General features: G+C 32.5%; 1 long non-coding RNA gene across 2 annotated transcripts; it reads right to left on the reverse strand.

The window, feature by feature from the left end:
- Positions 1-24422: 24422 nt before the first annotated feature.
- On the reverse strand, positions 24423-53661 carry LOC124359275. 2 transcript variants are annotated; one of them, XR_006922139.1, is made up of 3 exons: positions 53604-53661; positions 26556-26688; positions 24423-25953 (listed from the first exon to the last, which is right to left on the reverse strand). It is a non-coding gene; the product is annotated as an uncharacterized LOC124359275 (long non-coding RNA). The 2 variants fall into 2 exon arrangements; XR_006922138.1 differs by lacking the exon at positions 53604-53661 and adding an exon at positions 45364-45496.
- Positions 53662-72089: the final 18428 nt, after the last annotated feature.

Here is a 72089-nt window from a genome sequence, read left to right on the forward strand (position 1 = left end):
TGACCTTTCGCCTCCTTTGGGATTGATAGAACTTTTAGAATGGGTAAGGTTTGTGGTGGTAGGGGCCACCTCCTGTCGAGATCTCTTGAGGAGTAAGAGCGGGCTCTATATTTCAGTTACGTCGCCTTGGAAGAAAGGGATGCTATTCCTGTTCCAGTCAAAGTGGATAGGTAACATCCTCTCTAATGTTATGCTAGCAACAGAATTTAACACAAAGAGAGCTTCATCCACTCCAACAGTCTTTCTCATTATCATTATCGACCAATCTTTAGCCCAATATCTCACACGTGCGGTTAGTGATGTGTCGCTCCTGAACATCGTACGTGGGGTTGCCCAGACGAAAGTGACACATCGTCTCAGCTGCGCTCAGTGAAGGTTCAACTAAAATGTATAAGCCAGCCGGAAATAAACTTTCCTATAAAAACACGTCATTAAAGTGACTTCAGCTTAACGAATTGTTTCAAGATTTTGTTTGTATTGCTATTGGTAAGCTTTAGGTACCACCACAATTTGAATGACAATTTGACTCCAGTGTGCTCAGAACTATTTTATTACATTTATTTTTTATCTCAGACTTCATAAGCACGTTACACAATATTTTTAGCAGTTGTAATTCGTAAAACTTCATCAACTATACAAATTCCAAATTCTTTCTATACTAAATTTAATTTTCAAAACCAAAAGTTCTGTTTATCTGTCTTATCTCTATATCTTTGATATTGGTAAACAACCTACAATAAGAGGTCCAGAATACTATCAATTCCAATTCATCAATCAACAATTTTTAATAGATCCTTTACTGTTTAGACTTGTTGCCATCGGAACTCTCGCGCAGTTGATATTGGTAAGATGTCTTGAGGACGTGCACTATTCGGGGTGGGGGTTAGAATCTTGCTGCTGGAAGGCTTGTGGGTGTAACGGGTGTTGCTGTTTGTACGTACATGTGATGCTAGTAAGGTGGAAGTTGTCTTCGCATTACGAGTCTTTTTATGTATTTATTAAAATATAAATAGAAGTGCATTATAAAATGTGTTTGTAATTAAAATGTCCTTAAATTCATTACAATATTTAGATTTGTTCTAAGTTAAGCAATTTTATTATTCTTATTTAAAGTATAATGTTATAATTAGTGAACCTGTATTAAAATGTATTGTAAATTTACAGTTTACGATGTGGAGTCGAGTCGTAGAGAAGGTTTGATAGTCCTAACTCCGCCTCTTTAATAAAGGTAGTTTTTCATTGCATTTTTTATTTTATCAACTATGCAATATTTAAGTATACAACTCGTTATGTTATGTCAATATTAATGTATTAATTTACGTAACATAATATAATTATTATAAACTATTATAAGAAGAATGTTTCTTAAATATACCCCTTTACAAGCACATATTCGCTGCTTCGCCCGAAATTTTTTATGCGACATTCCGTGTATTTCATGGAATAGCTCCCACGATTTCAGTAACACTTGTGGTGCTGTAAATATGCCGTCCCACAATGTCTAAGGGAACCAGTTTCAATACCAACCCAATTGACAATTTAGTTCATTAACTAAAGTACAGAATAAATTAATTTGTTTTCCTTGTTGTATGTCACTATTTGGAAATAAGAAGTGTTGTTACTGTTTTAATGTGTCCGATCTGTAAATGTAAAAAAATAGAAAATAGAAGTAGTTTAACTAAATATATGATCGCCCTGTCATAATATAATGTTTACGCAGAACAGTTGCTTTCATTCAACAGGCTCTTAAATTTATATTTCGCAAAGTTAGAGATCAAGATGGGATTTTAACTGCCTTAGAGACCAGTGGGGCATATCGCGGAGGAATTTTAGAAATAAGAAAAGGTTTATCTTAGAGACCCTAACAATGTCCATGTAAGATTTCAGCACAATCAAATTGAATAGTTCATTCGTTAAAGCAAAACAAAGGGTCTTTCGTACTTATAATATTTTTAGGATTAGGATATGTTAAAAGTCCGAAAGATATTGTCAGGATTCTTAGCTGTTTCAATATTATTAAATTATTGTTCATTTATTTTTCATAAAGTCTAATTCAGATTTCTCTCGGTGTCTTTTTCGTTGGGAAAAGGGTTTTATCCAGAGTGTCCAGTAATTACGAGATCAAACTTCACCAGGTGGGTTAGAAGTTAAAATAAAGTATAGTCCTACCGTAGTTTTAAGATGATTAAATTTTATGTGTGTAAGTGCCGTTTATTTTTTTTATATGAATAAATAAAATCTTTAAAAAAAAATAATAAAATGAACTACATAACAACACCCACCATACCCGAGGTTGATAAGGTGAATATGAATAGATCAAATAAAACTTGTACATTTTTTTCATGTGGAATATCTGAATGATCACAGTATTCTTCTCTGGTAAATCACTTTATAGCGACTGGTAACACCTGAAGCTTAATGTAGGGTGGAAAATTATTAATTTTATAATACAGGCAATAATATAAGCTAACTATTTAAGGTAGGAAATCCATAAAGCAGATACATTTTAATTAATGAATAAACTCAAATCTAGTTCAGCGGTATTCGGATATCTAGAAAATTCTCTGCAATGGTATTAGTTTTACATTTGTCCCAAGACTCTCCAAAAAGGAATTTGTGCACGAACGCTCTCACTTTTTGGTCATCATAGCTTTGTAAATGTTATACATACCGTTTGGAACTCAATATTTTTTACACTGCTATAATATTTTAGCGTTACTTTATCTCTTCCAAAAATTATCAGTGGAGTTTATCTCTCTCGACAAGCGCCATGTTCTAAGGAACGTTAAAACTGATCGGCTCTAGTTTGCCACTCTCTCATTCACCAAAATATTATTAGAAATCCTCACACAACCCAACTCTGTATTCTATCCATTGAAAACTCCTAGACTTGGCAAAAACAATCAGGAAAGTAAAACGAAAACGTAGTATCTGCACCCAGTTTTGTGAGAGAATTATAACACCAATATATCTGGATAACAACTTATACTAAATGAATAAAATATAAACTACATCATACAGTTTTAGAAATGAATAATAGAAGCCATTTATTAATAAAAATTCTACGACTTACAAACGTTCTAGACTGGTTTTAACAATGGAGAGATGCCAGATGGTATTCTTGATCACCTCACATCATTATGAGTTCCTTACTATAATACCGCCATTTGTCAGATATAACAAACGGCAGATAAACAAAGTAAAAGTATGTATAAATCAATTTTTATTACTAAATTAATCATTTATAATCTTATAATATTTTTTTTTTTTTTTGCTTTGGGGTATTGGGGTGGATTCACAGATCCTCACACGTCAACCTGAGCTTATTGTGTGCCCCTTTGATGTTAGAGGGGTAAGCCTATCTTTGTGCCCTTAATTAGGCTAAGAAGCTTTTCCCCGATACTAGCATCTGGTTCGTCGCCTGGTTGTTTATCACCGAAAAGAGCCCTTCTCCTTGCTCCCAGTCTCTCACAGTCCAGTATTATGTGTTTTGCAGTCTCTTCAGACTTATTGCAGAGTCTGCACTCCAAGTCCTCATGTCGTAAACCTAGAGTGTTTAGGTGTTTCCTGAAGTGGCCGTGTCCAGTGATCAAGGCAATCACTTGCTTAACCCGATCCCTGCCCAGCCCCATCAGCCATCTGGTGAAGCCGGAGCTAGAATCAGCAAGCAGTCTTTTGCCGAGTGCTTGTCCTTGGTGACTCTGCCACCGCAAGCGGTGTGTCTTCCTGGACCATTTGTTTATACTTTGGTAAGCGGCTGACTTGCTTATACCACAACTCGGTTCTGGACCGGTGTATGGCATGCTTGCTCCTCTTTTGGCAAGCCTGTCGGCGCATTCGTTACCACCTATGCCTGTGTGGCCCGGTACCCAACCAAGACGCACAAAGTTGCGTGATCCAAGCTTGCAGAGAGTGTTAAAGCACTCCCACACAAGCATGGATGAGATGCTGTTGGAGTCAAGAGCTTTAAGAGCTGCCTGACTGTCTGAAATTATACAGATGTTCATTCCCTGGTACCCTCTAGTGAGGCCTAGGTTGGCACAGGCTAGGATACCATAGATTTCGGCTTGAAATATGGAGCAGTTCCGACCCAAACTGCCGCAAAGGGCAGTTCTAGGGGATTGACTAAACACTCCATATCCAGTTCTACCCTTAATAAGCGAGCCATCCGTGTACCAGACAAAGCTCTTTCTTATTGTTGGGATGTTATCTTGCGATTTCCACTCATCTCTGGAGTAGAAGTCAACAGAGAATGGCTTATTAAATACGAACTCCGTTCTCATTATGTCGGAGACCATTTCGAGAATAGCGCTTGGGTTTACAGCTTCAGTGATGGCGCCATGGCTCGCATTAGACGCGCCATTCCTCCACAAGCCAGCAACCACCAGCCGATAAGCTGACTTACGCGCTTCAGCTTTTATATGGACATCAAGAGGTAGAAGTCCTAAAGCCACCTCGAGGGTCGCTGAGGGACTGCTCCTGAATGCTCCGGTTGCAAAGATTGTACCAAGCCTTTGTAAGCTTTCAAGCTTGGCTTTGGCAGTTACCTGATTCACCTTTGTCCACCAGACTAATGAACCATAAGTGATTTGAGGCCTTACAACTGCTTTGTAAAGCCATAGTGCTATATGGGGTTTTACGCCCCATGAGATTCCTGCAAGTCTCCTGGACGTCATGAGCGCCCACTTTGCTTTGTGCAGGATATTGTTAAGATGATCATTCCACGTAAGCTTATGGTCTAGAGTCAGTCCTAAATATTTGACTGTCTTTGACCACTCAAGCTGTGTGGATGCGAGTTTCAGCCTAGAAAGAGACTCTAGTTTCTTTTTCCTAGTGAATGGTACAACTACTGTCTTAGAGGGATTTACTTTCAGTCCCTCTCCCTGACACCAGTTGTATACATGTTGAAGATTGGTATTCATGATATCAACAACAACATTTGTATATTTTCCCTGTACCATAAGGACTATGTCGTCTGCATATCCTTGGACATAGATTCCATTGTTAGTAAGGTCCTCAAGTAGACCATCTACTACTAGATTCCACAGTAGAGGTGACAGGATGCCTCCTTGAGGACATCCCCTTGTGGGTGCGATCACGAGCGATTCTTAATTGAGATCGGCCCTGATCCGTCTGGAGCACAGCATGGCCCTAAGCCACCGGCACAGAGCTGGCTCGAGGCCACGTCGCTGTGCTCCACTTACCATTGCAGTGAATTTAGCATTGTCAAAAGCTCCTTCAATGTCTATGAAGGTGCACAATGCCAATTCCTTGGCGGACAGGCTATCCTCAATCCTACTGACTAGTTGGTGCAGTGCTGATTCACAGGATTTGCCTGGCTGGTATGCATGTTGGTTGCGATGAAGGGGAGTGTCTGAGAGAACTCCCTTTCTCAGGTGCCTCTCCACCAGTCTTTCTAATGTTTTCAGTAGAAACGAAGATAAACTGATGGGACGAAAAGATTTAGGGACAGAATAGTCCGCTCTCCCTTTTTTAGGGATGAAGACCACCCTGTTGAGACGCCAGGCTTGTGGTATGTACCCATAAGCTAGGCTCGCCCTGAATAGTTCACATAGAAGGGTAAGGAGATTCTCCGGCCCTTGTTGAAGCAGGGCCGGAAAGATTCCATCCCCTCCTGCAGATTTGAAAGGGGCAAATTTAGAAATTGCCCATTTGGCTTTAGAGAGAGTGACAATCCTTCTGGCAATGGCCCAGCTACCACGATAAGCTCTTGGCCGTGAGCCTGCCTCATGGTTACCAGACGTTCCAGTGTTGTCATTCTCAAAGATACAATCAGGGAAGTGAGTATCTTATAATATTACAACATTACAAAACTAATAGTTGACTTGTATCTATGTCATCTGGATTATCTGTACCTAATACTAATATCGGTTGAGTTATTGATTACATTAATTCCGAAGACTTGTTTAAAAAAAAAAAAAAAAAAAAAAACAATTAAATTCTTTGTCTAACACTTTGTAAACATTTACATAACAATTTTATTCAATTATAAGACAAACGTTTGTGACGTTATTAGTATTGTTTCTATCTTCACCAATGAAATATCTCATACCAAAGAATAGTTTAAGACAATACTGCTCTTATGCACTGAAAAATTAAAAACAAGATTCAAACTATACGAGGGTTGTTCAATAAAGACTGAGACTGTGTCTATAAAACATTTATTATTTAATTCTGATCTACATCAAATTTTTCACCTTCAAAGTATTCCCCATTAAGTGAAATGCACTTGTCCCAGCGCCTTTGCCATGCTTGGAAAACGTTAGAGAAGCCATCCTTTGACATGTTCTTCAGGATCACCTCCAAAGCCTTTACTGCATCCTGTTCCGAATCAAAACGACGTCCCTTTAATTCCTTTTTTGCAATAGGAAACAAAAAAAAAGTCACAGGGCGCAAGGTCAGGACTATAAGGTGGGTGGGGCACGACCTTAATGTTTCGTTTGGCCAAATATTCTGTCACAACGTGTGCAATGTGAGGCCGCGCATTGTCGCGATGAAGTTTCCAGTTTCCTCGAAGTTCTGGACGCTTTCGAGAAATGTGATCATTCATTAATATAGCCAAAACTTGTTTGTAATAGTCTCCATTGATTGTCTGTCCACGTGGAACTGAATGAGTGTACACCATTCCTTTATAGTCAAAAAAAGTAATGACCATTGCTTTGTTTGCAGATTTGGTTGCCCTAGCTTTCTTCGGGCGACCTTCATTTTTTCTACCCACTCAGTGCTTTGGATTTTTCATTGCAGGGTCATACTGATAAACCCAGGACTCATCAGCAGTGATTACACTCTTCCACCAATTCCTATCTTCTTCAACGAACCGCTTCCACTCAAGGCAAACATCGACACGGTTTTGTTTTTGTTCAGGTGTGAGTAAACGAGGAATCCAACGAGCACAAACTCTAGACATGTTAAGATTGTCTTTTAAAATTGTGTGAGCACTACCTACCGATATGTCAAGGAGTTCAGCAATCTGTCTGACGGTCAGACGTCGGTCGGTTTTGATCATTGCCGCTGCTGTATTGATGATTTCCTCAGTGAGAGCAGTAACTGGGGCACCATCTCCTCCCTGCAACTCTGGGTCCTCTCTTCCCTCCTTAAAATCTTTGAACCAGCGAAAACAGGAAGCACGAGACATTGCGTCATCCCCAAAAGCTTGCTTTATGTCTTCATAAGTGTTAGTCGCAGTTTTGTTGAGTCTAACACAAAACGTAATCGCATATCGTTGTTCACGCAAACTGGACATGATAAAACGTTGGAGGCGGCACTCACCAAGCTGATGTTCAAATGAGCACTGATGGCTTTGTGATAGAGATAAAAGCAATTCAATGTCTGTTGGTAAACAATAGGGTCCAAAGGTATTGGAAAAACTTGGCATCATGTCTTATCAGAGCAGTATGGGGAAATCCCGGGCCCAGTCTCAGTCTTTATTGAACAACCCTCGTAATTAACAGGCAATATGTTTGTTAATATATTCTTCCAAATTATAATCTTTAGTATTTTGATTACGGAGAAAATGGAACGTTTAATATATTACTACGATAGCTAATATGTCTCGACAAAGTAATCTAGTAATCGACTTCATGGAAATGGTAATGGAACAAACTAGGGGACGGAACTCTGCTCGTTTGAGATGTAAGATAAACTTCCGGTAGCGTGAGGTTTCCCACTACAGGGAAGATTAAGGTGGGAGCTTGTCACGTCTGATGGATTTATTACGTCTGCAACCCAGAAACAATTACGATGTTACAAAAGCATGAATACTGCATTTAAGTTTATAAACGACACAAACTTCAAACTACTCAATGTCTTAACTATTGATGTAGATTAATTTAACTCTTTGACATACAAATAACCCCTATACATACACTTAAACATAATTTTACTTTTTTAAATCAGTATTGAATATAAAAGTTGAGTATCCAGTATACAAATTTGCTTACTGTGTTTTATGTATAATGTATACATTTCAATATCACCAGAATAAAATTTATTTGTATGTGTATTTCAAAATTAGCCCCGATTAGTCTGAAACACACCATAGCTAATATATAGTTTTTGTAAATAATATGTTTAGTGTTCAATTTATCTTTTAATAATAACTGATAATTTTAGTAAAATTTCATAAAAACGTAACCATGATGGGTAGTGTAACCTGTGTGTATATCTGTCATTTAACGTGGAGTTTGCGAAAATTTTAGTGCATTTATCTTAATGCTTGATTTTATCAAACAAATTAAATACATTTGTATGTATTTTAAATAATATTGCGTTTTAAAATCCTGAATATATCGTATTTTTACATATTTTTTTATAACTAGTTAAATTCGTCGTTAAACTATGTGGGTTTATTATGTAGTATTAGTGCTCATGCTCTAGTGAATTGGAAAAATGTTTTAGACAAAAAGTTAAGATATTTTTCCTAAAACAGGTAAAATATTTAACACAATCTTCCAACGAATTGTTGGCATTAGAACAGCCAAGATAAGGTGAACATAAATCTCTACGTTATGTAGAACTACTTTATATGGAAAGTGAGTGAAAGAAATACATATGTGTATCCATACTATATCCATACCATATACAAATGATATTCTATTAACAAATTATTTCATTTGTTATAATTCCCAGAATGCGTGATGAAATATTTACATGAATATCATGAAATCATAAAACATGTTATTTGTTACCTGAAATCATAATGTTTATACATATACATATAGTATACAATTCAGTAAGTCATCCTCCCGTTTTTCCACGAACCTTATTTCAAACTTGTCCATAAATCATACTTTTCTGTATATTGACGTAGAATTACAATCAAAAAAGTTTACCCTCAGGGAGGTAATGTTAAGGGGTTATTATGATGATTTTTTTACATTGACCAAGAAACGATTACACCGCCTTAAGGTGCGGTGTTTCTTTTACTATATTTATAATTTTAAAATAGGACAATATCAGAAAATTTAGAACTAATAAATTTAATCAATCCTTCTTTAGACTACCACCTGCAGCTGACCTTTATCGAAGTTGTAACCACGCTGCAATGCGTGTCCTGTAGTTAAGACCGATTGGAGAGTTGAATGTTTATACTTTCTTGTGATAAAGCCTCTAAACACAGACCACCATTCTGTCGATGTCGGCCAGGGGGAATTCCTCACAACTGAACCTGAACTGGATTATGTATTTATGCCTGTATGTTGCTATGCTATGGGGCAATATCGTTGTCAATCTTGACTAATAGGACTATTTACCTTTTTTGTTTATGTTTATATATGAAATCTTATGCTCTAAAGTGTTCAGTTTCGTCACCCTTGTACTGAAGGGTAGTTCTTGCAGTTTGTACTTTCCAGTCAAACCTACACTGGGTACAGCAAATTAAATCTGGGAAAAAATTATATATGTCTAGGGGTAGCACATCACTAACCGCTAATGTCGAGATATGGGGATGCATACAAAATCGATTCAGTACTGGTTCTGCTAAGTTATTCGACTTTTTAGCAGAAACCGATACACAATATAAAAAGTTTAACAATCTGATTAAGTTTTTACGAATCTAAACCTCATTATTTTATTTATAGTCTATATTTAAAGTCTATACACTGGATGGGCTTAAAATAACAAATAAAATAGTGGCTAGTAAAGTTTTCTACTGCACTAAAACTGAACAACTGACTCAACACCAGCAATAAAACTAACGATAAATAGATCTACGCAAAATAATAGCAATAACTCAATAAGAACAACAACCGTGAGGATATAACAGAAACACTATAGTAAATTAAATAAATATTAACAGAAATAAAGTAATAATATAGCATCATTTATATAATTAAAAATAGTGATAACAGTTTTATTCATTCCTTTTTAGATAAGTAGGTATCATTGTTATCCACTACTTTGGCCCCACACTTTGCCCATGAGCTAATTATTACTTCAGGTACACTGTTTGTGAGTGAATGAGTGTTAACCCTTTTTATCAGTAGTTGTACCAGAAGGCATTTTTATAGGTAATTTTTGTAGGCAGATTTATAGGTCTAGTTTACTGCAGGGGATGAGTTAATCGGACTCCCTTTGTGTTAAAGGCAGTTGCTCTCCTGGACATAAAGACATGCTACTAGTGTCTATTTTTATTGATGAGCCTGGTGCATAGCTGATCTCCCGTTCTTCCAAGATAACATTACTGAGATAGAATGTCCATAATCCTCCTTTCTTATAGATCTCGACAGGATACGACCCATACCCGAAGGTGAGGGTGACCCATCCTGAATAATCGGCACTCCGGAAGCAAGTGAAAAGGTCCTTTTAGGATTAGGTGAAATGAGAGGTTTCTCGGCTTCTTTCCTCAAGAGGTAAAACATTCGAGCAGAATCCTGTATGGAAAAAGAAGAAATTGTATGGCGATATGCTATATCGAAAACATACCATAAAAAATATAAAGGTAGATTTCCTGTATTACTGTCTTCATACACGTTAAACTTAAGAGATATTAAGGGTTATTAGTTGTAAGACTAATTTTATACACTGGCTGCTATAACATTCTTTAACCACTGACGTTATATAATACTGTAGTCAAAGATTTATATGTTCAACATGTCAAAGCTTAAATTATATCTTTTTAAACACTAAGCAGTTTCTGAAAATATTCTTTACATTTTTGTTTGGGGTTATTTATAACCTAGTTATAAATGACGTGAAATATGAAAGCCCACTTTAAATCGTTAATTCAATGGTCTGTTTTGTGAAAAACTGTGTCAGATTAATATGAAACGGCGTTGTACTGAAACTTTTAATTAAATGCGTGTGGTTCACAAACCCGTTGAGGGCGTATAATTATGATCGTGCCAGATTCGGTAACAATCAGTTACAGATTAGTTGTATGTGGCCGTGTTCACTCGTACTGCTGCTGTGATTGCAAAACTTTGCACTGCTTCAAGTTTAAACAATACGAAAAATCCAGGTACTTCTAAGAATTAGTTAAATATTGTTTGAAATTGATCATATAGTTTAATTTACCTTCTGAAAATGTGTCTGAAATTATCTCTTGAAGGTAAACTGCATTATACTGTCCAAGATAGTGTTATTTTGCCATGATGCAAGTCAAACTTGCGTTAAATGGGTTGCACTGATATTCTTTTCAGGATTGTGGAATAATTCAGCAGTAACACGTTTGTTTATACATGACAATATTCATTTTTTACTGTTCAAAAATGTATAAATCTTCTATAAAACTCTAGTGAATGTGTTAATCTGCAAAAGTTTTTATATAAGTGACAGCATTTTACAATAAATATTTAGCTAAACAATAAATGTTTTTAATATTCGTAAATGAAATGTAATGTTATATAACCTGACTAGATACATACTTGTGTGCATATGAATAGTTTATAGTATTAAAACTACAAACATTTAGTGAAAAAGAGTTTTGAAAGTCAAATAAATCTAGATATAGATACATTATTTAGATGCAAAAGATATTATTTTTTCATAGACCTTTAAAATGAGATGTCACATAACGTACCATCTCTTAATTATTTTATAAGTTTACTTTTAACAGCAAGGACATTTTTTAAATATATGTTATGTGATATCATTGCAAAGGAAATTCATTGCAAATTAAATACTTGCAAAGATTATTACTTTTTTGTACTGTATAAATTGCGGAAATAAGGAATATTTTTTAACTCTAATTCTTAGACCCATTTTTAAACGATTTCATGTGAATTGAAAATTGCACAATAATGCTTCTTTTTACATGAGTGTTAAGCCCACGTATCACACAGCATAGACATTTGAAAATGTAGTAACTAAGGACTATAGCAATAATACTGACAGGTTTTAACTTGAACATTTAAAATAGTAATAATTTATCAATTAAAATCTCTTAGAGATAAACACATACTTTAAACGTAAAAATAATTATTATTCGAACACGTTCAAAATAAGGCATATCATCCATGTACTCTACCATTTATATTTTGTGAGTAACGCTCATTTTAATTTTGGCAAAATATTTTTTTGTGGTGGTCAATCTTTAGTTCTTTTTTATATTGTAATTCCTTTTATTTCCTAAGGTATTTATAGCCAAACAATTCATTTATAAATTTGTAGAAAATAATGGGTTTTGTGTAAGATTTTTATATGTTTTCCATCATTTACAAATCAGGAATATTTTTCATACTTTCTTAAAAAAGATACTAATATGTCTCAGTTGTCTATAACATTAAAAATGTTACATATGCCACAGGTTCATACTTGAAACTATTTAAATTGAAACCATGGATCTTCAATTTCGGCACACCTTGTTTCTTAAATGTAATTTAACTATATTTAATAGATTGTATGTGATTTTGTTGGTCAAATATTTTTTTAGCTTTAATATTTTTCGTAATATACGTTTAGGACACCTTACCAAACACGCCATGTAGATATATATTAGCTAGTGCTGGTTATAGCCATCTGCGAATCATATGATTCCTGTGTACACTCTCTGTTTCTTTGCGATGATATGCGAAGGTCTTCCAAAAATGCTTGATACAAGCGTGTTTTTGACTAAAACATTCTATGAAATCTGGTTGAAAACTATGAAGTCTTGATTAACGGGGGTGGTTGAAATGAAGATCCGTACTAAAATGGATGGCCAATAGTTCTAAACAATGTATCTTTCAAACAATTTCCACTATGGCACGTTATTGAGAGGCTCATGCCTATCTAAACTTAATGAATATGGATACCATAATTCATTTTCACAATAACAGCTCGTACTCTTAAAACACTTGATTCTAAACTTATTATTTAGCACGTATAAATTACGAATTATGCTCTTTTGAAATTAAAGAACGAATTAGCGATATGTATAGATCAACGTAACTCCATGTAATACCCCACATATTCCTCCCAGAATTACATTTCTGAGTCACGTGTCTCCCTGCCTACAACTGACACGTGACCTTGTCACAGCCCGACAACCTTTTTTCTATTCCTAACTGCATTTAAATGAAAATTATCTAATAATTTTTATTGAAATCACGCATATTCAGCTTATATATATAAACCGGTCTTGAGAACGTAAATTCATTACGTATATTGTTATAATAACGCAATGTATCAATAATCCATATTCACTCCAGTATTGTAATTGATAAAAATAAAACACCTTTAGCAATTTTATGTTTTAAGAGTTTTAATTGAGTGTTCAGTAAGAAATTGGTGTAGTGATTTTAGTAAGATGGATTTACCAAATCAATAAAAATTCATAACGTTTTTATCACGTTTTGGTTTAAATGAGATAATATGGACAATTCATAAAAATCTAGTTTCGATTGCTCACTATTGCAATCCATAATCATTATTATAATTCGTTATCTCATATAAGAAAATATTAGACAGCGTTAAAAAGGAAACTTAAACAACCAATTTCAAGATGAAAAACCCAGACATATTATATGCACCATTGTTAAATTGAAGGTATTATATCTGCCTTGCTACGAAGTATATTGCATTTCTCAAACATTAGTTACTCTCCGTTTCCTGGAAAAATAAGTATAATTAAATCGTAGAAACTATAAACCTGTCATTCTTATTTTCAAGTTTTGATCATAATTTACTTAGAATTATTTATATTTTAAACCTATAAGATTAACGATACCATGTTTTCAAGATTTGTATAAAAATAAAATTAATAATAATTATAACTTATTTAGCAGAAAATAAATGGGTTAATATGAATTATTTTTTTACGAACTTCCCCGACGGTAAAACAATTATCCTAAAAGTTCCAATTATATAATGTAAGATATATTCACTAACAATTGATATTGCTTATACAGAGCTTGAGGACAACGGGGTTTAGTTAACATAGGGAAAATAAATAAAATTGTAATATGTATTTTTGTTGAAACTAACTTGTTGTCTGCTAATTGTACAGTACAATCTTCAAAATCCAAATTTATTTCAATTTTTTAGAGATGACCTGTTATATTTTATTGAAATTCTCAATAAATTAGCGCTTTATGTTAATTTAGTATTACGTTCCTCAAGTTTATATATTTTTTAATATTTTACAATTTTCTAATTAAATGGACGTAATTTTCACAAATCACTTATGATGATATTTATATTATCATGATGATATTTAAATGTTGTGTGTCAATAATTTTGGCGAACTGGAAGGAGTTGTTATTAAATTGGGTTTGAGATTTAAGTTAATTGCTTTGCACCACATAATAATAGCACAGTATTATCGTAGTGCCAAATTAACACAATCATAAAGTATTTAATACTGATATGTCTATTTTGAGACAGAGGTTCATTATAATCGTCATCGGTAAATTTGTGTCAGTTTTAACGCAACTCGTGTTATTTGCAGCAAAAGAAATGGGACAATTTCCGAAACGGCTAAGTTAATTGGTTTAATCTTCCCTGTAAGAAAACAACGCTCTATTTAATACAGCTTCTGGGATTAACTACATTTCATTATGGGTAATTTGCTATATAATATATACTCGTATTTACTCTATACTCTTTTCTATTGTGTATATTATATAATTACATTATTTATATAAGGATTAGGATAATTATAAGGATAATTGTTTTACCGTCGGGGAAGTTCGTAAAAAAATAATTCATATTAACCCATTTATTTTCTGCTAAATAAGTTATAATTATTATTAATTTTATTTTTATACAAATCTTGAAATTATTTAGAAAAGCAACGCTTCCTTTATCAAAGCTTCTGAAATTTATTACATTGTAGTATTGTTAATATTCTTTAGAAGATATACCACCTTACCACACAGGTTTGAATAGACAAGAGAAAAGTTTACAAAATAAGTGTATTATTTTATTTAATATTTAAAAAAATGGCACTTTTTGAACATTTTTAAATAAAAAAAACAAAACATTATAGTTATAAATAATTTATTCAATACCAAATATTTGAATTTTTTATTACAATTCAAGTCAATGCTTAATGAGCACGACTATTTTAACGTTACACTTGCACAAGTCGGGAGCAGCAAACATGTTATATTTTCATAAGCTTCGGGCGTTTTACATCAGTAATAAAAATGCAAAAGATACTAATTATTTTAAAATTCTTATAACAATTCCAATAGTACTTTTTCCATCGAAATGTGTCAACGCATAAGCAAGCACAACCACTTTAAAGGTACGCTTGCACAAGCCAGGAGCAACACACTGATACCTCTCAACTGTGACATGTTTGTCGCTCTCGGCTAATGATGTACTGTTGATATAAATGATGTGTACTATCATACACAGAGGTTTTAGTAACACCCTTTTGTGAAGACCCTGTATAATTAAAATTTAAAAGTTATTATAATGGTTAGATTTGTTGAAATCGTTTGTTTTCAGGAAGATCATTCAGTTGGAAGCTATTTCAACAGTCTTTTACAGTCTTAACCCCTCCCCCTTTCATCAGATTTGTGAAAGGTATGTTTCAAATCATAAGAATACAAATTTATTTATTATTGACACAAATTGTATTATAATTTTGTAAATATAATATAATATTTCATTGTATAACTTAAGTTTTGAATCAAATTACTATTATATATACGTATATATACTTTCATGGAGGCTGCAGCATAATTACCTACCAGATGCGAACAGTTCTCATTATAATATTCATGAAATAGTTCACGGTTGGCAGTGTTATTGCCCATTATCAATTATACGTTTATGATGGTATGTTTATTACTTAATTATTCCTGTCAGTGTTGAATCCAACACAAGTATTATGCAGCCATAACTCTAGACGTTAATCCCAAACACGTAATAATTAGACCCCTAATTACTACATACCAATACGACATGTCCAATTAAGGTTGGCTAGATCGATACGCAGTAGGCTGTGGCCATTATACCAATACATGCAATATTTTATTAATGTCGGTAATAATTCAGTATAATCTATTTATTTCAAAGGATAGTTAGTACACGAATGAAATTTGGATTATAAGTGCATAACGATTAATTATACATTTAATTAAGACCTTGTTGGGGCCTAAACACTAAAAACTACTTAAAGTTCACGTAAATTCATAAAATATAGTTTTTTTAATTTTTTAACAATACAAGCTATCTTCTTGTATAACATAAAACTTCTTCTTTTTTAATAACACTAATAGCGCTTTTGCTCATAGTCGAGCAGTATTTTTAGCTCCGTATCTGGTGTTAAATTTTAATTTAAAACCACACAATCTAGTTGTTTGTGAAATCGTAGATAAAATTTTCCTTGAGATAAAATTGATCGTAACCTGCATATTAGTAAGGATCTGAAGTTGAATGCACAGATTGGGGTTAAAATATCAAATTCAAAATAATTTAATGTATACTATTTTTTATTTTTAATAGTCATAATTAATCGTAATATTTCTAAATAATAGTTTAAATCACCGTCAGCAAATAAGATACAGATATTTAAAGTTGTTATTCTATTGTAGTTGGCTGAAGGTGATTTGACTTACCCACATAGATTCACTTGCACCATGATTTCTTTGTTCAATGATTATTATTGAAAACAAACTATATTGGTCATATATCGATTCTTTTAGAAACTACCTCACAGTAAAAACATCTGCGCTTTTATTTATTTATGTATTTATTTAACGGAAAACCATTACATGCAATACATAACAATAAGCATTCAATGTTTAAAGAAAAAATTACTCAATAGCTATATATTACACGGATGGCAGCAGGCAACAGCATTAATCAAACAAGAGTCCATCGTACATGAGAGGTATCCCAGTAAATAAAGAGACAGCGTGTACAACCAATGACAATACTATAAGTAATATAAATAACAATAATCATAATAAGAGAATATATATATATATATATATATATATATATATATATATATATACACGTATATGTACAATAAAAACCAAGAACCTATAACATAAATATATCTATAAGCATTAACAAAGAGATAGAGGAACATTCTATAATAATCAACAGTATTAATCATGCATAGCAACTTACTTAGCCATTACTTAGCCATAACATTGAATAACAACTCTGCAACAATAATTAATTGCAACAATCACAGCCACTCCAAAATACCATAAGTGGTCCTCTAAGTGCACCACCATTCGCATTACTGGCACTGATCGCAGTGAGACATCACAGGACTACTGACAACATGTGATACTGTGGTCCTTTAAAGGCACCACCAATTAAATATTTACACAAACAGCACCACTGCTAATGTGCAAATATAATAAATGTGACCAGAGAAGTGGAAGTCCTTAATTGATATTCGGAAAGTAGCCTCCGACATGAAGAAGAAGTCCACCTCTTCAGGCAATGAGTTTCCAAGACGTTGCATCCTGACCATGGCGCTGTTCTTTTCATAATTAGTCACATGATGGAATCTACCAAAAAGTTCTCTGGATCTTGTATGAGAACGCATACGAAAAAACACGTTCCAGCAACTCAGGGCAATCAATCAGATCATTGATGATTTTATAAACAAACATTAGATCTTGGACTTTTCTTCTGGCTGCTAATGGTGGAAGACACAGCGCTTCAGCCAAACGATCCACAGGTACCTCTCTGTACAGGAAGCCAGTTCGGACGCCCAGATAACGTGAAAACTCGGTTTAAATCCTTTCGAGGTCACTTATATCATGATTGACTGGTGCGGGAACCACACTATAGAGGCATATTCGACAATCGGCCTTACCATTGAACAGTACAACGTTCTTAGTGTACCAGGATCACTAAATGGCTTAGCAGATCGCAATAAAAAAAAACCAAGGGCCCATGTGGCTTGTAGGCACTTCTTAGCAATATGAGCGTCGACATTTAAGGTAGGTACCCTCCCGTCGTATGACATCACCACCAATACTGTAATTGAAATGTGTTGGTGATTTGACCCTGTGAAATGTAATTGCTAAGCACTTTTTGCTATTTAGCGCCATATTGTTCTGCTCGCACCATCCCTCTATTGCAGTCAAGTTATCTTAAAGACCCTTACAATCATCAGGTTGTTGAATCAGGAAGAGTAAAGTATTAGCTTCCAGATTGTAGACAATGTCTTTGATAAATATATTGAATAGTTTTAGACCCAGATGTGATCCTTGGGGCTCGCCAGAAACTGCTGCGAAGGGTTCCGAGACTGACGAAGCAAACCTTACTGACATTTGGCGAACAGACAAATAACTAGCAAACCATTTCAAAAGCGTACCAGTGATTCCACTAGCCTCGAGCTTCCTAATAAGGAGAGGATGACTAACCTTATCGTACGCTTTAGAAAAGTCTAAGTATAAAGCGTTCAGTAGTTTTAAGATCTCCAAACCTCATGAGCGAGGGTGCAGCAGGTGAGTTGTTGGCATTTCCAATAAAACCCTAGAAAACCTTAGTTTTTGACCCTATCTTCAGTAAAGGCGATATAGTTTCTGTAACATTTATTGGATAGCAGCTTGTATTGATTACTGATGTGGGAAAATTTGTTGTACTCAGAGGAATAGAAAGTTGTTTTATATTTCTTGTGGAGTGATTTCTTCCTCAAGGTTAAGTGCTTTAGTTCTTTCATAAACCAGCATGGAAACTTGGAGGTACCAATTTTCTTCATAGGAGTGTGAGCCAAGATTGTGTCCCTAAAACTCTCGCCAAATGCACTGAAAAGTTCGTCCGTACTCTTTAGATAATCCATTTCATAAAATCCCAACGACTGAAGATCGAGAAATATGTTTGCCATATCACATCTTCTGAAATTCTGTACCTATGACACAGAGGAGTAATTTAACTGAGGTACGAGTACCCTAACATTCAGGGCTGGATGTTGAGGATCAATATTCACCAGAGGGTGACAATCCTCAAGGACAATAGTATCTGGAATGGAAGAGAAAACCAAGTCCAGTAGTACCAAATATTTGGATTATAATTGCAAGTTTTTGAGTATTATAATTTGCATACACATTTTCACAATCTATTTGACACGCAAATTAGTTTTATTTTAATACATAAACATCATGAAGGTCTGATAACACATTTAATACTGTCCGATATAAAATATTTGAAATGCATATAAAAATACAAATATTTAAAATTATAAATTTTAATGCAGTTTAGGCTTCATAGGAATGAAGGGTTGTTTTCATTGGTACCTACTGCTCTAAGTAGTATTTTTAGTTCACTAATTATAAACAGTATTATTTTAAAGGCCTGTCAAATAGTATTATTTTTGAAAAACCCCATTTAGTTTTTCATTCTGTATTCACATATTAACGCATATGTTGAATTGATAATTAATGATAATTTTACATTCAAAAATTTTGAAGCACAAGATATTTGCCCAAGATAATTTCCATAGTAGACTGATGAAAAAGTTTTTTTAGATGACAATTACGAAATTCTCAATGATAGTAGAGCTGGCATGCATTATAATCTCGTTTGAGAATCTTCAATAAGTGTGGCAAATGCTGACCTTAAAAGTAAAGAGCCACTTTAATGTGGTTTCTACGGTTCTATAATTGAATGAGGTCGCCGATAATTGCACAATTAACTTAGTTGCACGGTTCACAGTATTTTGCTTATGCTTCTATAAACATAACAGTTTTAATCAGTGATGGTATTGCATACTAAATATATGAAATTATAGAATATATCTATATTCGTCTTGTTTGTAATTCCAAGTTACATTAATACATACATTTAATAATTTATTACTTACCGAACAGCTTCTACAGCCACAGTATTGCTAACGTAATACTGTTTAGCATTAGCGCTTCTAATATTAGTATTGAATTAAAATGTTTAATGGTCAATTTGAAAGAGTGATTGCTCCTCAAAGAATATTGCAAATCTTGACTTGTAAAACTTGCCAATCACAATTACTACATGTTTTCATTTGTTTCCTTTTTGTTATTTGCATATACAGTATAAAATAAAATTGTAACATGTAATATAACACGATCATGTTTTAATTAAAAGGAAGGTCAAAATTTAAAGTCAAGAATAATACACGTTTATTTAATTTGAAATAAGTAATTGACCATGTTATTAAAAATATATATTTATCCTTAAACCATGATTATTAGAAATTAGAAAATAATGTACTTCACGAAAGAATTTATTTAGAACTTTTCAAAACAAAGGAACCGTTGTTTGCATATGTTTGCGTGCATCCCACTTGTTCGTGTGAAAGCCTCTTAAATTTGCAAATGCATGCTAACATATGCGAAGGTTGCATTGGTTCCAACAGTTTCCTTCTGGATAGTCACATTTTTAGTTATAAGTGAATAACCAGTATAATATTATTTCAAGAACCATTAATAATTGAAATATATTTCATAGAATCAAGCCAGTGTCATGAAGATTAAAAGGATAGGGATATTTGTTTAAGTGTTCCTTTAAAATAGAACACCTCAAGCCTTGGATGATTAAGTGAGAATGAGAGTAAATTATGTAACCATATAACTATATAAAATACATGGTAAATTATAGTTCTATATGTATCCATGCGTGGTTTAAAAATCTATTCCAGCACAACTGTCTCATTAGCGCTAAGAGCCGTGAGACAACAGAACCGCATTCAAAGTTCTTTACTTCCTTTCTGTTCTGCTAGTCACAGAATCCTAGTCTTGAGTCTACTGAGACAGGGCTAATCAGGGCGATAACAAGGCAAGCACTGATAGTCCAGGAGCCTAGAGACAGTTTGTATTGTATTAGCACGCAATTTAATGTTTCTTTAAATCGACGAACAATTTTCTTTTAAGATAGAAATCTATTGTAGGCCGATCTAGTTTTAATTGGGGTTGAAGTAAGAGAATAGCAAAAGGGTTGAATATAAGAAATTATAACTCTTGCTCAAATAATATTTTCCTACATTGACACAGTTTTATACAAACCCTTAAAGTTAGTAATGTATGTGGTTTTAGTTAGTCAAATATGTTTATTTTAATTATCTGACGTCAATTACCTGACGGTTATTTAACTATTATTTTTGTGCAAGACGGTCGGTCAGTTGTACTTTCTTTAAGCTAGGAAAAATACTATTTAAATAATTAAATATATTTAATTATATGTTTAGCACTCATGATACTTTCCCATTTCAGTTTTCACCAAAACTAGTATGACTGGCGATTGATTCTGTTCTTATAAAAAAATGATTCTATAATTATTCTAGAAAAACCACGTTGTGTGCTTATAAAGAACGAATTGACTCTCGGTTTCTATACGCAACATAGAACAATAATACAAGACCCCTTGTGATTGGACTGCAACTAAAAGACCTCTGCAACAGTGATATCGCATGTCAAATGTTGATTACTTTCTTTAACAAAAGGATAACGTTATTCAAAAAAGTATATCTAGACTTTAAGCGTTGGTAACAGTCTGCTTAATAATACACATCTCAACAATTTTTATAATATTACACATTGCAATGTAATTATTTGTAATTAAACTTTAATATTACATTCAACTCTTGTGTTTATAAATTACTGAAGGAGATGGACTAGTAAGAATTTAGCCTATTAGGTTTGGTGAGCCAAATGTTTTTGAAAACCGTGTTGTTATGACCTGTAGTAAATATTTAATTTTAAGTATTTGTATTTTTATAATAGACTAGACTGCATACAAAGTGTATTACAGAAACATGTATTATTTTTGTTAAGCATTGTGTTTATAAACAATTTGCTATTTAACAGATACCCAATTAACTGAATGCGTACATCAATCTGAGTGCAGAGCGCAATATAATAGTCGGTTTTGGTTCAGTTAAATACTGTTTTATTGATCCAAAACGTTAATTATTATTGAATAAAATATATAAAAAACTAAAACTGTAATGCCTCAAGACAACAGTTTAAAATATTTTCAAAACATCTGTGAAGTTGTAAACTTCTACTTGGTACATATTATTAATAAAATGCAGTATCAGAACGCTACCACGTGTCGTGTAAAGAGCTAAGCTAAGATTGGGTGCAAAATGTCAAGTCTGTAGCTTATTTCATTCTTAAGGTATCTGCAGACAGATATATACACTCTTCTTACTCTTCAGATTAAATCATTCTCAAGATACCTATCACATGTTACATTCACATGTTTGTTTTGTTTTAGGATTTACAGCAGTAATTAAATAAGGGAGGTTCCGGTAAGATAGGAATGGTAATATAAGGCAAGAGTGTGATAAAATCAAATCTTTTCCCTAATTGTTAACATTGACTTACCGCTTTATAACGTCAATCTTTTTAATTTATGAATAAACCACATGTATTGATATGCCACATGTTAAAATCTAATATAACAAATGTTGTTCACTGGGTTTTTTCAAACCCCATGGAATGACATGCACCATCATTGAACTTAGTAATGTTTTTTATAAATGAAGTTTCATGTAAAATTTCAACTCTATAAGTATGTTCGTTTTCGAGATATTGTGCCGACAGATAGACATGTTATTTTTCCAGCTTCACTAACGCTCAGCCAATGAAATACTTCTATGAAATACTCAATACTAAATTACGTACAAAAACAATTATATTTATTTGAATATATGCAAAACACATTGATCGCAAATCGTTTCAAAATGAATTAATGCAGTCACGTAAATGAAATAGTTTATACGTCTATATTGTACCATGTTGGCACTTGATCAAAATTGAGTTTGAAGTATTCAAGGATATTGCGGACTTTTAATTTTACCATTTAATTTTAGTCAAATATTCATATATTCAAGGTATGAATACAGATGGCTGATGTTTATCAATTCGTTATCTCTCAGTCCTATTTTATCATATATTTTTACTATGTCTATTCAATTAAAATTTGAAGGAATTTGCAATTCAATGTAAAGCTCTGACGGGTTGCTCGTTTATAAATCAGGCGCATAGAATATTCCTAACTGCTTAAATATTTTATTTGAGTTTTATCGGTTAGGTACATATAAAATATCTTATGCGTATTGAGCACGTAACTTTCCAGTAATTCTTTCATTGTTTCTAAACATTGGACACTTTGAAAACAAAGATTAGACATTTTAACATTGGAACAACGTGGAGCCATCCCTAAACTTAAACAACTGTAAAAACGATCAATCTATATTCCATACACATTCTGTTTCAAAGCTTTTCGTATCAACTAAAACTGTTTAAATACATTCTAAATATTTACGTGAAAAAGTGTTTAAGACACTTTTTGGAGTCAATACCCATAAATCCTTGAATTTTAAGATTACATAGTGAGATTACGTATTTCGTAATCTCTTTCAAGTACCATTGGCCAAATTAGCAGTCAATTGTGTACAGTAATAATACAGTTTGCAATAAAATTCATAAAAATATATAAGAGTATTCAAGAAATTTACCATGCACAGTGCAGAGATGTTGATAAACTCAATTAATTACAGCTGTCTACAGCACTCAGGAGTTAGGTACCGAGCAATAATGTGAAAGTACTGTATTAGTCTGCTTTAACCTTTGTCCTTATTCCATGTATATTGTTAACCTAAGTCAGGACCTTATATCATCATCACCATATTAAAAATATATAATCTGTTCTAAACTTGACAACTTTAATCAATCTATTTAGTTCTCTACTTTATACAGCTATTCTGAAGAAACTATTTTGTACCAGTACTCATGTATATATGAGCGGTACTCTCAAAATACTTCCAAAAGTAGGAACATTTTAAAGTGATTTCATTGATCTATTTTCAATGATCAAAAGTACCCTTATACCTTTATTAGTAGTAATCTCTAGAAATTATACTGCAAAATAATAGAAACGTAAGATTTCAATCTTATTTTAATAAGCAAGGTAAATTGTCCTCAAATACTCAAGAAGTTAGCAAATGTGTGAAGTGTAAAGATAGGCCATAAAATAAAGAATTGTTTTGAGAGAAACTACTACGCGTACCAATATATGTACGCAATGTTATCGTGTTATCCTGTTGTCAAAAAGTTTTACAGAAATCAACAAATTTGTAAGGTGGAAAGATTCCTATGTACACAATGTGCAGAGTTATTTGATCCAATCTCGTTTTTACGGTGGTTGTGAAGATAACAGGACTTATTATGACATGTTTCTTCATGCGGGTCTTAACGCTCTGCTATGATTAGTTTGTTTTAACCTATACTGTAATTATGTGTTGCATTAGTTGTTCACCTGAGGAAGAAATCAGATTGCAGAACTCGAAACTTAGTGAAACTTACATATTGTAGAACCAAACAATGGCAAATTCCCAAAAGATCCTGTTATTTTCAAGTAGTATACTTTTCTGTCAAAAAATAAACTATTCTGCAACAGGGAAGTAACATACTACAGAGAAGGTCATTGCTATTATAACATCACTTTTAAGTTTAGTTAAGAGTTAACAGTTATAAAATATTAATTTGAAAAAAGGAGTGAAAATATAAAACATATTTTTGGTTAAATCTGTTTGGTTTTATTTTACACTTATATGTGTTACTAGCATAGGTCAACATTAAAACTTTATATTTTGTAAATTTAAATATAATGCTTTATTTTGTAATTGTACTGCATAACCTTAAATCATGGTACAAGTCCACTAGTTTTTTGGCTGTATATTACATACAGAGAGAGCTGATATTATAAATATCTTAAGAAAATATGTAATATACTGTATTAACCTTTAACAAATTTTATTTTCTAATGTATTGATGGCATTGCTCATAGTCTAACTAAAACACAACTTCAAACACGTATCGAAGAATATAAGTATTAAGATTAATTTACAAATTTCCTTCACTTTTACACACTTATAGTACGTTATTTTCTTAATATACAGTATATCTAAAAATAGAGAATATGTACATTTAAGAAATGTAAACTGTTGAAATAAGTCGAACAATTATTTTATTAATAAAATTAATTTTCGGCTATGAATTAACAATCACAGTAAACCTATAAGGATTTAATAATCTCGGTAAGGGGAAGGAGAAGGATACCTTAACAGGTTAATTTACCACGCTAGGCGATAAAGCCTTATAAGGCATGTAACTGATATTTTACGGATTCTAATAGAAGTAATAATCACGAGACAACAGAAAATGTTTTTCGTTGATGATTGACAACCGATACCCATCACAGAATAAGCAGAAACATCTCCACACTTTAGTACCTCTGTAATGTTTTACCAAATGGCATAACATTGGTAAACTTGTGGATTTGGGAATAATTAAGGAATAATCCAGTATTAACTTAACGTAATGAAGTTAAATATCAACTCTGTATGCTTTAGACGACTGCAACAAAACTGTACGGTGCGAATTTACGTAGTTGGATGAGTTTAAATTAAACTGTTCTTCGTAGACTATTGGATTATCGAATATTCCAATGAAAGCCATGTATGTTCCAATCGGTTCCAAGTATCTGAGGATTACAAAACTTTAAATTAAAAACTCGAAGTTTAATTGCGTTCTGCTGTGAAATAAAGTTACAATCGTTATTGGAATTCTATAAGGAATTATAAGACTCAATTTGAATTGACGCAAAGAAAGAATAGGTATTTTGCATAAAACTTCTCGATGTTTTTACGTAAGAATTGAGTTTTGTTTGCTCAAGCACTTAGTTCAAAGTTAGAAGACAAGTAACGATTGAGTTTCTAGGGAACAGAAACTACCGTTACATGTGAACGGTCCTAAAATACTTTCTAGACCGCGAACGTGAGACAATGGTGGCGGAAAACTTGTTTGATATTTTACTAAAGTTATTTTTCATTTGAAGTAATTTTTACCTATAGCCTAATTAAGAAAACCGAATTGTACGTTTAGTATTTAAGTACAGTATCTGCACAGTAGGCCGTTCATTTCCCCAATTTGTTTTTATAACATAATATTACAACATGATATTTACTAAGGAAGTAATATGTGAAACTCTTCTTGTTTCCTCCGATACAAGACCGTTGTATTCCTCTCGACATCATTCTTGTGTGTAGATCTGTAAAAAAACGTTCTTCTTGATTAACAATTCTACTTACCTTCACTTTAGGACCATTTGCAACAACATATACATAATTTACGACATATCATATGTAAAATATTTTCCCACAAAGACCTATCACATTCTATTACATTGTATGATGGAATACAAAAGATATATGCAAGTTTCTGCTAGGACTGCTAGTAAATGGTATGTACTAGACTGTAGTAAACCACTCGTAAAAGTTTAACCCTTAATAACAACTGTCCGGCACACTCTCGCGGGACCTACAAGTTTCAAAGAAATACATTTCCTGTGCCAGACTGGTGGAATTAATTTAGGCAATTCAAAACTATTTGGATGTACATTTCAAATAAACAAATAATGCATGAAAAAGTTAAACTAAAAAGTTCAGTTCTCTAAATCTCTCTAAAACGTTACATTGCCAATAAATGAAAACTTAAAATATTTATTTCTTTTTGATTTTAAAATTTATTTATTCATAACTATAACTCTTGAAAGGTTTTTGGGTAAAATAAATGTTTGGAATCAATAAGGTTTTTATTCAAACCAAAATTTACAAGCAATCTGGAAACACTTGGTCTACAAAATTCACTTACTTGTTCGTAAACAAAGCGGAGAGGTTGAGGAAGGCAAGGGCACTTACTCACTCTTCCATATTTTCCATTATCAGAAGACGAGAGGGTTGTTTATGTCACTAGGAGCCATAATTTAATATCGGTATTCGCCTTTCTGAAATGAAATAGGTTGTCCATTACTGGTTTGGTATTAGGGTTTGTATTATACTACTAAATATTTCTTGTAATTTGTTTCTAAACCTAATATTTCTGACATACTAATGTTTGTTAATAGTTTAAATTATACCAAAAATACTACTACAAATTTACAAGATAAAATTAACTATATCGTTCATATTTGTTTATGTAGTTATATTTGTACTAATTCTCACTCAATTGGGTGGCAAATTTCTTTTCTGTCTACAGTCTTTCCGTCTGCCCGCAAGACATTCCGAGAGCGATATGACCTACAGAGTAGAAGTTATGTATAATTGGTTACTACTAGAGGCCTGGTATCATTTATCTTCTTTTGTTTGGTTTTTTTTATATCTCATTATTTAATATAATTATGCTCTTGACATTGTGCATGTTACTTCATTTGTACATAAGGAACATCTTGTCTAGTGGTGGTGAATGACCTCTGTATGTGAGTTGCGTGAGTGTTGTAAATATATGCAGGGCAGGATATCTCCAGAAATATGAGTATTAATATAAGCTATAGACCTGAAATTTTACATGCAACTTCAGCGAAGCCTTTCACACAAGATTTTGTGCGGCTTACTCATACATAATTTAATACTTAACTCTTAAATAATCTACAAAGTGTCTTCAATTACTCAGAGTGTTTAGCATAGGGAATTGAATATTTTTAATTTCAATTTAAAATTTACTTTAAGATAAAACTTTTATAGTGGTTTTCCTGTATATATCGTTTGTTTATATTATACGTTTAACCCAAACGGTTAAAGTTCAAATTATATAGCCTAATTTTGAATATAGCAAATGTTTGCCAAAAACATCTACTAAGGAAAAACGGTTAGGATATACTTAAAGGTTAACTATATTCGAAGGTTATATCTATGTACTGAAATCCTTCATAATTCTATTTGCCTATTGTGTTTAGACTAGATAAAAATATCTCACTGACGTGAGTGCCCGGCTTTTGAGAGGAAGTATCGTTTTCATTTAGTTGTCAAGTCTAAGTAAGAGTGACATATTTATTAAACTTATCTTTGAACATATAAGTTACATAGGAGACTAGGTGTTCTGAGGTTAGGGTTGTATTTCACCTTATCCTGGGAGCTGACGGTAAGGGTGCGCTGTGTAAATTTGATTATATTCTTTTAAATATCTGCTATTTGGCCTCTCACTCCTCACATGGCAGTCCGACCTCCCAGTTTTGCCGTGCCTCAATTTATAGCTTTGCCTGACTTTTTTCCTCAGTAAGTAGTGCAACTAAAGCTATTATTCACGTTCTGCCACGAGAACTCTTCATGGTGGGTTAATATTTTTGTGATTATTGTTTCATACAAATATTTTCCTAATCGTATGCACAATATTTAGCTTACTGAACAACTAATTGAATACTAATAATATAATATAAAAGTGCTTTATTAAACCATTTGTTGTCTTTGGAACATTGTAAACATATTTACAAATATGAACTTTAATACTTAAATTAAACGCATAAAATGTCTCTTGTTCCACAATGAGGTGCCACGCATAAGCCATGGTCAATGACCGTCGGCTGGTTGGCAAGAAACAATACCACGAATTATATACAGTACTCCACTTAAACTCAAAATCTATATGTATATAACATAAATAATAACAATAATACAACAATAAGCAAATAACATAAATTAGTGCCGTGATGAAAATAACAAATAATAGTATACTTTACGTCTTATTATTTAAAGCTAATTATGAAAATTAATCAGAGATATATAAATCCATGCAACATATAAAATATACAATTTTACACAAACACATAATATTCACTTGCTTATGCTTCTCGTAAACATCTATATACTATAATAAATTATGCAATCAAATGCAAAAGGTTGCAATGAACCCTTTTTTCCCGTTTATTAACTATTTATTTTAGATATTAAAAGTTAAATTCGTACATTAAACCCCAACGGAATCCTAATAATATTTAAATTCTAAAGTGTGTTTGTTCCATTTGCTTTCACGCGTAAACTATTTAACCAATTGTACTGAAATTTTCCATGGATATTCTGGGTCCATGGTATGAATATAGGCCTACAGCTTTGATCCAAGAAAACCAATTCAGTACATCAAACACGTAAATAAATACACGGTCAAGAGTCGGTTAAAACATTATCAAGTACAACACCGAGGCTGTTGCTGCCTCTCACTATATTTGTATAACCTCGTGTATATTAGGCCACTATGTGCAAACGGTTTGTTGACTCTCGACGTTGATTATTCAGGGTAAGCTGGCTAACAATGGAGCTTTGTATCGGATTGTACTGTAACTTTAAATGGTTTATACAACTTTATTTGTAGTTAAACAATAATACCTTCATTACAATTTATCTACTCGAACAACAGGATAAGCTAGCAAGCAATGGAGCTTTGTATCGGATTGTACTGTAACTTTAAATGGTTTATACAATTTTATTTGTAGTTAAACAATAATACCTTCATTACAATTTATCTACTCGAACAACAGGATAAGCTAGCAAGCAATGGAGCTTTGTATCGGATTGTACTGTAACTTTAAATGGTTTATACAACTTTAATTGTAGTTAAACAATAATACCTTCATTACAATTTATCTACTCGCACAACAGGATAAGCTAGCAAGCAATGGAGCTTTGTTTCGGATTTTACTGTAACTTTAAATGGTTTATACAACTTTAATTGTAGCTAAACAATAATACCTTCATTACAATTTATCTACTCGCACAACAGGATAAGCTGGCAAGCAATGGAGCTTTGTCTCGGATTGTACTGTAACTTTAAACGGTTTATACAACTTTAATTGTAGTTAAACAATAATACCTTCATTACAATTTATCTACTCGAACAACAGGATAAGCTAGCAAGCAATGGAGCTTTGTATCGGATTGTACTGTAACTTTAAATGGTTTATACAACTTTAATTGTAGTTAAACAATAATACTTTCATTACAATTTATCTACTCGCACAACAGGATAAGCTAGCAAGCAATGGAGCTTTGTTTCGGATTTTACTGTAACTTTAAATGGTTTATACAACTTTAATTGTAGCTAAACAATAATACCTTCATTACAATTTATCTACTCGCACAACAGGATAAGCTGGCAAGCAATGGAGCTTTGTATCGGATTGTACTGTAACTTTAAATGGTTTATACAACTTTAATTGTAGTTAAACAATAATACCTTCATTACAATTTATCTACTCGCACAACAGGATAAGCTAGCAAGCAATGGAGCTTTGTTTCGGATTTTACTGTAACTTTAAATGGTTTATACAACTTTAATTGTAGCTAAACAATAATACCTTCATTACAATTTATCTACTCGCACAACAGGATAAGCTGGCAAGCAATGGAGCTTTGTCTCGGATTGTACTGTAACTTTAAACGGTTTATACAACTTTATTTGTAGCTAAACAATAATACTTTCATTACAATTTATAGACTTGAACAGCAGGGTTGCGATGTTTTCCTGTGCTGCAGAATTTCTCAATTATTATTAACATTTATTTATACATAATATTCATAAATTCAGTTTCTATTGCAATTATGTATATTTATTTATACAGGGTGTCCCGATCTCTCTACCAACCTTTACAGATATGATATGACAATATATGATATTAGTGTGTTGGGGGGGAGGTGCTGGGGTTTGTATGTAGTGGATATGCGTGAGCACGAGCGCTAGTTAGTGTTAAAAACATTATTCCTGTTTGCAGCTGTCTGAAAAATAACAGGGATTGTTATTTTATAAGTTGTTTGGATCACATTTTATAAATCAGGCAGTACTAATAAAGTTATAATGTTTAATTTTCTACAAATCCCAATTCTGGACTTTTATATTAAAACTAAATATTTTTATCCCAAATAAAATTGATAGGTCCACGTTTTATTTCTTGGCATAATATGCAAGTAAACGATTTGTGAAAACTTATATCAGTTAATGTTAACATAATATTATGTATTTTCTATGTTATTGTAAGGATTACAAATTTTCACACACAACATGTATAAAATAATAGTGAAGAATAGTTTACAAATTGGATTCAATATAGTAATTATTAAGGAGACCAAATCACCAAAAATAAATTTGTATTACACCATATTTTATTTATCGCTGTACTCAACTGAAAATCACTTAGTCATAATCGTATTGCTTATAAATATAGGTAATATGTCACAAGTTTTATTACATTTTACTATTATTTCAAGGGATGTTCAACTTCATTATACGGTCTACCAGTACACGTGGCAATAATAAAAATAATACTAATAAAATAATACCTCAAGAATTGGAATAATAAGAGTTGCTGCTAAAAGTTTATATAATTTCCCGCTTGGTAGGGTTTTACTATAATCATTCATAATTATGCTAAAACTCTCCCGCTTTAATAACACTATTTGTTCTTAAGATATCATATTAGAATGTTACTACTTTTTAAATAGCTATACTTACTTCAATATTTTTATGCAATTACAACATTTAAGATTAAATTGTAATATAGTAAAAACTTATTTCTGTGCTCCGTAATCTTTGCTAACTATATTTCAAATAAAATATTTTCCAATAGAAATGTATAATATAATCATATGAGTAATGAATTAGAAATTGTTATAAAATAATTATCAAAAACACTGGAAAATAGAGTATTCTAAAGTGTAGTAGCACAGGTACTTGCTGTTGTTTATAAAGATGGTGGCGATGTAAATCCAATTTAAAGCTATTACATTATTATTAACTGTCAAATATGTTCCTAAAAGTGACGTTATATTTTGTTTCAATGTCGTTGCACAAATATTTTCCGCTCAAAAAGGAACTCTCAAACTGCTCAAAGATTGGTAGGTGAAGTTAAAACATGACTTCCTGGGACTTAAACCACAAAGAAATTTCATACTTTACCCCCCCCCCTCTTCTGATGTATGTGGGATATTTTAGAAAGTTTAAGTCAATTTAAAATACATTTGTCATATAAATACTTCTATACTTTTATTTCTTGGTCACCTTCACAAAATCAAGTGAACAATTTTCCTACGTACTTGAGTTTCCATAATTATAGAGAATTGTAAATAAAATTGAAAGGAGAATCGAAAACCCAATTTAAGTTTAATTAAGTAATTTTTACGTTTGCATTAAAATATCTTTTCAAGTATTGAACCGAATAAACAGTAAATGGATTTAAACATAAATTCTATTAATTTAATGTTCTAGTTTTATAACGTTTAGTATTATATTATTTTTTTTATTAATTTGGGGAGATAAATAATTAGTTATTTACAATCGACGGAAGTCTCACACAAATGCATTAACATAGAGTTTTGCAAATCATATAAAAACGGAACATGACTCATGGCTTACAAAAATTGGATGGCCGAGAAGGAAAGCATATAAATATGTGTAGTGAGCCGCTGTCGGTAGAAAACGGCTGACTGCACACGGTGTGTGTTGCACCAGAGGTAATGTGGTGAATTTTCTAAAGCTTGATGTAAAATATACGCAGACTACTACGTATGTATTTTAATGTTACAAATATACGTATATGCGGTATGATAGACGTATTTCATTTAACGTAATGGGTAAATGCGACATTGGTTGAACCGAGGGACGAGTAAAATATACTGGAACTACTTGATCAAATATTTTTCCACCCGAATTCTCAAAATCCTGTCTCCATTTTCCATGGGGGAGGTTTACGAATAATTCTTTCCCTGACGAAGAGTGTCCTTGGTGAGTACCACCTTCTTCTTGCTTTGGTCCTGCAATACGCTGAAGCAACAATCTCTAGGTAAAAGAAACTTCTCCCACTCTATCGACCGAACACACTGGTCTGTCACTGGAAAGTAGTACCATTTTGTTTTCGGTTAGATTTTTTTAATAACAACTAATACCAAATAAACAATTTTAATATAATATCCATGGATACTTATTATAAATGTAGTAAAAGAGGATTACTTTCTAATTAAAACTTCAATGTCTTTGTGTGGAGCTTTATAAATGGAGTATTGAATAATGTAAGAGAAATATGAGAGAATAGCGGCATTAAGCAATATTTTTTCTCAATTGTAATCTATTAAGATTATTAACGTGCTGGAGTTTAATTTATTTTCGTAGCCATTTTAAAATCTGAAATGCTTATAACTCTCGAGAAATAATACAAAAATATTTACATATTTTCCTGTCTTTTGGTTAGATAATATTAAAAGGCAGTTAAATTTTTTAATATTTTAAAAACTAACCTAGTAAAGAAATTGCACTTACTTGCAAACAGTTTTTGGTTAGGATTTGTCTAGTTTTAAAGATAATTTTGGTCACATTTCTTTAAGATACCTTTTATGAAGACAATAAAATAGAAAAATAAATGTATTATTTAACAAGGAGTGGTAGGAATTACAAGTGCAACTTTGTGACATCCAAAGAAACACGGTTTAAAATAAGGAAGTGAGCCTTTTACAGTAGATACATGAAAAATGGTTGGCGGACGTGCCTTTTTATTTATAAAAATTGTAATTTCTTGAAACAAAATTATTTTTTTTAACGAAATTTTATTTTTTGTTGTATTTTGTTCAAAAATTAAGTATCCTTCTGTTATTACTGAATAAAATGCTTGTCCATCCCTGAAGTTATAATTCAAACTCAACAAACACATATAAATCTCTTACTTATAATTAATTACAGAAATTCTTCGAGGAGTGGTTAAAAACATGATTCTAATTTTTGTCTTCAGGGAATTTATCTTAGATGGCTGCGAATGTAAAATAAATAATATTTTCCCAGCCAAAACTATTGGTCTGTATTAGCTACTCCCGAGGTACTCGACCGTGATCGTTCTCGAGTTTTGCTTCCTCCGAAACTGTATTGCTAAATAAATAAGTTCGGACATTCAAATATGAGTTTAAATTTAAAATTGCCCGTCTATCAAAATAAAGAGAAACCTCGTTGGGTTATTGAACAAATACAGAGTTTTGTAATACGATTATGTCCGGTTACAGAGTATCTCTGAGGCTACAGACTAAATGTGATTTTCTGTCCTCGGTTGAGCGGCGAGCAGCGCTCGTCGTATAAATGTAGTAAAAGAGGATTACTTTCTAATTAAAACTTCAATGTCTTTGTGTGGAGCTTTATAAATGGAGTATTGAATAATGTAAGAGAAATATGAGAGAATAGCGGCATTAAGCAATATTTTTTCTCAATTGTAATAAATCATTACGACGTAATAAATAAATGTAGTGTGATACGGAAACATTTATATCGAATTCTTGATTAATAACTAACCTTCGCGAGGTGTGAAACACCTGAAGTTAATTTTTCTGAAATATTGTAACATAAATTAATGTTACAATATTTAAGTTAATGTTTTAATTATGTAAAATGCTTATTGTAAAGGCGCAATCGCATTTTTACTGTTTATTGCCAGCTGAATTTATTATTATATGACTTCAATCACTATGAAAGGTCAATTAACACTCTGTTTCTTGGAAAAAATATCAACTAACATGTCAATTTTAATTAAGTTGACGATATAAAGATATAAAGAAACTCACAATTATGACGTAATTTCTTTAATATTAGATATGATTTTCTTTTAAGAAGAACAATACTGACTCGCATTTGCAGCTGAAACATAATACGACATTATTTTTATAAATTATAAGTATAAAACCTAATGAAAGACGATACTATCCTAAACCGACTTCAATACTTGATCTTAAATCAAGGAACTAAAAATTAAAATATAATTTTTATTTGACAAAATGAAAGAGATTCAAAGCAAGTATCACGCAAATTTTAAGGGACACCTGTATTAGATCAATAATTCTATAGTTACACATTGCTAACTATTGCCTCTTAGTACAGCTCTTCAAAATATAATATACAATGTTTCATAAGAAATAAAAGAAGACCTAAAGTTTAGAACTTTACATTATGGTAATTGATAAATTCAACAGTTGAATAAGTACGCTCTATTGGCAATTATGCTCTATTAATGAATAATATATATTATTATACTACGTTTTTATGTTTTTAAGACTTTTCCTTTATGAAAGTATGATTCGTAAGTATATGTAAGTTAATCTGCCTAGTCATTCAATGCCATTATTAAATTCATAACGCTATGTCCTAAAAAAGCTATATCGTTTTAAAAATACTAAACACTTACTGCAATACTATACTTACTACGTTCTACCTTCGAATTGCATCTTTTTCTATCACATAACTATTTTTTAACACATTTAAAATATTTTTCCGCCCTCAAAAATTATGAGGTATTGTTTTTAAACTTATTTTATTTTGTCCAATTAAAATTATTTGTTACTTTTTAGTTCCACATTTAGTACAAATACTAAGATCGGTTTATTTTTATTTTATAATTGTATTATTTTTAATGTTTAGTTGTGTTTTCTCTCCTATAATTAGGAATACAGGTGAGGATGTTCAGGGACAACACAACATTTGGTGACTCCATTTAGTAGATATGATATTTTGTAGGAAAACGTGCTGATCCTTAATCGGGCAATAATTTAATCAAGGGTAAAAGATTAGCTTATTCTGTAATGCTGTACCAAAATACATTTTGGGTTTTATGACGTAAATGGTAATAATACCTAGAAAAGTATATCTCAGCAACAAATAACAGTTCATTGCTCTTTGTCATGTTTCAAAGGCATCTTGGAGAAATCCTGAATCAAGTAGAAATATTTCCCAATTGTGTGTTGGGTGAGCTATGTTTATTTTTAAAGCGCAACTTTCGGACTCTCTCCTATTTTATTGCTCTTAGACAGATTCAACATTGCTTCTGATGGAAATTTCACTCAAACGATTAGAATGTATGAACGACAGTGTATTTCATAGCATTTGTGGGTTAATTTATGGTCATTAAAAAAAATAATCATCTCATTTCTCCGAGTTATAATTCAAATGATTTCTACTGGAATATTATTTGGAATACTAATGTAACCTGAGAAGCTTCCTATAGCAACTCTGAGGCGTAAAATGCATATTTTAAAAAGTGCAATGCCCGTACCCAATAGTACCTAATTGCTCCTACAGGAATTCCATATTTCCTCCAACAGGGAGGTTACTCAAACCATTATGAACAAAAATATGTTTCCTAGCATCTTAGAGGTAAGTTATGGTCATTCTAAGAAAATTCCATTTCGGAATATATTCCATCTCGTCACTCCATGTCATTTTTAATTTAAAGGACTCTGATGTAAACAAGGGGTCTTACTATAGTAACTCCGATGTAACTTATTCCCAACTCAATCCTAGCTCATCACTGAATGACAGATTTTATATATTACCTCTAATAGTAAAATTCTGAAGCCAAACACAAACATTGATGTTTTCTAGCTATTCTGACACAAAATCGTAGTAATTGTAAAAAACCGCTCCTCTACAAGTTCCTTAGTTTGGCTTCTCCATATGTTTTAATGGAAAATTTACAAAGCGATTTTGTGTTCCGATACGTCTCCAAGCTATAAAAACCTAAGTGAGACCATTCTAGATCAGACCTCTTTTGTATAAAAAAGTTTCATTTAAATTTTAATAAAATTGTACAAATTTAAGGACATACATAAAAACAGGTCAAACATAGTCCTCTTTTTTGAAGTCGGTTAAAATTGTAAAAGGCTGCTTAGCACGCATACATACGATCAGTTCCATTATATTCATTTCGTGGTATTTTTTCAGATAAATTAAACGCTTTAAATGGCAAATAAACTACTAAAGAGGAAACCGATTACAAGTGCCTCGACTACTAGATAATAATTAATTACTTGTCACCGGCATAATACCAGAGTACAACTACGTATGACAGCACGAGGTAGAAGCTTGTGTCTGCAATATGAATATTTATCGCATGCAGTCTCGGATATGACGGGGTGGGGTGCTAATAACAGTCACCGTCACTTACACTAGCCGGTGTCGCTGTGAACTATAACTTTGCTTCCATTACACTATTATAGTGGACGAAATAGTGCCTCAAGTTCCGTACGATGATTCAAGATCAATCAATATAAAGTTACAGTGAAGGTGATAACTACATGCAATATAGCTAGACTAGGCATCGTTGTATATTATTTTACAATCCCCAAAAGTTCGTTATCCGAAGCGTGATCGTGCTTTAAAAGCGAGAAGAAGCAACGCCAGGAAACTCAATCAAGCACTGAACAGCGATCTCTGGTGCGAGTTTTGAACTAGAATTTTAATATTCAAAATCAAAGCTGAGGGAAACCTAAATTGGGTTCACGAGACATGTTACAAGCCATACGAAATGATTATGTGTACTGTAAAAGTTGGTATATTAATTGTTTGAAATGCAATGTGGCATAATTTAATGATTAATAACAATACTAATTTTAAGTAATTATAGTTTATATCATTCCAGAGAGCGATGGGTTTACATTGATAAAACATTGAATGCTTATACATACTTCGTATTAAATATTGATATAGTATTACTTAAATACATACATTTATAACGGGAAATGAAATGGTAGAATGCTATTATATATAAAGAAAATGTTCAATTATGACTTGGAAATTGTTATTAAGCTGTTGCACAAAAATATAGTCCAATGGAATTTTTGCAATATAGACCACGTTAAAATCGAATTAAATTAAATATGTCTTTATTTATTTAAGGTAGTAAACAATATTAACAGGGTATTAAACTCTGCTTCTCTATAGATCATATTTGATCTATATTTGAAGCTCGAAATACTGAACCAGACAAAATTAACAACCAATCAGTCTAAAATTGTCCGAACAACATTGTCACGTTCATAAGTTAATAATCTGCTAATGATCGTAAACTATATTAATTAGTCGAAAATAGTACAAAACAATTATAACATATTTAACAAACAGCATTATAGTTTGGGCATAGCAATATTTATAAAAATTATTTCGTCAAAATAATAACAATCAACAGCTGGATCATTCAACTGGATATAATTAACTATCCAGTATGTAGCAAGTTTGTTTTAATTGTATAATATTGTCATCCTCCGTAGACTAATGGTTATAGTCTCGACTCTCTAACCGAAAGATTACGGGTTCAAATCCCGGGGAGGTCCAATCATGTATTTTGTACTTTTAAAATAAAAACCAGTGCACTTCGAAGCCGGCATAGCTGACGCTGAGGCTTAAATGAGATTTTAAAAAATTTATACTGAATAGGAAATTATTCGACAGCCGAGCTTTCAGTATTATGAGTATTGACAAGTATAATAGGTAAGAGGTTTTCTATATTTAGATAGAAACAGTTAATATTATTATAATAAATAAGAGAATTATGTGTTCAATAAAACTCTAAATACGATCATTTTTAAGCCTAAAATCGAAATTCTTATTTATTGAGACGAATGTTGCCGAAGCAAAGTTTAAGAATTAATAAGTAGTTAAATGAATTCTCAATCAAACTTCACACAATTTTCGACTTGAAATTAAATTTTTAAATAAGACTTCTCACTATATACCAATCAATGTCAGATATAAACTATCGAAGATATTAGCTTTGCCCAAATTTAATGCTGTCTCAATTATCCAACTTAGTAAACGAGGTTTGCACAACCTGTTAAATTTTGACTCGAGATACAGTCGTACCAGTTAATGCTCATCGGCTCTTAATCTACTTTGCAGATGAGCATTGGAGTTCCGATGAAAGTTCATTTACATTCATTTAGACGGGTGATGATCGTGCTCTCTAGTTCTAACAGGACAGGACGAAAGGTGTAATTGTTTGCTAGGTCAATGGAAAGACGCTTCTTCTACCGGAAAACAAATAATTAGTTGAGATACCAGTCCTACAATTAATCCCTTACATATAATAAACTGTTTTCTTAAAGAAAACATGCTATAAATTAAAGTTGCATTGCAACCTGTAAATACATTCATAAATGTGTCATTTTTTTAAACCTCTCAAATAAGGTGTTAGCGTATTGGATGTATGTGCATGAGTTATAAAGTTATTCAGAAGTTTTTCCCTCGTAATTTTGATTTATTCCTTATGTAGTATGCCGTGACATGTGAGATGATTCTAAATGGCGACCCTCATCTACGTTCGATCTGTAAGCGGTGTTAGATGACATTGCTATGTGGTTCCAACATTTAATGTGGCTTTCATTCAGTTTATTTCTCTTTTCTGAAGGCTTTTCACCAATCTTATGATTAGTGGGACGATATTTTACTAAAATTCTATTCAATGAACCATGTTACTTTAACATTTATCGCCAAAAGTTACGTATATGTCTCGTCGAATGATATTGCTCAGCGTCTCCTCCGGGTGAATATATAGGCTGCCCAAGTCATCAATGGGCAGCCTATTATGTAAGTCACTTTGCCATTGGCAATATTGTGACGTTGTTAGGGTGTTAGGGCTCTGAAGAACTTTTAGCGGGCGCGATGAAACAAGTATTTCAACACTGTAAATGGTACGTGGAATAAGGCAGTGAGATTTGCTGTCATCGATTATTATACCGGATTTTGTTTTCAATAAATCTCGATGTTACCTTCCAGATTAAGAGCCGGCGGAAAAGCTTCTTTACTTTTGCTCTTGATCTTTTTTGTGAGCCAAACTGAACTCTAAATCGGTTTCAGAAGGCAGCGCCAGCGGAGGAGTTATTTTTGTGCCGAGTTAGTGCAGTGTTTTGTTTCATTTCACGGTCGGCAAAGTTAAAACCAAGTGCGATTAGTCACCGCTTCCACATTCACCTTATAATCTGGTGCGTTTATTCTGCAAACCTAGGTGGGGACATTTCTATGAATCTATATTGGATAAAAAATACCCCTTTGGAACACCAGCAGTGTTCAAATATTTTTATATCAATAGTTATAAACGTATATCTTTTTAAAGTACAGTATTTTCAAAACCAGTGCTGTTTACCAGATAACAACTTAGATGTAGATGTAAACATTTTTAATACTTTAATTAACTCGGTGAAGTCACCAGTAAAAACTTTACACGATATCTCTAAAACTCAAACTGAAATATAGACTTGAAATTTTCCTTGAAACCTCATTTCCATTTGATCAATATCGACTTTATTTATGATGGATTTCTCACCACGGGGTATCTCGGGGAATACTCAAGCTATAAACTTTAAATTGTATAAATGTAGCAATTAATGCAACTATAGTTTGGCATGAAACTTCATTTTTACATGAGTAATATGTATTGCAATGGTTGTGCTTGTCCACTCATGGGATTTGGCTGAGTGTTAGTGAAGTCTAGCTCAGTGCATGTCGAAAACGAAGTATGCTACACACTTTTTCATAAGTACGAAACAGGTTTTTCATATTTTATACTGGCACAATTTGCCTTGTTTGTTAATTGTTTCTGTCTATCTATCTGCTTCAGCAGGCTGTTTCAAGAACACGTTGAACCGAAGACTTAATAAGCTGTATGAAGCATTATAAAATCTGTATTGCCAGATTAGGTTACAAAGTCAGATATCATAGAAGTACCCGTAATGTTCTTAGATTATAAATCTTCCACGTCATCTTTGAACCTTAAATACAACGGGAAATGTTAAAGAACATAATTTGTAAATGATCAGAGCTTTACCAAACTGTTTTCAGTGTTACTCTGCAATGCCTCATAGCTGAGTTAATACAATTCTACGTTCAGACTTTGAGCGGCTGTTGTATCTAAATGTAGAACATATTGTTGGAAATTAGTCGTATGGACTGTTCATTGCTTAAAAATGTCTTTACATTATAATGCGTAATAACCGAGATACACATTTTACACAGGTTCCAACCAGCACCATCCTCAACTGTTTAAACAAAATAGCAATTTTTACAGCAGTCACTTAAAGATTACTTTAATTGTTTCATATTGGCACTATGATTCTATGTACTTCTCATAATCTTAGATTTCATGCATGATGTGTATAAAAACCTATAAGAAGATTAATAATTCTAACATAGTTGTGAATTACATCGTTTTCATTTTTGTGTACGATGACTGATATTTGAGATATACATTCCATTCGAAATTTTAAACTAACACAGTGTCCTAATACAGTATGTAGAGTATTAAATTATGGACTTATACTATATAGTAATAACCTAAATTATAGTTATTATTAATACATTCCGGGACATGTATTAACTAAGTTATTTATAGTGACTACTGAATAGCCTGACAAATACCTACTTTACACATAAAATACTAGTAATTGGTGTTTTCAACCCGCCAACTACAGCCACGTCAGCTGCAGTTGCCAGATTGTGTTGGGCGATAACACGTGACAAAACCATCAGCTGTTTTTGACGGCAGCGATGGGAAATGTGTTATCCACACGTTTACATCTTTTATTTGTATTTAGTTACAATACCTGAAGTCTTAATGTTACAATACGTGCCCTACATACAGCCTAGTATAGTTAGTCTATGTATATTTTAGTTTATAAAAGCACATGTATAAACCACTTTGTATACTATTTGAAATGCATATTTAAAAATCAAGTTTAATATTTAATCGTATAGAGCGCTGTATAAATAAAGTGTTATAAGGTGTCGTGTTGTGTGTGTTTTTAATGGCAGCATGGCTAAAAGCTGTTATTCAAGTGAAAAATGAAAGTTCATACAAATTTACTTGTTAGGATAGTTTTGTTGTTCCTATTCCGTAATGTAATATAGGCATTTTCGGTCAGTTTTCCATTTCTGATAAAATTATCAATTTTAAACTATTATACACAGGGTGACAATTAAGTCTGGAACCTCTTTTTTAATTTTTGAACCACAATAGAAAGAAATACCAAAGTTCACACGTGCTTACTGGTGATAATGACGCACACATCTGCCCATCTACCGACCAGATAATCCCTTTGGGGGACGGTCCACAAGGAGTCAGACAAAATTCTTAAATAGCAGCATAGGTCAAGTTTGGTATCAAATTAAAGGTCTTACTTAGCAGAGTACAATGCCGCAAACCGGACTTCCAAAGGTGGATTAATTCAGTAGTTATAGCTATTTGAATTTTAAAACAATTGAACAATGTAAATTATTAAGTACTAGCGGGCCCGGCGCGCTTTGCTGCGCATTTCAATAATTTTTTGCAAAAGTTGCCCGCGGCTTCGCACGCAATTTCCCGTTGAAAACAGTACACTATATTCACTTATTCTTTTTCTATCACATTCTAAACATTGCTGAGATAATTGATAGTCGTTCCATCGTGAGCCTCTTGGGCGTATTATGAAGGTATGTACCATATTCCTGCCTCTATCTAGCTGTTACCCACGGCTTCGCACGCAAATCTTAAGAACCGAAGTCCTTATATTACTTAGTAAATTTTTTTTTTTACTATAATAAATTTTAGATTAAATTAGTTATATCTCCGATGCCACGATTGAGCTTGCTTTGTTGTCTCGATCGAGAGAATATGTACACACGGAGTTTTGAGAACCATACTTCTGTCAAAAAAAACAACTAAGGTTGATTTTATAACATTCTTTATATTTGTATCCAACGTAAGATAGTAATTATGATATCTGCATTACTCTTCTGATCAAGCATGAGCATGGTTTATATTAAATAAATATTGCAGTTAAAGGTGAATTTTTACGTCAAATTTGAATTGTATTATCTGGATAGTAAAGTCTATGTTTAACAGTGATTGCAAAAACAGTTTAAACAAAATTTGTCGTTTCTCTTAAGCTTACTCTATGCTTTAAAACTATAAGTGTAATATATGTTTACAAAGAACAGCTGATTAAAAATTTGAAAAGACGTTAACATATGTTTGCTGCAATGCATTTCTTATGGGTATTTCTGTAACCAGTGGGGCGGAATCCTGAATCGGGAAAGGGATGGGCATAGCTTATAAACCTTCTCCGTGGAAAAATACATATACGTACAAATTTTCATCATGATCGGTCCAATAGTTCACGATTCCATAAAGGACAAACATACAAACATTCATTTTTATTTATATAGATTACAAGTAAACACCAATTTTTAAGTACCTGTGATCAAAGTAAGTGTTCAAAATGTTCCCCTCCCAGATTGTCAGATGATTGTCTCATTTCATGACGTCTTTTTGCACAGACCTGTAGTTATTATAACATCATAATTTGTAAAGTGAAGCCATCAACCTAAAAATACTTCAAACAAAGCATCAACCCTAGTTCAAAGCAGAATATTTATAGGTATATAATTCAATTTATTAGATTTTTATATAGAGAAAACCACGTTATAAAATTAATCCACAAACTTTCCCGTCTTGGACAGAAAAACAAAGACTTTTACAGGTGAAATTTGTTGCGATCTTTATGTCCGGTTAAACTTCATATGTATTACGTTAAATACTCTTAAATCTATTCATAAGACAAGTGTGTAAAATTATTATTCTTATTAATCCAGACTTAAAACTTACATTAAACACACATTCACTATCTCCTGATTAAGGCAAGTCTATGGATAGTGGAGTGTTAAGGGAGTTTAAAAGACTAGTGAGGCGTAGACCAGAAGGATTTTCGAAATAATAATAGGCTTATGTGTCAACCAGGGACTCTAAGAATTTAAATTTCAGTACGATAGCTCCAGTAGTTTCTACGTGATTGAGTATCACCCACACGGGCAAACACTGTTAGACTGTTAAGTAGTAGTATGGAAGTAAGAGTTATTATTGGATAGTGAATTCATTGACAAGTATAAAAATTTAGCAAAGATATTACGCTTCGTTATATTTAAAATATGAATTTATCAAGAAAAAAACACAGTAGTATTTGTTAGTATTTTCACCGGTTTTAATCTACAATGAATAAATATAAAACTGTGTAATTCCTATTGTTAGATCCGGTCAGAAGGACCGAAAGGTATGTTAGGAGATCCGGCTTGGCGGACCGCAATTATATTCGAAGGACCAGTAAAATGCCTAATATTTAAAATCTAATACTTCGATAGCTGAGCAGGTGGAGCCCATACGTTGATTTTCTAAGAATAACTATTAGTCGAATGGGAAAAATAATAATACGAAATGAGATCACAAAACATAGTATTAGAAAAAAGGCACACAATTAAAGCAAAAATACAGGTGTTAAAATGATTTTCGTTTTCTATTAAAATGTCCAAAAATGTCCGAATTAGTTGAGGATTTTTAAATCTTGGTTGAGAAGAGAATTGTCTTTAGTTGCGAAGGACCATGATAAGAATGATGAAACACTGTTACCTTGCACCGTCCATTGTCTGACATCTCGACACACATGAAGTTGGGTTGATTGTAGTTCGACCTGGGTTGCTTCCAAGGAACGTTGAGCAGGGGGAGTCCTTGTTGATGGATGAAGATTCCACCATGAAGATTCCACCTTCACTTGACACTGTTTTCGGTTCACTCACGAACGTTGAGACAAATTTATTTATTTGTCATTAACGACATTATTGGCTCGTTAACCAAATAATGTCCGGCAAGGGGACTGTTAATTGCCATAGAACGGCTTACGGTTCACAAGAGACAAGACAAGGGGGCACGGCCCGAACTTGGTTAAAGCTGGTGTTGACGTACAACCTAGCGAGACGGAGTCTTTAGAAGAACTGGAGAGAAGATGCCTTGGGGAGCTTTTCTTGTCCGGCGTCCTGGACGCCTGATTGGTCGACAGAAGTCACCTCATACCACGTGACAATCGGACCACTATAGATTTGGAATGCAGGTGGGTGTGTGTGTGTGTGTACAAAGATAAGTGGAAATAGATGGCTTATAATAAAAATGGTATCGAACAATGGTGGGCAAAGAGCAGTTCTAAATAACATACAATTCTGGTTATTAGTAAAAAGACTATATTAATGCGTAAATTTGATTAATTATTATAACTAAATATGAAAACCTAACACCTATTGTTAGGTATATATATTGCCTTTCTCAACGTTCAACATTTTTTCCGTGACACTCTATTGTAAACAGTGACTCTTGAGGAATTAATTGATAAATACTTGAAAGCTTTAACTAATTTAACTTTGGTAACTTCATTTATTGCAATAGGTACGAGAAAAAATTTCCACTCTAAAAAAAGTTTAAGTGCGAAAATATTAATAAGCATATTTTCCGAAAAAAAGTTACGTATGATTTTCAAACTGAGCTTTTGTAAATCGTCTTCCTGAGCATTTCCTTGGCCTTTGTAGTGAGAAGTTGGTGATTATTTGAAAGGCAATCAGAGAAGTACTCGGAAACATCACTGAAATAAACAGTCAATATTTAAAATTGTAATTCCTAAAATAAAAATGTTACTTACTGACTTTGGTTCATTTCCATTTTACCTCTGTGCTTACATTTAGCTTTAACTATTGAATTCTAAAATAAATAAAAAATCTATGTATAAAAGGATATGTATAAACTAAGGACACCATCTACCACATCGTATAGACTATACTTAGGCATTATGGTGATTCTCTATATCCTTTAACAAAAGAAAACCAGTGGAGAAGTTAGAAAATATGTTTTAGAGGACATTTGCATGGTTGCTACTACAATGATTTGTCTATTCAAACGGCACAAGATTGAAGTAAATAAAATTTATTTTTTTACATAACTTTAAATCTAACGTATACTAAGGTGTAAAATAACAAAATAGCTGAACAGTAGTGTGACCTTTAATGTGCCATATAATAGTTTCAATAACTACTGAATCATGCATACGTTTACCTTTGCTATTTAAATCTATCAAATTTATCACAAACACCACAAAGCGCTATTTTATTTTTGAACACAACAAACAGTAGCACACAAAGCGAGCAGTGCTCGACTGAAATGCATAACATTAGCCGAACACAACAACAGCTAGTACTCGTATTATTGTTATCAACTACCAAGCATAGCGTGTCTGAGAACCATCACGTGTTATACCATCGCATTGCGGTACATTGTCTTCATATATTTACAGAGAAGATTATATACTTACTTCAACAGGAATATCTTACTGAACCGAAAACTTGTATTGCCTACACGTTTGCTCTTTCGAGCATTTAACAAATTGTTTTAATATAACAAAACTAAACGGACATCAGACATCGGGTCAGCGTTGGAAGATTTTTCGTTCGCCCCGCAGCAGACAACATTCTGGCCGACTCTTTCAATGGAGAGATGTTTGCCATTTTCAGTTTTGATATAGAGGTGTTTCAAACCAAAATCCAACATTTAAGGTTAACTAATTATAAATATGTCATCTATATACACACACGAAGACAGAAATTTGCTTGTATTGTCAACTGGTGGGAGAGACTCCGTTCAACGCATAGCCCGTTAAAACTTTGTAGTTGATAATTTAAATATATTAATATGTTTTAAACGCACTACGCAAAAGTTTGTAGTAAAAACATGTGTTTCACTTTTCCTTGTATATCTTTTGTTCACAAGTAGAAACAGAGTTCACTTGCCTCTGCAAAAACCAAGGAATTAAATAAAAACTGCATCATACAGTTACAGAAACCTTGTTAAAAATATTTGTTTTTCAGGTGGCATAAGACATTTCTCCTGTTTTAAGGACCCTATCTCAGCAATTCGAAAACACATGTAATTATTCAAGAGTGAATACTTTGTAAAGAATTACGTTGCCGATATGGTAGTCTATTAGACCAATACGTAACAAGAGTAACTTTTTGGAAGAATAATCCAGACTCTCCATGACCGATGATGACCATTTTCAATAGCGGTGTAAAGGTCGGAGAGTTAGATTATTACAAATTTCAACCTTCTTGACACATATCATAAAACTTATATAGACAGACAGAAATCTGATGTCATTGATCAGGAAATTGGTGATAGAGACTTTGCTAAACTTTGCTCCATGACCGATGATGACCATTTTCAATAGCTGTGTACAGATCGGAGAGGTACATTATTACAAATTTCAACCTTCTTGACACTTATCATATATATAGACAGACAGAAATCAGATGTCGTTGATCAGCAAAATGGTGATAGAGACTTTGTTAAACGCTCAGTCAATGTTATGGAAGTGTTTTATACATAGGAGTTCGTTTTCAGACTGCCCATACATAGTATTTATTTACTTCACCAACTGCAATGCTCTTAATATGAAGATAACAAATTAAGTAACTACCCAGATAATATAACAGTTATTATGACAATGATATACACAAAAATGTAGATCTAAGAATATGCAAAAAACGTACCGTACTTATCTCACTCAACTTTACATTATTTATTTTAGTAACTAAAGTCCCCAACCCTTTCCATTTATTTAAAATTTATGATTAAAGAAACATGATGAAATTATTTTATTATTATACTTTGATATCATATTAGTTGAATTCAGGCCACTGTATGTTTAAATCAATATGAAATACCATAATTCTACACAAGGTATATAGGACATGTATTTCAAGTAACAACGGTTACTATTGTTACGGGTTTGCTTGAATGAAACACTCGGGAATATTGAATACACAAAATATGAATTAATCTTACAAACAAATCTAAATACAATATCTACTTAAAACTAGGCTGGCCTCACTAACCGTCACTAATTTGTTCTGTCACAATCCACTGTTAGTTAAATTAACTATTTAATTACACTCGAGACTATGTTTAACACTGACACAGTCAATGATTATTAACACAAATCCATCTGTCACAATCCACTGTTAGTTAAATTAACTATTTAATTACACTCGAGACTATGTTTAACACTGACACAGTCAATGATTATTAACACAAATCCATCTGTCACAATCCACTGTTAGTTAAATTAACTATTTAATTACACTCGAGACTATGTTTAACACTGACACAGTCAATGATTATTAACACAAATCCATCTGTCACAATCCACTGTTAGTTAAATTAACTATTTAATTACACTCGAGACTATGTTTAACACTGACACAGTCAATGATTATTAACACAAATCCATCTGTCACAATCCACTGTTAGTTAAATTAACTATTTAATTACACTCGAGACTATGTTTAACACTGACACAGTCAATGATTATTAACACAAATCCATCTGTCACAATCCACTGTTAGTTAAATTAACTATTTAATTACACTCGAGGACTATGTTTAACACTGACACAGTCAGTGATTATTAACACAAATCCATCTGTCACAATCCACTGTTAGTTAAATTAACTATTTAATTACACTCGAGACTATGTTTAACACTGACACAGTCAATGATTATTAACACAAATCCATCTGTCACAATCCACTGTTAGTTAAATTAACTATTTAATTACACTCGAGACTATGTTTAACACTGACACAGTCAATGATTATTAACACAAATCCATCTGTCACAATCCAACTGTTAGTTAAATTAACTATTTAATTACACTCGAGACTATGTTTAACACTGACACCAGTCATTGATTATTAACACAAATCCATCTGTCACAATCCACTGTTAGTTAAATTAACTATTTAATTACACTCGAGACTATGTTTAACCACTGACACAGTCAGTGATTATTAACACAAATCCATCTGTCACAATCCACTGTTAGTTAAATTAACTATTTAATTACACTCGAGTCTATGTTTAACACTGACACAGTCAGTGATTATTAACACAAATCCATCTGTCACCAATCCACTGTTAGTTAAATTAACTATTTAATTACACTCGAGACTATGTTTTTTAACACTGACACAGTCCAATGATTATTAACACAAAATCCATCTGTCACAATCCACTGTTAGTTAAATTAACTATTTAATTACACTCGAGACTATGTTTAACACTGACACAGTCAGTGATTATTAACACAAATCCATCTGTCACAATCCACTGTTAGTTAAATTAACTATTTAATTACACTCGAGACTATGTTTAACACTGACACAGTCAATGATTATTAACACAAATCCATCTGTCACAATCCACTGTTAGTTAAATTAAACTATTTAATTACACTCGAGACTATGTTTAACACTGACACAGTCAGTGATTATTAACACAAATCCATCTGTCACAATCCACTGTTAGTTAAATTAACTATTTAATTTACACTCGAGACTATGTTTAACACTGACCCAGTCAATGATTATTAACACAAATCCATCTGTCACAATCCACTGTTAGTTAAATTAACTATTTAATTACACTCGAGACTATTTTTAACACTGACACAGTCAGTGATTATTAACACAAATCCATCTGTCACAATCCACTGTTAGTTAAATTAACTATTTTAATTACACTCGAGACTATGTTTAACACTGACACAGTCAGTGATTATTAAACACAAATCCATCTGTCACAATCCACTGTTAGTTAAATTAACTATTTAATTACACTCGAGACTATGTTTAACACTGACACAGTCAATGATTATTAACACAAATCCATCTGTCACACAATCCACTGTTAGTTTAAAATTAACTATTTAATTACACTCGAGACTATGTTTAACACTGACACAGTCAGTGATTATTAACACAAATCCCATCTGTCACAATCCACTGATTAGTTAAATTTAACTATTTAATTACACTCGAGACTATGTTTAACACTGACACAGTCAATATTAATTAACACAAATCCATTCTGTCACAATCCACTGTTAGTTAAATTAACTATTTAATTACACTCGAGACTATGTTTTAACACGACATGACACAGTCAGTGATTATTAACAAATCCATCTGTCACAATCCACTGTTAGTTTAAATTAAATTAATACTATTTAAATATTACACTCGAGACTATGTTTTAACACTGACACAGTCAATGATTATTAACACAAATCCATCTGTCACAAATCCATCTGTCACAATCCACTGTTAGTTAAATTAACTATTTAATTACACTCGAGACTATGTTTAACACTGACACAGTCAATGATTATTAACACAAATCCATCTGTCACAATCCACTGTTAGTTAAATTAACTATTTAATTACACTCGAGACTATGTTTAACACTGACACAGTCAATGATTATTAACACAAATCCATCTGTCACGATCACGAGTATTACCACTATTTTTATCACTTCTCAAGTTAATTTCTAAAAATACACTGCCTCGCTGCGTTGCTACGTTCACCTTTTATCCCTTTTATTATTGTCTGATATCTCGGTGGTTCGGTCATGTTATATTGAATCGCAGGTTGGCATGTTTGTCTGGAACACTCTTTCCCATTCTCGTAAACACTATGAAGGAAAATTTGTTAAAAACAAACCAAACAAGCTTAATCTTCAAAAACAAAAACCCAACTCAACACCTTATAACACTTTATTTATACAGTGCTATATACGATTAAATATTAAACTTGATTTTAAAAATATACATTTCAAATATTAACACAAGTGGTTTCTACATGTGCTTTGATAAACTAAAATGTATATAGATGAATAATATGCTAGATTGTAAGTAGAATAAATATTGCAACATTAAAACTTTAGAAATGTTTTCCAGTTATAATTTTTAAGTAATGTTTTAATGTTATATCTTTCAGGAATTTGTAACTAAATACAAATAAAAGATGTAAACGTGTGGATAACACATTTCCCATCGCTGCCGTCAAAAACAGCTGTTGGTTTTGTCACGTGTTATCGCCCAACACTATCTGGCAACTGCAGCTGACGTGGCTGGGGTTGGCGGTTTGAAAATACCAATTACTAGTATTTTATGTGTAAAGTAGGTACTTGTCAGGCTATTCAGTAGTCACTATAAATAACTTAGTTAATACATGTTCCGGAATGTATTAATAATACCTACTATTTATGTTATTACTATATAATATAACTACATAATATAATTTTATATATACTGTTTATTTTATTGTATACGCTAATGTTGTATATACTGTATATTTAAATTATTTTAACGACTTAAATTTTCAGCGTCCTCCTTTACCAAAAATATTTTATATCACATCAAGCTAGAAAAATAACGTTCTCTTTTATAATCTTTATTCATTTATTGATATTATATTTGTGTCTAGATTTATTTCCTGAATAACCAATAAAAAATTGAAAAATTAAATGAGGATGCATATAAATTAGTTAATACATCAATATTAGACATTTCCATTATTCTTCAACTAGTTAAAACGTACAAAATAAATAGAAACTGTGATTTAATAATGCCTACTAACAAGGGATGTATACTACTGTATATAAATGTTATAATTTTCGTTAATCATAATAGTGTAGAATACACATATTAAAATATAGACATTTCGGTTTATTACAAATATAATATCCTATACGGCTAATAGTTAAAGTATTAAATTTATTTGGTCAATACCATTTTTACTACTAAAACAGAATGCAAGAAATTATATTAATTACGTGTATTGGATGGCCAGACAGAATCTTCTATTTGACTCAAGAAGGTGGTTGAAAGTGAAAGTTAAGTAGAACTGCCAATTATTTAGTTTTCAACGGCACAATGTACTCCAGTTGTGCTTGACCTGTCTGCTTTGAATATAAGACCGTGTTGATCTTTCTACAATCATTAAAATGTTTAAAATATACCAGTTTAATTAAAACTAACTATAAGCATTACTATGCTGTTTAAATTAAAATGCAATCCAACCTGTAACTGTCTAAAGTAAATATTTATTACACTTGGTTACACATAACAATGAATAATATGATCAATGAAAATCCGAATCAGTCCCATAAGTTGTTTATTTACTTTCTTTTTAATTAACACGTTTCTCTTTAATAAGTCAGTTAATTTTGTGACTACCAAAATACGTGAGATTTTTAATTCCAGTACACAGGGATGTACACAGAATGATTTATGGTTGCACGCAATACCGGTATGATTTATGCTTGTGTAGGAGGATGGAGAGGGTTTCACTGCGCAAACTAATTCCCTGAACGAATGACGTGAAATATTACTGCATAAAATTTTAGCAATAATCTACAGCATGTCAGTAACTTATCATCTTTCGGCCATCTGTACAAGTTATATCTTATCAATAGAACCGTGTGTATTTGATCTGACCTGTGCATGGTTGATCATGTACTGAACAGGTAACAGAGTGAACATGTAACAAATAATTTAAATTAAAATATCTAAAGAACACCAATCATGATAATGTTCTTAAAACATCTAAGACATATTATGTGATAAATTATAAAATTTTGGTATTCATGTAATATATTTTGGTAGTTAATATCCAATTATACAATTAGGTATTGTGATACCTAAGAAACAAACCGTTTAAAAAGTATTCAACAATTCAGCTTTGACATAAAATCAACAAAATACTCATTTTTGTTTCTTAGTCTATGCAAATATATACATAGAATTATATTTTATTGATGTTATACATGTTAGGATAAAAAAAAACAATAAACATTCTTCAAAATATTAGGTGGCCTAAATTGTTTTAATGTAAATAAGGAGGGACAACCTTTTTCGTTATTATTAATAATATTCTTTTAAGTTTAAATTAAAACATGGGCACTTAACTATACTTCAATTTCAAAATGCATACTTCTAGAAAACAAAATTAATCTTTAAACATTGGGGTCAAATTCCGTTGGATGTGACCAAAGCATAACCTTCTTTGTACGGTTATTTAACACCAAATCAATGTCGCTCATTATTCTATACTGTTAAAGAGTTCTGAGAATCAGTTTTACGACGTTATCAGTGAAACGATCGAGTCAAATGTCATATCGCTATAAATAACGAGTAACAGAATGAGACAAAGTCATCTGGAACTGAAACTACAACTTTTTAGATAGAAATATATCTTTACAAATGATTTTATGTGATAACTTATGATCAGACTCTCTAAAATTGTTTTCTGTTAAGTAATATGTAGTATTTAAATGTGTAGTATTACATTAGACGAGAGCAAAAACTGAGCTAATTTTATTGCCAAATGCTCTTTATTATGGGTCGCAAAGAATCTTTTGTCGTTTGAACCATTCTTTGCACCTAACAATTATGGTGCAACTAAGAAGTGGTGGATACTACTGTTGGTGCAAATTATCTGAATTCTTGTGAATTGCATCCCGATCCATTATCAGATACAACTGGAGTGATAGTTATTACTAAGCCAGGAATACAATGTATTACACTTTTATTACTGATCTAGAGTCTGTACACGGTACTCAAACTATCTCTAACCACTTACTATACAAGTAGTTGACAATCAAAAACAGTTTATTTTTGAAAGGGCCAAAATTGATATATAGATGAGGCAGGATTTTGTCTTTTCCTAAGACGAACCCCTTACAGCATTGTGATATCTTGCTGGAATTATTGATAATATTTTATCATTACCTCTATGTCTTCGTCACGTTTTGGCTACCAAAAATAACCGTACTAATTGTTTAGATCAAACAATACCCTCATGCCCAAATAAAGAAGTTTAAAACACGCTGTCTTATTGAAGCTAGAATGATAAAACTCTCTCCAGTAAACATTGTTTGTAAAAAGGTATGCAATGTTGGAGTGAAATGAAAGAAATTCTTCGGATTAGAGTTATTGTACCGTTATTATAGTACATATATTATATTACTTTGGAGCTAATACTTTATAAATCAAAACAACTTTTCGGAAATACTTGATTTATTCCGAATTAAAGTTCACCCAAAAATTTAACAAAGTTTACAAACTTTAGATTTGATTTTCTTCAAAAACTTCTCACAATCGGTCAAATCTAATTAAGAGTCTGTTAAAAAAAATGAATTAAAATTAAAATGAAACTAAAAATGTATACTTCTCCAAAATGGTTTAAATTACAAAAATAAACTAAAAAGTTCTCTTCTCAAAATATTCAAAATCAAAATAACACAAAACTTGATATTAACTTTACGATCAAAGTCTAATTGACACTACTTGAGAAATTGAATTAATTCACAGACTCTGTAATATGGGAAACTTTAGAAATTTAATCACAACAGTATAAAAATAAAAGATATTAACTAAACGCTAGTACGGGACTTACTACTTTGAAGACTATGGAGGCTGGTAGGAAACTAATACGCACTAAAGAAAATTAATAACTTGATTTAAATTACACCCGATAAATAGAATTACTCTATATCCCAAACTAGAGGATTAGAGGAAGAACTACTGCTTCTCAACTGGACGTCTGCACCCTGTCGTCGACACTCGAACACTGGTCCCCCCCTCTCAAGCCAATCGGCTCGGGAACGTATCACCGTAGACATCTCGATCAGCTGATTTACTTGTCTCGAACCAACAAACAATGTCCACGCACAGCGTCTAGTTAACAAAAGAGCCTACTTCCTACCGCGATTCAGCATAATAATTACAACTACGGTACATTATGATGCGGCCAATCACGTAAAGTCCAAATAATTATAACTGATAAGGGTCATTCCCTTTATGTTTTTTATTTGAGAAATATTAAAGACGACTTAATCTATCACCATTTCAAATAGAAACCCCATGTTTGTATACTAGATTAAAGTCATATCCGTTTAAAAGTAGGTTTCAGCGAATCATGCGAGGTGACAATGTGATGTTGGCGTTTGTTTTGTACCGTTAGTTAGTTCCATTTTATATAATGCAACATTTCACAACCTAGTTAACCAGTACAACTTAATATTATTTTTTATCCAATGTTCCGGAACTAAATTATTTACGGACTAACTACCTAATCGGCACGCGTATGAATATTTTATTGTAACCCTTCGTAGCAGCCCAACTACGTGACCGATTTCACCTCGCGCGCTATGTCCGTAAGTAAAATTTATATTTTCGTATTATTAAATTAGCCCTTTGATGCCAAACATATAAAAATGAATGTAACGTAAAGTAAAGTTGTAAATAGTAAAGTAACTTACCCTTGAAGATATTTTATTTGCTTGATTGAAATGGATACAAGTTGTGGCGTCGTCCTTCTGACGAGCACGTTGTCGTGATAAGTTTTTGTCTCATTAAATGGCTAATACCGTCGCGAATTTGTTTTAGGCGAGCTTACGTATTATTTGAGTACAGGTAGATGGCTACCACTTTCATAACTTCTACTCCTCTTCTAGTAATTACCGACTAGAAATAACCCTTCTTAGACTACAGCTTCAATGTCTCGTGCCAAGACGCCGACGCCCGGGTTGTGAGTCTACATATTGCGAAGGGAAGTAAAATCTTAAAGTTTTATAAAGTAAAATATCGTAGGCATAATTCCATAGAACATTGCATATTTTAGGCCCACCTATCAGATATACATTTTTAGTTCTTGTACTCTAATTGGCAGCAACGTGGCAAGGCATACATTTAATTTACCAACTAAAAGTGGTGCTTGTAAGTTTCATTAATTAAATTGAACTTATAAGTAAACTTTGCAATTCGAGTATTTATTACTACGACCTCAGAAGTCACCACCCTCATGTGTTATCGTCATTCGGTACAGTTTAATACCAGTGAAAAGACCAAAAAGTAGCTTCTGAATAATCTGGTTTCAAAATGTCGTCAATATAAATATGTGATTGTGACATTTTAAAGTTCTACCAATAAATAGACGTTTTTCTCTATCTGTCTGTGAATAAAATTCCTATCTAATCAAAAATAAATTAATTATAAACTAATAATTTATTATTAATACTATTTATTAATAATTATTAATTAATTAATTATAAATACAATCGGAATTTTTTTCCCCTCCGAATTTAACCAATACCGCACTGAAACGCCTCGTAAGTGAGTATGGGCTGACAGGGAGATACTGAGCCATTACTGCGTCTAAAAAAAGTACACTTTTTGATGTATTAAAATTATGTGTTTCAATCCACAGCAATTTAACCTTTGTGTCTAGCAAACTATGTGAAGGTTCTGCAAAAGTAACCTTATTAGGTATGAAATAATATTTAAAACTATTACTAAAAATATATGGAACTGTTCCATGTTAGAATGGACCACCTTGTCAGGGTAATTCTGTCAGAGGTAACTCAGAAAAGCCAACATTTTTCACTCTCAATTGTAATCTCCTCATTTTTAAACGAGGGAACATACATCTGCTTTCGTGCTGTCATGTGAAGATCAATTTCTTAGTAGCCCCAACATTGACCAGCATATAATCGTGGTAGAGATTACATTATCCAATCTCGAAAGCAAATAAAACGTTGGAATATAGCTGGAGCTGAACTGATACGAAATTGCAGTCTTTTGTTCTTAAAGGCGCCCTACCTAATGAGTTAAAATGTCGGAACAAGCGCAGACTTGTCACATACATGTAATCATTCATAAGTTTGAGCTATGGCCAACTTAGCAAAGTATTTTCTTGATTCATCTTTGTGAAAAGTTGTGAAATTCATAGGACAGGATACCAATAATAACGAGCAGCATTGTTTAAAGTTGTCTATTAATCTACATAAATACGTATTATACCATTTTTTAAGGAGACTGCAATTGTTTGTATACCTATTCCTGAACTTGTTGTAAAACCCCCTGTTTCGCTAGCTTATTTTAATACCTCTTCTACAGGTGACTGTAAAGCATAAGGTACAGGACGCATCTTGAATTATTAATCAAATTAATTATTTTGTAAAATTTATAAATTTTTAACTTAATTGAAAGCCCCTAGTTTCACCTTAATAAGTTGTAAAATATATCAAATAATTCATTTTTTCAAATTCTGAACACGCTGTCGAGCCTTACTTAGATTTTCAGATTTACTATGATTTACACCTTATAAAGACTTTTGAGCCAATTTCGCCCCAATAAATTATTTACATCCCTTCAGTTAGAATAAAGGAAAACAATCCATTGTACTTACCTTATCTTACAAAAACCTCAGCTTGACCTAAAACAACAACAGGTTTACCACTGTAACCTTTAAGTATCCACGGAGAAGGTTACCATATTAAGTTTTTCTGGTCAATTTCATTCCGCAATTCCCCGCCTATAGTAGAAACACCTGCATCAATATCAACTTCCATAAGGACTTTATGATTAAGGTTAATATCAGAGTATATAGTTCTGGAATTTTAGAACCATTTATTTCCTGTAAGTCCTGAGTAGATCCTGAAATTCCATCTTGTGGTTTTATTGGAGCAGCTTCATGCGCTTTAACGATGTGCACGTTTACGGCTGTTAAACTTGTGTTTATGGCTACAATATTCTCTAGGCCGCGGTTTACCCCATTACAAACTCACGCCGGATGTCATGACTTTCTTGCAACGGTTAGAAACTGTTTGAAGACGAGAACAGTCTCTTCGGTAATGACCTACCCATAAACAAGAAACAGTAAGCACTTGAATTATTCATTGGATTATTATTTAACGTTCGAGCAAAGCTAGTAGGGTTTTAACAGTCGATCTTGCTTTTATTTATAGAACTTGAACTCTCATACGAAATCTCCTTGGTTTGTATTAGAAAAAGTTCCTTTGACTATCCTTCAAAACAAATTTACGGCCTTTTCAAATTGTATTTCTTTATTTGCTACTTTTGATGCCAATCAGTGTTTGCATTATAAAGTCACTGTCCAATTTTTCTAACTCAAAGTTTGCAGCAACCGTCCTTAACCGAGAATAGAACGAGTTGAATAGTATTTTTGTCTGTTTACATTTGCATTTTTTTATTAACAATTTCATAAAGGGCATTTTTTTACGGATTTAAAGAGCGTTAATATTTTTCACTGCTGATATGCTATTTATGGATGTTGAGGCACACTATAAAAAAAAAACATCTTTTCGGGATAAATTAAATAGCAGTAGTTTTGTTTTATTTTAGAAATGTGTTAAGGCGACTTTAGTAACTAAGCGGAAACGGTTTAGAATTGGCATAAAAGATATTTAAAACAAATATTACATATTTATACGCTTAATTTTTAATATTTAGACCAGAAATTGTATGATTTTAATTCTATGAATGAATATAAATTTACCATAAATCGTGTATATAATTTGTTTATGAATATAAATAATACGATTCATGAATAATAATGTTCCATTAAAATAAATTCCCAGTAAACCAGTAATAATAGTTCAGATTTCTTGGTAGTTATTTCGGAAGTTGTATCCGAATCATCGTTAGTCTTCCTGAAGTTTTCCAGTCCTATAAATTTTTAACATTTCTATGTACGATAAATGTAATATTTTTTTATTTTGTTATTTGGGCTTTGAAATTAGGAGACTTGAGAAAACTGTTATGTTGTACATCAAACCCTGATTTTATATTTAAAGTAAACATGAAATTATTTTTATTTTATCTTCACAACTGCACTCATTGTGGTAAAGTACCTAAAATATTATATTTCACGTATTTCGAGCGCTACATTTTAATGATTTAGGATAGTTAATTTTTCACCAAAGTTTTTATCTTTAAAATTGTATAATACACGGTATATGTTTAAATTTTCAAAACTCGAAAATAGAATCAAGTACCTATGGATTTTAATACATTCTGTAAACAGATTTATCAAAATATTTTTAAACTGTTCTCAAGTGTTGATTCAGTTGAATTTGTTTGTATAAACACACTGAAAGATCACTTGAGACTTTCTTAATGAAATTCTTAATGAATTCATTCAGGCAGTTTAAAAATGTTTAAATAGAGGTATATTTTTATGTTATTAAAATTATGGAATTCTGAAGTTAATATAAGAGAAAACTCAAGCAACAACGCTTTTAAGAAAAAATTGTTAATTGCGTGAGAAACGAATGTTTTTTTCAAACATTAAAACACGAGCTGTTCGATAGTCCGAATGTGAACATGTCGCGGTCGAGTTGGTTAGAAATAACAATGTGGTTCGTCGAGTACGCTTTCCATTTGGTGAACTAGAGGAGCGACTTCATCGACAATTGGGAGGAGGGCGTTTGTTTGGGCGTCATATGGAAACAAACACACTTATGCATTTGAGAAATACCCATTTAACTTAGTTATACTGTTAAACAATTTTGTTTGACTTTCAATGTCTAATATAATTTCTTATGTCAATAAAAAACGTTTAATTATTTATTCGTTTATTTTTAAATAACTTAAATAGAATTTATGCATAATAAACATTGATACAGTTTTTTTAGACTTTTCACGATTACATATTTTTTCACATCTAGGAAACGTAAACTTACATTTAAAACTTCACAAATTAGATATCAAAATACCAAACATTTGAATAAGAAATTTTAAATATTATACACACGCACACTATTTATTACTTATCAACTTTAATTATAACCCAATTTGATACTATATACTAGATTACTTAAACGTTGGAGATACGGAAAAAAGTAAGAGGCTCATGTAGGAAATGTCAAACTTTTTAACTTAATTTTGCCAATGGGTTTGAGCTCGAATCTTTGGTTTTCGCAATTCAAACTTTTGTTAAAAGATCGGTCAGCCAATGTGATTTTTTGGAGCAATACAATATTCGCAATCTTGAAATTTTTTATTTGTTTACACTGGCTAACGAACTAACCTCTGCTATGGCTAAATACTTTCTACATACCAAGTTTGGTTTGAATCCATGATGAAATATTTTATACTAGTTAAAACTGTGTACGCCCACTATAACTGGAAAACATACGTGATATAAAAAAACTCGTTAGAATAAACATTATTGCATATGACACGATATTTCTAAAACACATTTTTGGACTATAATGTATAATAAACTAAGAATGAATAACAAACTCGTTCAGGCTTTGTGTAAGTACGGCCTTTGTACCAAGTTAAGTCTGTATATTATGAAAATTTATCCCGTTTAAAAACTTTCGTTATATTGTATAAGTCTACACACTATACAATATATATATATATATATATATATATATATATATATATATTGTATTATTATATATTATATATTGTATAGGCATGACTTCGGATCCAGTCCTGCAGGAAAAAAATGATCGAAATCAAAATTTTCAAATGTTCAAAAACCTCAAAAAATTCAAAAGTTTCAACCTAAAAGATTAAATTGGTTCACCAAAACGCTCAGATTGCAACAAACAAAATTGATGAATTGGCTTTAATGTGCGAAGAGCAAACACCAGATGTGTTTATAGTCTCTGAGCCCAAAATTTTTCAAATTATTTTTTGGCAAAACATTTTTGTCGACCATGCTTCAAAAGGGGTGGTGTGGCAATCTTTTTGAAAGAATTTTCCAAATTTGAACCTTTCAAAATTAACTGCAGTGAAGCCGATGGCATCAAAATCAATTCCAATTATTTCGGTAAAATAACAGTCATTGGGATGTACAGATCCCCCAATAGCTGTATTAACCCCTTTTTTGTTGAAAAACTAGAACAGCTCATGAATTTTATTTTTTCAAACTCAATGATGTTTCTCGTAACCGGCGCGATTGATGTAACATTAATGTAATGGACCTCACCGACCCCCTCACCCAGCGGCTGCGCGATATTCTGAACTTCTTCAACCTAAATTGGTCTGTGAATTCACCAACACGGGTGACTGCTACGACGAGCACCGCCATCGACAATGTGATCACCAAAATTCATGGCACCACGATCTCTGTTTTAAACACTGCTATCTCTGACCACTTTGCGCAGGAGGTCCTGGTTCATGGTTGCAAGCTGTAATATCAAAACCCAAAATATAAATTTGCAAGATCTGTCAATTTTCAAAACATTTGCCAACTGAATAAATTGCTGGACTTGGGCATTTTTAAATGATTTTGAGAATGTTGGGGACAGGTTTCAAGCTTTCAGTAATAGTTTCAACTATTATTGGGATGTTGCTTGTCCGTTTAATAAAACGAAACAAAATCAAAAACCACGGGAAAATGGCTGGTTGACTAAAGGAATTCTTATATCTCGAGACAAGCTTAAATTCTACCACAACATTTTTATTCGAACTCAAAACGAAGATTTTAAAACTTTCTTTAGAACATACCTCAAGATCTATAGAAAAGTAATACGAGCCGCCAAAGCCTATGACATCAATAGAGCCTTGGGTAATTGTGAAAATTTCTCAAAAACTGCTTGGAAAATAATTAACAACCTTTCTCGAGATATAAATTCAAAAGTCTTCCCAACTGACTAAAATCAAAATTGAAAACAAAATTTACGAAGATCAATTTCAAGTGGCTAACCAATTCAATAGATACTTTTCTACCGTGGCTACAATGAACTCGTCATTTAAAGAATCTCAGTCACACGGAAGAGAAGTCAGTGATCCGGTTGCATCCATGGCCTTGGCCCCTGTGTGGGAGGGGGAGGTATCAAATGTCATACAGAGGCTGAACTAAAAAAAAACCAGAGACGCCAATGGGATGTCAGTGTGGCTACTATTTTGAGACCGCTCACAAAGTTGATCAATTTCTCATTTGAAACTGGAAATTCTCCATCTTCTTTGAAGACTGCCAAAGTCATTCCGATTTTCAAAAAAGACGATCCTTGCCTCGCAAGCAACTATCGTCCAATCTCAATTTTATTCCTGTGTTCAGCAAAATTTTTGAAAAATTATTCTATGAAAGACTGGAAAACTTTCTAGAAAAAACAAAATCCTGAATCCAGAACAATTTGGATTCCGAAAAAACAAATCCACAATTGACGCGGTGAACAGCCTTCTGGACAATGTTCTCGATGGACTGGAAAGTCGTGAACATGTGCTAAGCATATTCCTCGATCTTTCCAAAGCCATTGACTGCGTGCATTACGGGACACTGCTGCAACAGTTAGAAAAATGTGGCGTCCGAGGTCTCCCACACTTATTGCTCACTTCTTATCTAAAAGATCGAGATCAGCGTGTGATGATTTCGAGCGTCGTTTCCAGCAAAATCAAAATGGCTCATGGTGTCCCTCAGGGATCTATCCTTGGACCTCTCCTTTTCCTGATTTATGTCTGTAGATTGAACTCAATGATCCAACTTGGGGCACTGGTTCAATATGCTGACGACACAACTCTGTTTCAAACGCAATTCAAAACAAGACCTGGAAATCAAATCTTTTGTGGGATTGAACGCATGCATTCAATATTTCACAGAATTGAACTTGACAACAAACCAGTCAAAATCAAGTGTCATCAATTTTTGTCTTCGTCAGCATGATCATGCGATGCGACCTTTTGTCTTTGCGGATGATGCCCTTTTAGAGGATACAGACTCCACAAAGTTTCTGGGGATGTTCCTTGACAGATGACTGACCTGGAATGATCATGTTGATAGCATCTGTGCTAGAGTTACCACAGGCATGTTTGCCCTACGGTACCTAGCAAAGTTCTGTACCCTAGAAGTTCTAAAAACGGCCTATTACGGCCTAATCCATCCACATCTTGTGTGTGGATTAAGACTCTAGGGAGGATGTGCCAAAAACAAAATGGAGCGGGTTTTCAGGCTCCAAAAAAAGCAGTCAGAATCATCTTAAAACTGAATTATAGAGTCGTGCAGGGCATCTTTCGGGGAGCTGGGAATGATGACATTGCCCTGCCTTTACGTTTTTGAGGTGATCGTGTACTGCAGATCGAGATGTGCCTTGATAAGTGGCAGGGGCGTTCACCAATATGAAACTAGAGGCAGGGAAAACTTGCGAACTCATCAACGCAGACTGACATTATCGCAACACCTCCCTCAGCAGGTGGGTGTCAGACTAATCAACAAGCTCCCTGAGGTTATCAAAAACTCCAACAAACTCAATCAATTCAAATCTCGTCTCAGACGCCTGTTGGTGTCTAAAGCGTTTTACTCGGTTGATGAATTCATGACGAGCCGTTGGGATGATTGAAACTCATGGATCCGAAGTCTGTGTGATTGTGTCGTGAGAATGCTGAGATGTAAGTATGTTTGTGAGTGAATGTGTAGTTAGGATATATTTTATGATGCACTTGACTATTGCAATACAATGTTATATATTGTCAAACACGCAATAAAGAGATTGTGATTATGATTATGATGAAACACACGCACGCACGCGCACACACACGCGCGCGCTGTCAATAACTTACATGAAAGTAGGTTTAAGTTCAAATTTTTAAACATAACATCTTTTCAGCCATTGGATATTTTTTTCTTCCTATTGTGTAACTGTGTAAGTTAAATTTTGTTTATTATTTAAATTTATTTTAGAAAATTCCTTATCTGCTCTTTTAAATTTAGTTCAAAATAGGATGTCTCATCGCGCACAGACCTCGTCCCACATGTTGGTATGGTAAGATAAACTGATTAAAAAATTCTATATTTATTTTATTGTGTTTTTAATAAATAGAAATTATATTTAATTTAAAGAAAACAAATATAATTTTTGGAAACTATTTTTAATAGGCAGTAACACAGATTATACTAATTACCTTTTTGTAAGATCACCGATCCAATCCATCACACTTATACTAATAAAAGATACTTTCTTCGGTATACCACTGTCAGTTGGGTCGATACCGCCTCTGAAAAGTGTACAGGAGGCTTACGGGAAATGATTTACCCCTCTAAACAAACCAAATAATAATATCAATTTCATGGATAAATACATAACTGTGTAGAAATTAAATAGAAACTTGTATCTGAATAACGTATGTTCAAATATAATTATCCAATAAATTTATTGTTAAGTTAGCGTAAAATAGTGTCAATACCATTTTAAAACAAGACTCGTGTTAAGTATTATTTTGCGGATAAGACTTAGGAGTGCCTTTTGATAGCTCATCCATGGAATAAAAAGCCTGCTTTGTCCAATAGTGTTTAACATTCTTTTTAAATGATTCGGTTGAACAGGTCTTTAAACTATGGAACAAAACATTGAATGTTTTGGGCCAACATGTGGTTTAGACATTCATCATGGGTCGAGATAGACTTCAGTTTGTTGAAGGTAAATATGACAGAAAATATAAACAAAGAAACGTAAGTCTAAAAGGTTTCATCGGCGAACTCTTCTTGATAACTTTTACGGCTACCTAGACACCATAAGAGCTTGTCTTGAGTTGTAAAACTCTCCATAACGAGTTTCACTCCTTAATGAGGCTGTTCCTTGGAACATCAGACCCTATGTCAATAAGAAACAAAATACCAAAATAAATCAGCCTAAGAGGGTTTCCACTTACAAAATTGCACGAGTATCCTAATGGATATATGCTGGTATTTAGTTGCATACTTAATTAATATATTTCAACTAATTCAAGTCCTAAAAACATACGTACTAATGTGGATTCCTGGACAGGAACCTTATCAAGCATGAGAGCCTCAAATCCCTATTATTTCTGGGTCTGATATGGACTATTGAGGTTTTCCACTGTTTTAATCATAAATAACTCACAGAAATTTGAAATTCTTCAAAGTTAAAGCATGCTATCTACTGTATAGCTGAATCTTCATAGACAGCGTTTTGAATTGCAGACTAACCATTATATTCTATGACATGTTAATGTCATTGGAAGATTTTCCCACCTCCAAATCCATTTTTGAATATTTTGATTTATATATATATATATATATATATATATATATATATATAAATTAATTAATATAATTATTATTATATATATATATATTTATATTTACTATATATTTATATATTTTATAGGTCGGTGTCAGAGCCCGACGCTGATGTAAGATAAAAAAAATGTTCCATTTAATCATAAAACAATGATTTGGACTGCAATTTTAAATTTATTTACTAAATATTGATGGAAGAATTTTATGCGACAATATTTTAGAACTTAATTACTGATATTAAAATGTAGGTAAATGAAACTATGTAATTTCGCAAGAACGGTTCTGCGGATGTAGGATGATACAGTAAAGATAGCAGGTTTTTCTGGTATTCTGCTTTGTTAACGGGTTTACAATGAGAGTTGACTTTGTTCTCGTTGACCTTGTGATTGGATAGTGGGAAGGCCAATCATAGCGGTCGCTTATAGTTTTAACTGGTCTGCTTCTAAGGGTCTGTTGAGTGTTCTTTTGCGGTAATTAGTTGGTGGTTTTTTATTTATAGTTTTTCTGTACCCATCTGCAACGGTTTTTACATAAATTGTGTAAGTTTGCATACAAAAAGGTAATAAGAAGATTTGAATTCAGTTAATAATCAAGCCAAGTTTTCAAAAGTTTACATGTCGATAACAGTATAGCTCAGAATAAAGTTTTCATATTTATTTTATTTAAAAGATACTTGTAATAAATATTTAGTATTTAAAAATCCGAATAATTTTCATACATGAAGATATAAGGATTAGAGTAAATTTTTTTTTTGTGAAATATAGTTAAATTCTAGTTTGAGACACTGAGTCTGTACTAACAGTAATGCATTGTGACATGTTTCGAGAATTTTTTAAAAAGTAGTTCACTTTAATTTTGCCTCATTTATAATAAAGAAAAGTATATTTTATTTTAAGTTAAATTATAAACTTTATTTTATTTCAGTTTATAAGAATGTTATATGTTTAGTACTAATTTGTTTTTGAAACAAGAAGTTAACTATAGTTAAATTTATTTGAAAGAAAACAAATCTTTTCTTGAGAAAACTTTTACAGTAAAAGTGGTTGTGTATGCTTCTGGGAATTAAATTAAATATTTAATAAGTACAAGGATTGTTTTTTTAAGTTCAGTTTAATGTGAAATTAATGAATTTTTGTAATTAAGGAACAGTTTAATTTTTTAAGTGGTTTGAGAAAGAATTCTCCTGTCTATCTACCCTAATAAGTATAATTAATTAGATTTTAAACTTGATAATTAAGTGCAGTTAAACTAATCAAAACGTTATGTGAATACATGTTGTGAAACTTGCGGATCTCTCTACAATTTGCTTACATAGAAACAGTAACAATCCTAAATTTTCTTAATTGTTAACTATTTTTATGGATTCGAGGTGTCTTTACTTACAGATTTTGAGCTTGTTAGGCGTGTTTTTCAAAGCCCTTTTTCCAGCAAATAAAACAGTTCTGTTTCATTTCAAGGTTTTCTTCTAAAGAGAAGTTACAGAGAAGCTCAGAGGCTAATCAAAGAGGAGTTCGTTTTCCCGGTTGATAGTTTTTAACCAAGAAGAAGAGTTAACCAAGTTACCGGCTACCAGCAACCTTTTTGAAAGGTTGGTTAAAAATTCTAGGAGGTCTTCGCTGATAAATCTACCTCCATAGAAGCCACGGGAAGGAAAGGAAGACTACAAAAGCCCTAAGTACCAGCGTTCCTTCTTTTGGAAGAGGATCTAACCTCAACAAAGAAGTACAAGGTCTTAAATCGGAAAGTTAAGGGAAATCTTAAAGGAGTACCACAACCCTGGTGTACGTGGAGTTGACGGTCTAGAAGAAAAACCGAACTCTTCCTGATCCATCTTCGAGCTTCCGTTCCAGCAGGACAGGTGAAAAGAATCTAAGGTAGATCTTCAAGCTTTCTTCTTTTTTAAAGAGGTTACAACCTCAGGAGAAAAGTTTCTGCGACTAGTCGGATTCTTTATCTTATTGAGCTCGACTTCTAAAAGCGCTCCTCAAGGTTTTCAAGAATCTCTTTAACCACACTATTTTCTACAACCATCTGCAACCAATCGGCCATTGCGTCTACTGATAAGGCGATGTAGGGTGGAGTCTTGGTGTAATAACCATGGGAGCGGCGATGAAGTGGATGACCGCTACACTATGTTGCGATAGTCGGGGCGGCATAGACACCGGGGGGAGGACACCCTCAACACCCCCCCCTGCCTTGTTTCTCTCTCAACACTACTATGGAGACAAGAGATACTAATGAATAATCAAGGATTTCTTAATAAATCCATCCTGTAAGGTATAAATGATTGATATTTGAGAAATATATTATATAAACTTTTCCTCTTTTTTAATTGAGATTTATTGTTTTAGCAATGTGTTTGCAACCATTTTCCCACATTCTGGTTCCAACTTTGAAAAAATGAATATTTAAGTTTGAAGAAAAGTAATTTGGAGCCTTGTAGCCTGAGAACACAATTATTTCAATGAGCAAAAAGGGGGAAATTTGAATTTTTAAGAACATTTTATGGGATTTGATTAAATCATTTAAAATTCCAGTAATCGCTATTAAATTTACACGTTTACTGCTGGTCAATGTACTAGCACCGAGTATATCAATGATCTTCTGCGCCGTAAGACGTCTGCCACAATCAACATGTTAAACTACTAACTGTGCGACTATAACACATTAGTGGTTACATGAGGTGAAACCCGAATGTCGGAGACCATACCAGTTTCATGTATTTTAATTTAATATGGAGAGTTAAAATAATTTAAAATGCAAATAATATTTAACGTAAATATGTTGAATTAATTGCATTACCAAATAATTGTATACAATACTTTCTGTTTGAAAGAAGGACAGATATTACAAGTTTAGTATTTTTAATATTTCTAATAAGAGAATTTGCCTATGCCCGGTCCTTCGATACCCAATTCTATCAGTTCATTTATTCTAAGTCTCGTTTGCACATCGTCCTGAGTGCTTTTCTGACTGATCACATTTTTGTTTTTCTCTAGCTTGACGTAATCGTGTTCTGTAAGACAAAATATAGTATTTTTCATCTAACAGATATATATGTATATATATATATATATATATATATATATATATATATATATATATATATATATATATACACATAAAAACATGTGTTATATATATGTGTATATATATATATATATATATATCATCCTTCCAGGACTCATAACAGTACAGTAATACAATTAACAGGAACATTATATCCAGGAAAACATGACCTTCTCGAATTGAGATCTCACGAGTAGTCACTAAGAATCTTAAATGTAATCAATAGTATATTAAGTTTCTACAACTCTGGAGGTTATGATCGTCAGAATAAAATCTACCTAAAACTTATGAAAATATGTTTCCATATTTTAAATAGGTTAGATTAACAATGTAATAAATAATACGTGTATTTACTTCAGTTACGTTTTATACAATCCATGAATGCTTCCCTACAACATACTCCAAAATTTTAAGAAGAATCATTTAAATCGAACTTTAATTGCAGCAGAGACAAAATGGATTTTTCGTAAAAACTATCATAATAAGTTATCCATAGGCCTACATGGTAATATAATAAACTTTCAATGTGTTTAAAGGAGATACTTAAAAATTACTTTTTATTTTAATATTGTTATGCTAATGGATATAAATATTCACGGCATTCATTAAAATTATGTCGATAACTTTCAATAATGTTAAAGTCATATTATAGGTTTAATGTTACAAATTATCGTGAAAAGAACATTTAATCTTACAAATCATTGTTTAAATAAAAACTACAATTCGTATTCATTTCTACAACTAATTTATACTAATTATTACTTTCAACTTTTACAGCATAGCATGTAATCTTATTATAAGAAACGGGTAATAAGGTTCAAATTTCATTTTCCTAAAATTAAAAGCTATTGTTAAAAAATGCTTTTTATTGGTTTAAAAATACACTCTCAGAGTAATAACATGATCGAATTAAGCACTATTAGTTGTAATAACCTTTCCGATAAATAACAGATTTATTTATTTAATATGTAAAATTTCATTTATACCACTAAAAGCCCAGTTTTATTTTTAGCTTGCTTGAACGGACATGTTTTATGATACAGCGCAGATGAGGAGATGGAAACTTCCCAATGTGTTTTCCTGTCTCCCATCAGAAATACATCACATCTCGCCCCTAAATCCACTTCCACCCTCCTTCACCGCCTCACCTACCCAGTAAGTTCCATATACACGTCTCAGGCCAACGAGGAAGCGGTGAGTCATCCTGCTTTTATTTCGTAAAAGGCCTTCGTATAAATGTTCTTAAAAGTGAACTATCAAATGACTTTTCCTTCTTTGATTGTTCTGATAGCACATATTTTACAAAAAAAAGTAATTGCTTGAAGTTTAGTTTATCCAAAATTATATGGAACACGAAACTCGATATAATTCTGAAAATTAACTAATGTTAAAACAAAATGCTATATTGCGACCATTAACCACACAAAAGTGGGATATAGATGCCTATAGCAAATTATAACAACTCTATACATAACTAACTAAAATTCGTATTTAATTCGTAAAAATAATTTATACTAATTATTATTAGTATAATATATACTGTTAGCAGCGAAGCATGTAATGTAATTAGCTCGTAATGAGGTCATTTTTTAATTTAATTTTGAAAAATCAACATGCAAGGCCGTGTGACGACAGATTGTTGTTCTTGTCAGTGTTGTACTGATTAAGACTGGCTTGATTACACAGACTAATGGAGTGTGGGTCTGACGCTGCAGATAACGTTTAATGGATGCAGATCCTGCTTTGATTAAGAGTCCCGGTTGATTAAATCTACCCTTGGGCACAACGCAAGTGTATTCCCCACATACGATTATCATAGTATTTTAATTTGTTATATTTATATAATTTCTTTCTATTGTAAAACATAACGCTTATGTAAATTCAAATTCGTTGTGACATAACTGGTAGAACCTTTTCAAATTGTTTACCATACAATATTGGTACGAAATTTTATTAGCAGTCCTTTTTCACATCCCACTTTTAAACCACCACAGCATTAGTCAAAATATTCTATCTCACTAGTCTTATTGTCACGATCATAAAGGATGTTTCCTCAGTTTTCATTAATATTTATTTAGTTTTAGATCAGGCATCGGTATCAGCACCTTTGGCCATCGGTGCAGGGAACTAAAAGTACTGTACTGCACCTATAGCAGCGAACGAAAAATACCCCTAGAAAAATCACGGATCAGAATAAAATTACAGGGCGTGATCAAACATGTCCGAGAGAGGTATCAAATATCATAATGTAACTTACAAAGAAGTATCCTATACAAAAAAAAAGCCGAAACCTAAAGCCCGGCAGACAAGTTCCAAGTTCTTTATCTTTATAGCGATATCGCGTTTTATATTTACACTAATAACGTCATAAACGTGATTGTTAACATGTATTATTCGTTTAGAATAATGTATGAAATTGTTTATCGTAAATTAACTTATTAAAAAAGTGTACGGGTTGAAGGCAAACAACAAATTTTGACCCCTATCAATATTAATTTGTGGCCTGCTAATACTTGGGAATCAATGAGAGAATGAACAGGGGATGAACGCTTCGTATATAACGCTGGGCGGCTGATCCCCCGTCCATTAGTGTATGCCGTTGATGACCACTGCAGGCTTAAGTCTGTGTTACATTGCGTGTAATACGAATTGCAAACTGTAACAGCATTCAGCTGTGAATTCAGAGGTTTTATATCCTTTTATATTAAAAACTACGAACGTTGTACTTTTTGCCAATAATTTAATTTTAATTAGAAAATCTCCAATTGTCCTGATTTCCGTCCATTAGTGTATGCCGTTGATGACCACTGCAGGCTTAAGTCTGTGTTACATTGCGTGTAATACGAATTGCAAACTGTAAAAGCATTCAGTTGTCAATTCAGAGGTTTTATATCCTTTTATATTAAAAACTATGAACGTTGTACTTTTTGCCAATAATTTAATTTCAATTAGAAAATCTCCAATTGTCCTGATTTCCACAAAAATAAGATAAGTCTTAATCTTATTATACACTTTTACATTTTAGTTCTGTGGTTTCATAACTAACATCTACGTTTGTCAAATCACACCCCAACGAAATGTTGCTTAAACGATACAATTCTTGAAATATTTCAGCCTCAATGTGGAGATCCATTTTCAACCAATAGATTTTAATCAGAACAGTTTCGGGTTAATTTTTTAATACAAATAGAGGCCCTTTTTGTTTTGCGTTATTTTAGCCCGTCCATAGATCTTCAAGGTTTGAGGGAACCCTATAATTAGAATAGATGGTATCTTTCCTGTGCATATAGGGTGAGAGGAACGTACAGTACAAAATGAATAAAACTGGTACAATGTTCCAATCCCACCATTCCCAGAATTTTAACCTGTGTTACCCTTAGTCCCGAGCTTATCAAAACGGCCACCAAGAGATCGGTCACCGACTCTCCCAGATTTATTTTATTCAATCATTCAAACCATATCTTTAATTCATATGTTAGTTGTGAAGACTTTATATTGTACATACTTTAAAACATTTTCAGCTCATAAATTTCAAATTTACTTACCTAAGAAACTTCATTGCAAAATTCATCTAGACAACCTATCTCTTACGAATAAATTAATAACGTATATTTCAAATTTCAGCTTTGATACACAACGCATATCACTTAACAAACTTCAGTGAGATTGCATGCAAAATGTAAAATATATAGCTCTCATTTCATTCTCGAAATGCCCTGCGGAAAGATGGACATACAGTGCAGAAAACAAATTGACACAAAAATTATGATCAGACAAATTCCATGGTCGGACATGTACCGTCGTAGAAGTGATTGTTGAGTTTGTGACAATCTAGTTTCATGTAAAACTTATGTGATCTACGAATGAAATTTTTATTGAGATATCGTTTTGTTCATCAAGTTATGTTTCATAGCAGTTTTGAAATAATAAAGGTTGCTGTGAGATAAGGAGGGCACTACTACGCAAGATTGCGCTGAAATCACTTGTCACTGACTTTTAACATTTGCTTTCAACTCTATTACTTTTTTACTCTATGAATAAAAATTTCGCATCATGTTAAAATCTCATATGTTTATAAATTTATTTAGTCCGCTATTTTCTCGTTGCCATCATTGTTACTTATAAGACCAATATTCACAATGCTCAGCCAAATCCCTTGGAGTGACATGCACCATTATCTAATTCAGTGTTTCAAAATTTCAAATCCAGATCAGTTCGTTTTCGAGATAACACGCGGACAGAAAAAAGGAAGGCATACATAAATGAAATTTTCTAACCTCTCGAGTGACGGGCTTCGCTTACGCTCAGCCAATTATCACTATGAGTGAAAACAAGGCACAGTGACCCTTCCCTTAGCCTAGGAGTAAAGCTGAAGCTCTAACCAAGAAATCACGATTAAAATAAATATTTTTAAATTGGGTTTGGACTATCTTCACTTAAACACCTTTAGTATAATAAGTTGAAAATGCGCCCCATAAAAAGAACCCCAAAGGAAACAAGCGAGAAAATAAAACAGTCCTAGCAAAATAATGCGTATCCTTGAGGAATAAACCACATCATTAAAAACTATACTGGTATAAAAAGTACCATTCAATAAACATATACTTCCATAGGAACTACCCTATAACTGCTAGTAACTACTTTGTTACCTCCAAGAGAATTGTATTAAACTGTGGTGGTAAAAGGGTATTAAACATGTGGTGATAAAAATCTATTAGAAAACTTACATACTAAAATATCAGCCAAACCATAGTTTCATCAATATTTTACATTTTATTTATTGTAAATTTAAGTTTTCAATGTAGTTAAGATGTTATTGAAATTAGCCTGGTAATGTTTCGCTGTTCCATTGTGTATATAAATATAATTGCATTGCGTATTATTGTATTCATATATTTAATATGTGTTGCCTCAAATATGATAACAATAATAAAAGCAACATTAATCTATTGAAGTCTTTTGCAAAGAAATAATTAATGTTTGTATTACTGTTTTATATTGTTTAATAACACTACA

Source organism: Homalodisca vitripennis, chromosome 4, assembly GCF_021130785.1.
Source record: "Homalodisca vitripennis isolate AUS2020 chromosome 4, UT_GWSS_2.1, whole genome shotgun sequence".
Taxonomy (NCBI): Eukaryota; Metazoa; Arthropoda; class Insecta; order Hemiptera; family Cicadellidae; genus Homalodisca; species Homalodisca vitripennis.